The sequence below is a fragment of the Amborella trichopoda genome, chromosome 13 (assembly GCF_054954075.1).
Source record: "Amborella trichopoda isolate Santa Cruz 75 chromosome 13, AtrichopodaSantaCruz75HAP2 v2.0, whole genome shotgun sequence".
NCBI lineage: Eukaryota > Viridiplantae > Streptophyta > Magnoliopsida > Amborellales > Amborellaceae > Amborella > Amborella trichopoda.
Window position 1 is genome coordinate 50,401,184 of NC_142348.1, and position 59,823 is coordinate 50,461,006.

General features: G+C 34.9%; 3 protein-coding genes across 16 annotated transcripts; 2 read left to right on the forward strand and 1 right to left on the reverse strand.

The window, feature by feature from the left end:
- Window positions 1–5,088: 5,088 nt before the first annotated feature.
- On the forward strand, window positions 5,089–14,774 carry LOC18445944 (PQ-loop repeat family protein / transmembrane family protein). Of its 8 annotated transcripts, none has more exons than XM_020674710.2 (12): window positions 5,089–5,600; window positions 5,725–5,767; window positions 5,856–5,882; window positions 7,009–7,113; window positions 10,789–10,892; window positions 12,060–12,231; window positions 12,369–12,452; window positions 12,795–12,890; window positions 13,553–13,573; window positions 13,692–13,750; window positions 14,269–14,368; window positions 14,487–14,774. In XM_020674710.2, exons 1-12 carry the CDS (start codon window positions 5,365–5,367, stop codon window positions 14,574–14,576), a joined length of 1,137 nt encoding a protein of 378 aa, XP_020530369.1. In that variant the 5' UTR covers window positions 5,089–5,364; the 3' UTR covers window positions 14,577–14,774. The 8 variants fall into 8 exon arrangements, with proteins under 8 accessions (XP_020530369.1, XP_011627766.1, XP_020530370.1 ...); XM_011629464.3 differs by having other exon boundaries at window positions 14,278–14,368; XM_020674711.2 differs by having other exon boundaries at window positions 14,290–14,368.
- Window positions 14,775–19,521: 4,747 nt separating this feature from the next.
- On the reverse strand, window positions 19,522–43,159 carry LOC18445942 (cytochrome c biogenesis protein family). Of its 6 annotated transcripts, none has more exons than XR_016048426.1 (8): window positions 42,628–43,159; window positions 41,300–41,519; window positions 40,198–40,309; window positions 39,666–39,938; window positions 38,928–39,193; window positions 38,106–38,290; window positions 37,609–37,692; window positions 37,017–37,468 (listed from the first exon to the last, which is right to left on the reverse strand). XR_016048426.1 is itself a non-coding variant. In XM_006856068.4 (8 exons), the coding sequence occupies exons 1-8, from the start codon at window positions 43,049–43,051 to the stop codon at window positions 37,289–37,291; spliced, it is 1,716 nt and encodes a 571-aa protein (XP_006856130.2). In that variant the 5' UTR covers window positions 43,052–43,159; the 3' UTR covers window positions 37,017–37,288. The 6 variants fall into 6 exon arrangements, 4 of the variants coding, with proteins under 4 accessions (XP_020530337.1, XP_006856130.2, XP_088712970.1 ...); XR_016048427.1 differs by having other exon boundaries at window positions 38,106–38,710; XM_006856068.4 differs by having other exon boundaries at window positions 38,106–38,262.
- Window positions 29,792–35,699, forward strand: LOC18445943 (Pentatricopeptide repeat (PPR) superfamily protein). Of its 2 annotated transcripts, none has more exons than XM_020674676.2 (4): window positions 29,792–33,713; window positions 33,949–34,288; window positions 34,453–34,673; window positions 35,053–35,699. In XM_020674676.2, the coding sequence occupies exon 1, from the start codon at window positions 30,756–30,758 to the stop codon at window positions 33,642–33,644; it is 2,889 nt and encodes a 962-aa protein (XP_020530335.1). In that variant the 5' UTR covers window positions 29,792–30,755; the 3' UTR covers window positions 33,645–33,713; window positions 33,949–34,288; window positions 34,453–34,673; window positions 35,053–35,699. The 2 variants fall into 2 exon arrangements, with proteins under 2 accessions (XP_020530335.1, XP_020530336.1); XM_020674677.2 differs by having other exon boundaries at window positions 34,453–34,587.
- Window positions 43,160–59,823: the final 16,664 nt, after the last annotated feature.

Genomic DNA, 59,823 nt, shown 5'->3' on the forward strand with positions numbered 1-59,823 from the left:
TCTTTTATACATGGAGATTACAAACATTCTTGTCGCTTAAATTTCAAAACGTGTGGTTGTAAGAATGTCATTGAATAGACAAAGTTCTGAAAAAAATATTATTAGACTTTGTGACTTACCCCAAGCCATCCAATTTAGCATCTAATGAGCGGAAACGATTGAGACCTCCATGTATAAAAGATAAATGGTCTCTTTATAGATACTTCATCTATAAAATTCTCTCCTAATCCTTGACTAAATGCTCAGAGACATGTATCAATTTGTTTGCAATGAGATCTCTATTGAACCCCCCCCTAGACCGATTTGCTCTATAAAAATGCGAGTAAAAGCAATTAAGAGCCAAAATTTGGGCCATGTTTTGAATCTAAAATAAAAAATGATTGATTTATCGCTTATGTTGTAATTTGTCTAAAAAATATTCCTACAAGGTCGATCTACAAAAGCTCTAAAAACTTCGTGTCCATCAAAATTTTGATATTTTTTATTTTTTTTCTGCCATTTCTCTTTTTCAAGTGTTGATTTAATTTGAATTTTTTGATTTAAAATTGATTTATACATCCAATAATATGAAATCACTTTCTTTCTTTCTTTTTCTGGAATACGTGATCTTATTTACTTTTCCATTATATTTTCGAATTTTTGGATTTTTTGTTTGTTCCCCTTTGTTTATTTTTTATTTTTTTAATTGTTAACCAAACAATTTGACATTTTGTCTTTTTCCTTTGGTTTATTTTTTATTTTTTAATTATTAACCAAACAATTTGACATTTGTTGAGCAAAGCCCTATGCAAATTTGTTGGATGGGTTACAAAATTCGAAGAGATCTAAGCTCTCCTTTTTATTTTTGAAAACCTGCCTCAAATATTTTAATAAATTTATTTTGTTGTAAATAACTAAATATTATGTTCAACTTTATTAGGACTCTTGCTTTAGATGTGCTAGAATTGATTTAGATAAATGTTGTGATGATTTTCCTCCAAATTCTAGTAAAATCAAAATTTGTTTTTGCTAGGTTCTCTAATTTTCTAAAATTATGCCTTAGATTTTTTTATGCATTTTTATTTTTTTGTAGATATTTTGTTGGGAATTTTTACCAAGTTCCTTTCTTTTTTTTTTCTTTTTTTTTTTTGCGTGGTTTTGTATTTTTTTTAGAGAACTTGATTGCTCAAAAATTTTATTCATTACTGTGAATTCTTGGAGCACTTTATGCTGGAACCATTTTTCAATGCATTTTATTACAGTATTGAACTAGATTAAAAAATGTACAACAATACAAAATTTGAAATTCAATTAAAATTTTTTGGTAACTCCCAACACTCTCTCTCAAGTTGGAGGGTAAATATTGAGAAAGCCCAACTTTCATGTGAGAAACTTAAATTGATCTTTCCCAAGAACTTTTGTGAAATTGACGGTAGCATTTGCAAAAGTTGACGATATTGTTCGGGTGTAAATTGATGAGCTACTGTAGATGTAAGTTGGCTAGTTGAGAGAAATAGAGTGGATTCAACATTGTAGGCACGTGACTTGTTTTGCCGTTTTGGATAGCCAACAGGTTTGAAACATCGGTAATTCATATGACCATCTTTGTAACAGTAATCACAATGCAGCAAGGGGTGTGCACCGGTCCTTGAGTTTTTTTGGGCAGTATTACGATTTGGAATGAGTTTATCCGATGCATGAGATTGAACCATAGTAAAGGTTGTAGCTTCCTTCTACAAAAGGGCGCGCTTCGGCATAAGGTGGTAGGGGATCTATGAGTAAAATGTTACTATGCACCACGCCAATGGTATGGTATTTGTGGAAGATACAAGAGATTAGGAATCTATCTAACAAAAATGGAAAATATATAAATGCTTATCTAACTAGATTAAAAAGTGTACAACAGTACAAATTTTGAAATTCAAGATTTGAATTAAATTCAAAAAATTTGGTAATTCCCCAAAGAATTTTTAAAATTCAGTTTTGTAGTTAATAAATATTTAAATATTATATATATTTTATTATAAATATTGTACATTTTACCGAAGGGTACAACATTGAAATTTACTGGAGTTTATATCATGAATTTCGAAAGAATTGTCTTCCATTCACACTGGAACCAAACTCTTGAGATTCATACTCCTTCGATAATTTCATACAAAATTTTTATTCACAAATTTCATTGTGATTTTATTTTTTGCATATTATTTCATTTTGTTTTATTTTTTAGCTTTAAGTGGCTGAATTGGATGACTGATCCATGTCCGCCGGTTCACCAAGTCGACAGGGAACTGCCGGGTTGGACTACCCGACCCGGTTCGTAAACATTTGTTGGATCTATCGAACTCCATCATGCCTTCAAATCTGGGCCGTAAAAACCAAACCCAATTGCCACATCTAGCCAAAAAGATATACTGAACCTAGACTTATTCCTATCACCCCTAATTCAATGCATGTGGACACATTGTATCAGAGCCGTCGACCGTTGGGTCCCTTCATGATCTCTCATTTTCGCAAAAGGAACAAAGCCACGGACGAACTCGCATTACCTAGACGGAAACACTTCTTTGGTTCTAGTCTACTTCATTTTTGTCATTTACCAATAGAAAGAAAAATAAAAAAAAATAAAAAAAAATCTGATATCTCTTATAATTAGTGGCATTTAAATGGCAGTGGTCTTTTTGTATACTTTTCCTTAATAGATATCTCCTTATCTAGCCCCTCAGCTTTGATTTCTTATTTAGCGTGTTTGTCCTTTCGAGGAGTGTTTCAAACTAATAGTTTTAGACCGCTTTGATTCCTTATAATGAGAAGTGCAGGACTAATAGTTCTCAAATACTTGATTCTTACAATAAGAAGTTTGACAATAATATTCCCTAACTGGTTGTATTTTGGAACGCCTAAAAAATGAAGAATAAGAGCGGCGGATGTAAAAGTAGAACACAAATGTAGGTTTCTATGAATCCTAAGACTCCTTTGTAAAAATTGAACTCTATTTTTTGATTTGGAGTTGGGGCTTAAATTTTATGGAGTATATAATCTTTAATATGAAGATCATGAATATGTAAAAATAAATAAATTTTAAAAAGTTAAAATGCTAATTTAATGAAGAAAATATCTAGAGCATTTGTTTTAACTATTTTTAGAGGGACCACACATATGCGTCCATCTTTGAGATTGATGTTTGATGCCTTGAGGGACACAAATGTAGAAATCCTCCGCACATGCATACAACTCTTTTCCAGCTGTAAATGATAATTTTAAATGCATCTAATTAAGCTAATTATAAAGAAAGCAGTATAACCATAAAAAATAATGTTGCAAAATCGAAAAATGGCCGCAAAAATTTAGAAATAGAATACAAAAAAGGGGTGTATTTCGGTTAATTTAAAGAGAAAAAAAAGAAAAGAAAAAGATCAAATGGCTAAGACTGAAGACGAAAGTTCAGGTCTAAGGTGAAGAGTTGGTCGCTGTCCAGAATACGACACTCAGAGCCGAAACTTTGAGAAATTTGAATACGACACTCGGAGCCGAAACTTTGAGAAACGAAATTTCGTTAACATGACGTCATCTTCTCTCAACTATTTGGCGTTAAAACTTTGTGAAACGAAATTTCGGGAGATGATGACATCTTCTCTCAAATATACAGCTTTAGAACAGGACGAGGCGATCCGGCACCGCTAGAGCTCTTTCAGGACACGTGGCAGACGGTGACTGGTTAAAAGTGCCACGATCACCAGCATTGGCCAAATTTGACGGCACGCTTACGTCGTCACTCGCCGCATCCCCGTGTAAAGACATACATCTGACGATTTCCGTTTGCCACATCATCAACTGGATGATCATGTTTCGCCCGAGTGTCGACATGGGTCAATGAATTGGCAAGTGGTCCCAATCATCGTCCCGTCATTTTCACGTGCTCTATTGCCCCAGGAAAAATAAGGTAAGGACGCTTTAGTCCGTGCCGGAAAGGCCGAAACGACGAGTCGCCGTTCCAGTTTGATGCCGGCGTGATCATAAGGCCTAGACATGGACCTGGTCAGATCAAGTTCGAGAAAGCTTGACACCAGGATCCAACGATCCTGATTGAATAGACCCCAAACTGAACCCAAACCCAATCCTATTCGATCAAAACCAGCAATCAGACCGCGATGTGGTGCAAGTCAAACAATAGGTTGAAAATAATAAAGATGGAATCATCTTAGATCCTAATAAAGATAGAATCATCTTAGATTCTCTTATTTGAGAGCAAGCTAGGGATTCAAAACCTTGAAAAGTTTTTCACCAGATCACCAATTCAGGAGATAATCAGTTGGGACCGAACCAGTTTCGAGATAGGATAGGTCTTGGCCTATGCACCCTTACACTTTCCTTATTTATTTATTTATTAACTAGTCTAATATTCTCTTATGATCTCTCTAAACCTATATCCCATAAAACTCTATTTCAATTCTTATCATATTTCAAATATTTCTTTGTATTGGATCACTACCTTAGATCTATCGAGACTCAATGCAGATCCTCGATCCAGCGATCTAACATAAATCTATGAATGAATGATCCACCCCACCTACTGGAAGAAGGTTAAGATTCCACTCAGTGGTCTAATCAAACGGAAGTATTGATTCACATGTGTATAGTCGAGATTGTATACAATGAGACCATTTACCTTTAGTATGAAGTGGCCTAATCAAATGGAAGTATTGATTCACATGTAGATAGTCGGCATTGTATACGATGAGACCATTTACTTTTAGTATAAGAAAGTCACTAACCATGATGTTAAATCTAATAGCTTGGGTGTATCACAAATTTCAATAAAGTTTTTTTTGAACTTAGAGCTTGGTCAATGAAATAAATGCAGTTACCCAATTTCACATCCAATAATAGATTGATTTTGACCATCTTGTACTAAATATAATTTCACATCCAATAATCTATTAATTGTATCATCTTGTACTAAATGTAAATAATCTGTCCAATAAAACAGTGGGTTGAAGATGAGGGGTATTAGTGGGCACGCTCATGATGGAAATGGGTATTTAGAATTCTTGGGGTATCTCATCCCATGCCAAACCTCATAAAATAATGCAAGTCGAGAAGTAAAACGTACAAAGGACATAGCTCAAGTGTACCATGATGTTGGTGATTATTTTCAGAAAATGAGGAATATGAGTCGGAATATCCTTATTGTTTAGAAAAAATTTATGGTTTCTAAACTCAAGCATATTCTACACGTCTCTCTATATAGACTGGTTCTCCCTTATAAACTTTTCACAGAGAGAAAGAAAGCTCAAGTCCTAAGAAGTGGGCATTACTCTTGACTTCAAGGAGAAAGAATCCCCTTGACTCACATATATATCTAGAGAGAGAGAGAGTGAGAGGATGAAGAAGAACACAGCATCATCTAGATCTTGCAGCCCTCAAAAAGAGTGTGTATCATGGGTACTAAAATATTTTGGTGATTGTCTGTGCAACTCTAGAGATTCGATTTCCTTTGCATTTGGATTGGTGAGCCTTGTGTGCTGGGGAGTTGCAGAGGTGCCTCAGATTGTCACCAATTGCTCAACCAAGGCCACAGATGGTGTCTCCCTGGCCTTCCTTTTGACTTGGGTTGTTGGGTAAGATTTGGTTTTCCGCCATCAATGATGGGCCCCTCAGCTTTGAATCACAGCTCTATTTATTTAATGTTATCTTCATTTGTTTAGTACTTTATATTTCACTATTATGATTATGGTTTTGTAGGGATGTTTTCAACCTGGTGGGCTGTCTTCTTGAGCCTGCTACAGTGAGCTCTCTCTCTCTCTCTCTCTCTCTCTCTCTCCATTTGAGTTAGTGCTGAGCTTATTACTCACTTATCTCCTATCTCTGGGCAGCTACCAACCCAGTTCTATACAGCCCTGGTAAGCCCTACTCTGAGAACACACATTTTAATTTTTACTTTTTTACATTTTCAAGTGAATAAAAGGTGGTTAAGTCTAAGAATCTAGACCGTCAGGATTTAGTTGCATATTCATTTGTTTTCTTGAATATAAATTGGGATTCTAATTTCAGTTTTTGTGAGGTTAAATCGGGATTCTAACCTCTAAGAAGAGCTCTAGAAAGCCTAATGCCGAAATCTTAGAGCTCTAGAAAGCCTCATGCCAAAATCCATTGCATCTTTTAGAGGAAAACGGTTAACCTCTAAAAGGTTTAAAATGGCGTGTTAAATTTGGCTTCTCCAAGGAAGAATATTTAGACCCTTGATTTGCATTTTCAACAAAAGCCTCTAAAAAATGGTACAAAAATTATATCATAATTATCTTCAGCATACCGTTATTTCAGCTATTTGAGATAGGCTACATAAATCATGTTCCACCACATTTGATCAGAATTCATGATAAAGATGTGGCAGAGTTTTATGCTACTAACTTAATACAACCTTCCTCCTTTCTTATTCAGGTGTGGATCTAGCCATGTAGCCATGGTGGAGTTAAATAGAAACAAGAAAAAAATGTATCATACTCTTAACTTCCAATTATGCTTTAAACCCATGAAATCTCTCATTCAAAATGGGTTTGCAACAGCACACCAAGGGTAATAGGAAATGAATAGTTAATATGTGAATTTTGCTTTTTGTTTAATATAGAAGTGTACTATGAATTTGTGCTTTTTTTTTGGGTGCATGAGATGTAATTTTGGTGCCGAAAATTCATAAGATGGTGTGAGAATCTATTTTAATCTCTCATTATAAATTTTAAAATCTAAAACTAGTTCAAATCAAACAGATCTATAGATGTATGAAAATCTTGAAAATAGACGGCCCATGTTGCAAGATGTATTATTTTTAGGCCTTTAAATATGTTTTTTTCTTCATATCTATACATTTCAATGCCGGGACAATCAATTTGATGTTTTTGAAACATCAAGAAAACCTTTTTAAGAGGATTTTAGAGGTGCACCTTAATTCTACATTTTTAATGTCTCAACCTAATATCAACTTTTTCCAACATAAAAAAAGCCCTAATGTTTATGTTCTTGCGAGTGCAGTTGTATACGGCCACTACAATCGTATTAGTTTTGCAGACAATTTACTATGAGTATTTCCTTAAGTGGTTGAAACACCACAAAATCGAGCATCATGTCCCATCAGAGGTATGTTATAATACGATTTTTTCGTGATGAGTTAAGAGAAAATAAGTCTAGCCACTTTAAAAAGTTAGTGGTTAATCAACTAGTTTACTAAAAACAGAACCTTTTTTAGGAGTCATTTCACTTATGCACCTTCTCTTCTTGAGAAAATGCCTACATTGCCATCATTCCAAAAGTTTGAAGTGTTGGTCTTTTGGTAATAAATTACTCGAGTCAAATAATTTATTTTAAACACGTATACTATGCTATGGGGAATGGTTTCTAAACTTCCCCTATAGCATAGAAGATATATGCTTCCCTCTCCATCCAACCGTCCAATTTTGACCAATTGAATCACCCATCGTTTGATCTAGAGCAGATGTTTCGGAGTATTTTAATTTTTTTTACATATTCTATGAATATGAAATTTGGTACGTGTCATCTTCTCATTGAGGTGCACTTAAAACAAATATTAAAAATAATTTTTCGATAGAATATAAGAACCAAAATACCTCTTAAAGGTTTCGGGAGGTCTTTTGGTCATTTTATTTTATTGGGATTTTTTTTATTTATATATATTTTACAAGTGCGAGTTTAAGAGAGGATTGGATGCCCAAAATTTGGTGTCAAAATATTTTGCAAAACCAAAATTAAAAATAAAATAGTGTAGAGACATGACATTGTGATTGGGGTCATCTTAGCCATCCATTTAGAATGGACGGTTGGATAAACGAAAGCATACAAGTTTTATGTTGTGGGGGAAGCATAGAAAGCTTGCCCCTTTGCTCTATGCTATATATATTTACTCTCTGGGGCAAAACACTTGTAAGATTTTTGAAATTTTGGATTCCCAAAACTATAAACTAGATGATTATTTTTAAGCAAAAAAAATTGGAATTTGAGTTCTTGAACATCTATATCATTTTCTATAAAAATTGGATGGTTCTAATGCAATCTTGGGATGCACTTTATCTAGGCACATGTAGAGTGAGTTAATTTTTTTTACTTTGAAATCAGTTGCTGGGTTCTAAAGATCAAACACCTCAAATCTAGGATCCAAAAAGATATTCCTATTGTAAATTTTGCCGGAAGGACTAAATGGATAATATACTCTTGTGTGAGTAAAAATCATTTGGAGTTTCTTTTATAGGTGAGGTTTGTATAAGGTCCCACTCTATACTTTATATGTAAGGTCCAATTCTAAGTTTTTACTAGAAGATGTAGTTCCGATGTCAGAAATCACTTGAAAATCTATTCAATCCTAATTATAAAATTTAAAATTTAAAAAACAGGGTAGATGGAGCATATTTATAAGCACTTAAAAAACTTAGTGATAGCTAATTAATAAAACTTGTTATATGATGCACAATTTTTAAGTTTGATATTATTATTTTTCTTTATTGTTTTCAGACTTGGAAACACTCTTTTCTGCTTAATTTTTTTTTGGAGTGCTCGTTACTTCCTTCTTTTAACTACACAAAAAGAAAAAATAAATTATATGAACTTTTTCCTTATTTATTTGTATTTGATAATTTTGACACTCAGATTACTAAAGGTAAATATAGCTGAATGACCTAAATACCTAGAACAAATATTGTATTTCCATCTTTTTGACTAGGGTGCCTTAAGTGGGGCCAAGTTATTAAAATGCCCCCACTTATCTGGGATCTAAACTCAAGCAAGTTTTTTTAATGGAATAATATTAATGGTTAAAGACTTAAATCAGTGGTGTTTAGGTCTTTGGTATAAGTGATTTAAGTGAGTCAATTTACGAATACACTTTTGCTTATTTAGGGTTACAAACTAATGATTAGGGCAATTTGGGTATTTTTAGTAAAAATCTGAAGGGCATACTTAAGTGAGAGATTTTAAAAAGTAATCAATTCAGTAGTGAAATTGTTAACTTTACTGAATCTTTTGAAGTGATTTGGCCATTTTAATAAGGGTGCTGTTTGTATAGAGCCTAGGCTCTAAACAATCAAATTATAGTATACATTCAAATAGTATCTAGAAATGTGATTTCAATATTGGAAATTTTTGTGATAGACTTAAAATATATTTTTATATCTATTTATAAAGTTTAAAGCTTTAAATATAGCGTAGATCAACAGATATATGAAAACTTGAAAATCTTGAAAATTAACAATCTAAAAATATATTACAAAATACAATATTTCCTAAACTTAAAATTCATTTTTTTCCCATGTCCATACATCTTGATGTCGAGATGATCAATTTGAATTTATTTGAACATTAAAACAACCTCTTCTAGTGAAATTTTTGAGATACGCTCAAATTTGATTGTTTAGAGCCTCAGCTCTATATAAAAAGTAATCAATTACTTACCCATCACATTGATCCTTTGAGGTGATTTGACCATGTAATTATGGGATTATGTCTTATAAGATTATCTAGGTTTGCTAAAATGAGGTTACAATCACTCGTGGCACGTAAAATATAAGAATATATTTGTATGATAAAGTTTACAAACAGAACATTCAGCATTTGAGCCCTTCAAAGGGACAACCACTACTTATGTCAATAGGACGATCATAGTCGCCAGATTTGACACCTAATAGCCAAAATTGATCGTGACATTCACACTTGGTTAAATAGTCTTATTATAGATTTTGTAATATTTTCCCTTTAAACAAATAGTCTTTGCAATAATTTTCCCTTAGAACTAGGTAGAGAAGTTATATAGGGTCACATAAAGTATCTATGGTGCTTTAATTGTTGAGCACGTATACTATGCCCCTCGAGGGCATACTATGCGAGATATTATTTGGGCAAGCTTTTTATGCTTTCCCTACAACATAAAACTTATATACTTCCCCTTATCCAACCGTCCATTTTGAATGGAGGGCTAAGATTGCATCAATCACAATGTCACGTCTCTACACCATTTTATTTTAAATTTTTTTTCTACAAATTATTTTAACACCAAAATTTGTACATCCAATCTTCTATTAAGCTCGCACTAGAGAAAAATACAAAAAAATTATTTCCAATAAAATATAATGACCAAAATAACCTTGAAAACTTCAAGGGGTATTTTGATCATTATATTTTATCAAAAAATTATTTTTAATATTTTTTATAAGTGCGCCACAATGAGAAGATGGCACATACCAAATTTCATATTCATACAATTTTTATAAAAAAACTAAAAATAAAATACTCTGAGACATTGGATTTAAGATCAAACGGTGAGTGGCTCTCTTGATCAAAATTGAACGGCTGAATGGTAAGGGAAGCATAGATCTTCTATGATGTAGGGGAAGTATAAAAACCTTTCCCATATTATTTTAGTCTAAAAGTAAAACTACTATAAGATTATTTTTATTTAAAACTACTATAAGATTATTTTCAAAATAAAAAATTTTAATTTTGAGTTTTGTGACTCTCGGATCTTTCTCTTAAAAAATTGGACGGTCATTATTCAATCTTGAGGCATAATTTTTTTTAGTACATGGAGAGTTTATTTCAGACTTATTATTATTATTATTAAGAAGTGGTTTATGGGTCGTATACGTTACATCCCCCAAAATTTGAGATCTAAAAGGTATTCCTATATGTCATACCCTAGGTAGTAAATGGATAGTATACTCCCACGGGAGTAGGAAATATTTTGGCTTAATTGTTTGTAAAAAGAAAAAGGAAAAAGTATCTATGGTGCTTTAATTGTTTCAATTGTAGGTTGAACCTTTGAACTCGAAGGGCAATCCTCCAAGCACGCCCATACCTATGGCTGGTGCAAGAATGCATGATACAACATCTCATGGGATGAATTTGTATATTTTGTAAGTTTAATCCTTCTCCTCCAATTTTATTTTTTTCAATATTTTGCCTAATTATGCTAAAAAAGTGTTGTAAATTTGTCATCATTTCATGTCTCTTTTACGTGGAATTATTCTAGTTAATTTTCAAAAAGTAAAAGATAGATGAAGTTTGCCACTATAGGACCATTTTGTACAGCTAGCTTATTTATTTTAAAATATAAAAAAGTAGATTAACTATTAAACCATGATTGTATGTGATTACTTTTAGGATCCTAAATTTTGAGGGGGAAGGGAAAAAAAAGATTTATTGGATGTAACCTTGTCTACCTATTTAAAAACTGTGTCTGGTGTTTGAAAAATTTAACGCCGTAATCAGTGTTTAGAGATGAGGATCTTTGGGTCAAGCACGCGGTCCGCCACTTCCGATGTAGACCGACTATCTAACTAATATTGAAAAAATGAAATATAATTTTTTTAAAAAAAATGTGAGGGTTTTTTTAAAAGAAAAAAAGTTTATATAAGGATGCTACCTTATAATGTAGAACGATAGATGCCTCCTCAAAAATCCATCGGAAAAGGTAGTTTTAATGTTTAAAAACCTTTTGTTTGATCATCTTGACATCGAGATGTATGACTTTGAAAAATAAAAAGATTTTAAGTATTATAAATAGTGCATTTTACAATATATTATCTACATTGTCTATTTTCAAGATTTTCATATGTTTATAGATCTACCTGATTTTAACCATTTTTTAAATTTAAAATTTTATAATTAGACATAAAAATAGATTTTGGGATAATCCTAAAAACATTTTACATCAAAATTATATACCATGATAAAATTTGAAGGTGCATCTTACCTCTACACCTCCGGATGCATCTGTATGTAAACTGCACCCTTCTATACATGGCACTTAGATTTTTTTTTATTTTTTTTTTTTAAAGTGCAGAATTGGTAAATTTGCGAAAAGATGAAATTGCGGTCTAAAAAATGTGTTAATGCGATAGTTAGTTTTAAAAAATCCATCTTTGTCTCTTATCTATTGACTGTCGAGGACGAGATGAGCAATTGATAGTTTTTCTAGCTCCAGAAATGCAATTTCTATAAAATATTTTCCCTTGATGTGATAAGTTGTGTTTCTGCATTCTAAAAGTGGATAATTAAGCTCTTTCAAGTTTGGTTTACAGCTCTGCAAGATCTTTAGCCTTTACCCGAACACCACCACCACATGACTCTTTTCTTAGGGTTACAAAGAGTGTTCCTCCTGTTGCTCCTTCATATTCCTCCTCTTCTGAGGATGATGACCATGAACGAGCCCATGCTAAACCAGCTAGTGCTCCAAAGAGAATGTTAAATGCGGTAAGGAAATTACTTTCTTTCTCTAATATTTGCATTACTTTCTCTCTCTAATATTTGCAAAGTTATAATTAGCTCTCACTTTATTTACCTTGCTAGTGAAAGAGCTCACCATGAAAATACTAACTAATTGTATACAGGTGGGTTATGGAACTTTCATTGCGAGTGGACTTACCCTACCCATCAAAGGGGATGCAGTTCCAATTCCAAGGAGACTATTACAGGTTCATTTAGTTCCATAATACATCCATACATCTCTCTCTCTCTCTCCTTGTGAAATCATTAAGTAGAACACTAAGTTACTTGGGATATTTTTGGGAAAGTATATAAATAAACTATTTACTTTTCGTAGGAGATCATAATCATTCTTATCAATCGGAATTTAAATTGGGTGGTTGTGAGTGAGGACTAAATCCAAAACTCAAATAAAAGTTATTTCAATTTTGTGATACACACTAAGTCATCCAGTTTGAAATGTAACGACTTAGTGATGTTCTTGTAACAAAGATGAATGGTCTCATACTAAACAATGCTGATATTTTTAATTTGAGCCCATGACATTGCAGGAACATGGAGAATCGAGGAAGGTGTACGGCATGTGGTTGGGGTGGATGATGGCTGCCATCTACATGGGAGGCCGACTTCCTCAAATATATTTAAATGTGAGCTTTGTAAATTATTATTGCGACTTGAACACCCACTGATCTGGGTCGGATTGCGGATTCCTGAATTGGCTTGACCATGGGAATCTGTTAAAAAATATAATGAAAAAACAATCTCCTAAGACTCAGAAATCACAGTAGTTTGAATAGTGAACTATGATATTTACTATAGTCTCCCACTAACACCGCCTCATTAATACCTTAAACAAAACTAATTCCTAAACTATTTGAAAAAACAGGTGGAGGCCTATCTTCCCCATTGAATTACCTAAAGAAATGAAGATGCTCACTATAGTGAAATGCTTTGATCAAATAGTTTTATATACTTTTAACCATGATATTCACCATAGTGAACTGCCCAATTTTGGTTAAATTGGGGTAGTTTCCCTTAAGGGACTTAATTTTGGGCAAACTAGGGTAGTTTCCCTGTTTATGGCTATCAGGAAACAAATGCCTCTTTGATTTTTGTCAACTCAAGTGATTCTAAATTGGCTTGACAATTATTTGTTCACTATATGAATCTTTGCTTATATAGCAATATTTATTTCTACTATCTTGTCTTAACTATTCTCTTCTTCATTTTTTCCTGTTTTTTCTTCTTTTTAATATGTATTTTGTAAGGGATATGAGGCTGATTTTTCTACAATTCTGTGTTTTGTCAGATGAAACGAGGAAGCGTGGAGGTATCGTTGGATTTCCATTATTCTTACAACTTCAATGATTATTGTTTGCTTGGAAAAAAAGTGCCATTTTTCTTTTGGATATAATTTTTCTAATTTCTTATTTTCTTGAACTTCATAGGGTTTAAATCCCCTTATGTTTGTCTTCGCCTTGATCGCCAATGCAACATATGTGGGCAGGTTCTCTTCCCCCCCCCCTCTCCATCTCTCTCTCACTAAATCTTGTATAGCAACTACTATGTAGGGCTGAGAATTTACCGGTTTGGATCTAAAATTCGAATTTTAGGCCCTATTCAGATATGAGCATGAATCAAAGACCGGTCGTATTTGGATCCAAATTTTAGATCCAAATAGTAATTTGGATCTGATCTGGTACAAGTGGATCTGATCTAGATCCGATCTAGTTATTAAAATATTATATATTATTTTATATATACATAGACGTTATATAGTATTTTTTGTTATATATTACTTCATAAATATAAAATAATATATTAAATAATTTTTTTTAGATCTAATCGGGTCTAGATATAGATCCAGATCCCGTGTATACTTTTTGGATTTGTATTCAAATCCTAGTGGATCTAGACCTTATCTGATTCATTCTCAGCCCTACTATTAGGGGTCTCTCTCTATCTCTCATAACCGGCATGGCAACTACTAGCTCTCTCTCTCTCTCTCTCTCTCTCATGGTTCAGGATTTGCAGTATTCTTTTCAGAAGCACGGAGTGGGACATGATCAAAGCAAACATGCCATGGCTACTAGATGCCATTGTGTGTGTGGCACTTGATCTCTTTGTATCCTTTAACCATTGCTACTAATACTTGTTTTCCTTCTCTCAGTTGAATTTAAAAAAAAAAAACACTTGGTTTTGATCCTCTTGGGTACAAATTATTTTTTTCTTAATATTTTAAGATAATCATGCAATTTGTGTACTACAAATTCACCTCGAGGAGAAGAATACACCATGAAGAAGGTGACTTTGGAGCTTACTCAAAAGACTAAATAGAGTTTATTGCATTCTCTCTCTCTCTCTAAGGACAAAGTAGCCTATGCATTTTCACTGTCATGTCTATAATAAGCAGTTGCTTTTGGGCAATTTTAATTCTTGCAAGAGTATGCACTTTGAGGACTACTTTAATTGTTGTAGGAGAGTATTTCATTGTATCTTAATTTCATGAATGTAATTGTACTTGATATGAATGTTAAGATAGATGAGTGGCAAGATAAGAAAAGATAAAATTTAAAACGAATACATCAAAGAGAATTTATAGGTGGCTCTAATAGGTGATAAGATGATGAGAGAGAGAGAGAGAGAGTAGACTTAGGTGGTCTAGTCATATGTAGCGACGATCTAGAACAAAACTAATTAGGAGGAGCAATTTGGTTTAAGTTGAAGGTTTTAAAATGGTAAAGGAGAGGGTGAAAAGGACATGGATGAAAGTAGTGAGCAGATATATGGTGACCTATGGTTTGATTGAGGGTTGGCGGAGCGGAATGATGGAATAAGGTTATTATACGTCATTTTTAATATACTTGTATCCCTGGGGAAAATAAAGAGAGAGCTGGTAGTAACCTGGTCCCGCCGGTGCCCAAGACGCCGCCAGACCATTGGAACACTTTAGAATAAGCCTATAATTGGGCGACCTCTGAAGAAGTGTCAAAATGGCCTCAAATTGAATGAGATGGTAGTTTTGGATACCCTAAGGATACGCACAAAGTTTCTTCGCTTTCTGACAAGTTTTGATATGATCAAGATGAAACTTGGTTTTCAAATTCAGTTCCTATCATGCTGAAACTAGACCCTATAACTAGAGTCATATTTTTTAGGTTTCAAAATAATATCAGACCATTGTCATTTGTTCCGAAACGTTGAAAAACCGTCAGGTATCAAATTTCGGCTCAATCGGACCATTCGTGATCATTTTGAGCTTAACTTACCATAAAAAAGTGAGTTTTACACTATTACAATACAGCCTCGGTGAACCAATGTCCCTTTATGGAAATGGAAACTTTGTTTTCTCATTTTAAGATGATTTTCAAATATTCATAACTTGCTCGTTTTGAATTCAGTTAAGCTCAAATTCAGACACGAACTAGATCTCGACGATCCGCTCGTTTTGACATATGGCACGCGTCATGACATGGCCCGAAACGAGAGAATTTCTAGAGATAAGATGGACTCGAAACATGAAAATTCAGATTTTAAAAATAAGAACATCTATTTCTTTGAGAGGCTATCAAGTATGAGTCTGTTGCGACCGTGCTTCGAAGAGCTATGGTTTGATATAGTTTTTGAATAAGATTGGAGGCCAGATTGTGCCAAATTTTGAGGTCGAAGATGGCATACTTTTTCAATTGCCGGAATCTCATTTTTCGGCGATTTCCCAAAATTGGAATGTGTTCAAATAGATACTAAAATTGATGAAATTTGTCACAAAATGATCATGATATTATCATCTTCAATTTGTGATAAAATGAAGGCTTAGAATGTCATGAATCATATCGGATCGGTGTTTGAAGAATAACAAGTTTATGGAACTTGGCAGATTTTGGGTTCTTCTTTAAAAATCCGTTTCAGGGCAATCAAAGGGTATCAAACCATGCGCAATAGTTCAAGTATCGATTCTACGACGATTAATCACCCGAATTACCACCGTAAGCATCCGAATAAGTTTAACAGGCCTAGCAATGGCAAGACCCCTCATGGAGGGATGGTTTTGTACGTACCTAAGGGTATTTTGATCATTTGTTCTAAAAATAGGATTAATATTTTAATTCGTAAAATGTTTATTTTTTCATAATTTAGGGTGTTTTTGAGCATTTCACCTTTGTTTTGTAGTTGCTCTATATAAGGAACCTATGTCATTCATAATACTCTCTCTTGATCTCTCTTGAAAGTATTAGAAATTAATGGGAAAGGCTTGAGAATTCCAAGGTTTATACTTGTTGTTTTTACTTTGCTTTCAAGTTCAAGACTCAAGATGGGAGGAGAGAAAAATATTTCCTAAAGAGAGAAAATACCCTTAGGAACCCTCCACTCCCTAGAACCCCAAAAATCCCAACTCCCTCAGTATTCCCAACTCCCACTCCTATACTCCCTAGAACTCTTAGCGTCCATACACCGTAGAACCCCTAGTTCCCAATCTTAATCCATACACCCTATACCCTATCTTAGTTAGCCTACACCCTACCCTACACCATACACCATAGTACTCCATACAATATAGTACCCTATACACTTTAGCTTTCCTCCTACCTTATTCGATACACCTTAGCTACACTAATACACCATAGCATCTAAACATTTTAAACCTCCCATGCATACTAACCTAGCCTATACACTCTAGTTTTTATACATCATACCTCACCCCAACCCACATAAGTCATACACTTAGATCTTAGACCCTAGCCTTGACCCACAAAGATCAAGGCTTCTCTCTCAAATACATGCAAAGGGTCTGTTGAAGGCGCACCAAACCTAAGCCACCTAGGTCCACTCTCTCTCCTCTCTTTCCTCTCTCTTCTTTCTCTTTCTCTCTCTCTCTCTCTCTCTCTCTCTCTCTCCCACTCGAACCCACAACAGCTTCAAGCCCCTCCTCTCTCTCTCACTTTCTCTCTCTCTTTCTCTTGGACCCACAGAGGGTCGGAGCTCTTTCTTTTCCCTCTCTTTCACTTTCTCTCCCATAGCGGGTCAGAGCTCTTTCTTTTCTCTATCTCTCTCACCCACTCGGATCCACAGTAGGTTTGAGCCTCTCTCTATCTCTCATACCCACTGTGGGTCTGAGCTCTCTCTTTTCTCTCCTTCTCTCTCTCCCTCACCATATTCGTGAGCAGCAATGCCCCCACTCTCTCTCTCCTCCTCCTTTCACCTTCAATCTCTCCCCTTTTCCTATTGTGCACAGACCCACAGTGGGTTTGTAACTACTGCCCCCTCTGTCAATCTCCCTACCTCCTAAATTTTCTCTCTTTTCTCACCAGATTCATGAGTCTCTCTTGCTAAACCTCCTCTCTGTCTCTGGCTAAACCTCCTTACCTCTCCCCCCTCTTCTCTCTCTCTCTCTAAACCTCCTCTCCCCCACTTCTCTCTCTCTCTCCTCTCTCTCTCCCCCTCTCACTCACCGTCACAGAACTATGCCTAAGGCGAGTCTACCTCTTTTTTTTTCTGCTTTTTCTATCTCTCCCTCTCTATCGTCCTACTCTTTCTCTCTCACCTTCCCTCTTATCGTCCAAGCTACGGACCCGCACCATAGGTGGGTTCAACTTCCCTTTTTTCTCTCCAATCTTTTGTATTTCTCTCTTCCACCCCCACAAACCTATCTCTCCTATCCTACTCGGCCTGCGGCACCAACCAAATCTCTCACCCTCTCTCTCTCCACCGCTAACCTTCTCTCTCCCTGTCTCACTAATTTCTCTTTCTTCTCTCTTATCCTTGATCTTTCTCTTCTACTCTACCATCTCTCTTGCTCTCTCACCCCCACGAATCTCTCTCCTCCACGAGCAGCAACTGGGCTACTGCCCTTTTCTTTCTCGCTTATCTTCTCTCTTTTTCTCTTATCTTCTCTCTCTCTCTCTCTCTCTCTCTCCCTCATCACTCCTTTGCATATTCTCTCCAAATCTCTTCTCTTTCTTTATCTCTGTCTTTCGTTCTCTCTCCCTTCATGTAAATCTCTCCCTCTCATCTCTGTCTTTCTCTCCCAATCCCTTGAATCTCTCCGTCTCCCTCACGCACTCATCATTATCTCATACCACCTTTCTCTCCCTCTTTCTCTCTCAAATCTCATCTCTCTCTTCCTCACGTACCCAATCTCTCAACCCCTCTCTCTCTCTTTTCACGTTTTTATCTCTCTCTCTCTCATTAACCTCATTCTGTCTCTTCTCTTCTCTCATCTTTATCTCCCTTTCCCTAAACTCTCTCAATCTATTTTTTTTTTTAAAAAAATCATCTCAATCATCCTTGCTCACTCTCTCTCATCTTTCTATCTCTTTACCTCTCTCAATCTCTCTTTTTTCTAAAGACTCTATCTCTCTCTCTCTTTCTTTGCTTAAGTTTCTCTCTCTCTCTCTCTCTCTCTCTCTCTCTCTCTCTCTTTCTTTGCTTAAGTTTTTTCTCTCTCCTCTCTCTCTCTCTCTCTCTCTCTCTCTCTCTCTTTTCCTTTCTCTATTCTCTTACTTTCTATTTTTCTCATCTCTCTATTTCTTTATCTCTCTCAACCCTTCTCTTCTATTAAAAATTTCTCTCTCACATAAAATTCTCTTTCTCTTTTCTTAAATCTTTATCTTTAAATTTTTATCCTCTTTTAAAATATTCATCTCATTTCTTAAAATTCTTTTATTCTCTTTCTAAAAACTATTACATTTTATTTCTTACCTCATCTCTTTACTTCTCTTCTTTCTTTCTGTATTCTTGCTCTTCACTCATCTCTTCTCTCACCCTCAAGCATTCAAGTTGGGGTCGTCATGAGATAATGCCCTAGGGCTTTAACTCTCGGATTGCTACTCTAACCATCAGCTCGTATAGTAAAGTTAGGTCATAAGAGACATTAATTCTCTTGCACTCGACCACTTGGGTTAGGGTCATCATGAGTTAGCTTCTTTAGAGTTCTAACTCTTCTACTACTCTAACCACTGAATCACACAGTGCTCGAGTTGTGAGAGACTTTCGCTTCTCTCTCTCTCTCACTTTATTTTTTTCTGCTCTTTCTTTTCTATTTGTACTCCTGTCATACAGTAACAACGGTGTGTTGTAGAGAGAGAAACGACCAGATCACCATTGTCACGATCCCGCCCCCTGATCCACCGAACACACCGGAGGTTAGCAGGGTGTGGGTTCGTGATCCATAGGTAGCGAACACGACTCAAGAAAGAGTAGCGCATTGCTTTGATAAAGCGGTAACTTAAGCAAACTAAGTAAGTAAGGAAACTCCAACACTAAACCCAGAAACTAGGTAAAAGGAGAATTAAGAATGCCATTACATAAATATCTTAAAGTAATACATCCGTTCAAGGCACACAAGGCCCAAAATACAAAATAAATATTTCCAAAAGACCACCAAGAACATGGCCCACAGCTGACAAATACATACAAGCCAAATGTCTTCTTCACAGGTACAAACCTTCATCGACCAGATTGATCTCCCCCAACTGGCAGTCTGTTAACCTGCAACTTCTACTCTACAGGGGTAGAAAAATGAGGAATGAGATATAAAGCCCAGTAAGAGAATCTATAAGTTATGTATCTAAAACATATCTATTTGAGCTTGGCAATATCACAAAGAGAGAGAAAACAAAGTGAGAAGGAAGAAGAGATGAAGAGACTTCTCACAAAAAGGCTGCTTCAAAATCTTTACGAGAGTTGAAGAAAGGTAAAAACTTGGAGAGTCCAGTGATACTTTTTTATGTTTAAAAAAGCTCAGATGAGGAGGAAGAAGATATCGTTTTCCCTACTCACAAGGAAGAATTTTGGTTAAGTTCCTTGAGGGGAAAACTTGTCTATGAAAGAGAACGAGATCGTCGGTGAACTAAGGAGTGTATTTATAGATGAACCTCTCGTTATTCCTCTTATTTCCATGTGATTTCTGGATAGGGACGAGGAAGAAAATTCCCTTATAAAAGAGTTGGATGAGCCTACTAAAGAAGTTCCTATTGTAGATGATTCTGATGATAATGATAATGAAATGGCCCTAGTAATACATCCATTAGAAGTGGGAAGGTCTTGGATGCTATGCAAGTCAACTACGGTGATTCCTTAGACAACATTACGGATGTACTGAAACTAAAGAATAAGGTAGAAATCGAATAAAAGACTATGTCGCAGCAAAGGGAAGAAGAGCAAAACCTAAAGGTCATGTTCAAAGGGAGCTTGATAATCTTGTAAGCAGCATTAACTATGATAGAGAGGAGGTAGGCTCTAGACTTTGTGCTCATTCTGAGCTGATTGGTTCTGTGTTTGCTGATCAGTTTAAGAGAAACAAACATAAAGAGGGCTATCTGACAGAAAGAAGATCTGTGTTGGAATGTCAGGGGTCTCAATAGTGTGTCCCGCAAGAGAGATGTGCTTTCTTTTTGCAATAAAGAAAGACTAGATCTCTTGCTGCTTCAAGAAACCAAATTGGAGTCTCTGAATATCTCTTTTGCTCGTTTGGTTTGGGGTAACAAACCTATGGATTTTTTGGGAGTGGATGTTTCAGGTTCGTCATGGTGGAATTTGGGAGTCGATTTTTTGGGAGTGGATGTTTCAGGTTCGTCATGGTGGACTTTTATAGCTTCTCAGCAAATTATTACTCAAAGACACATTTCAATTGTTTTTCAAGGTCCTTTGGATAACTTCTCTTGGTGTTTATCTGTGGTCTATGGTCCTAATAGACCAGATGAAAGACGTGCTGGTTTTGATGAACTATCTATTGTTATTTGTATTTTCAATTTGTCGTGGAGTGTTTATGGTGATTTTAACATCATCAGTTGGCCTAGTGAATCTTCTTCTAATCCTTATATATCTCCTTGCATGCGTCTTTCCGCATCCTTTATTCAGCAGCATTAGTTGATTGATATTCTTTCTATAAGAGCTAATTTCACTTGGTCTAACTACAATTGGAGTGCCCCTGTACTTACTAGACTAGATAGATTTTTACTTACCTTTGCGTTTATTAATCTATTTTCAAAGTTGGGGTGAAGGCATTGCTTAAAATTCCCTCAAATCATGTACCTCTACTCCTTAATTCAGATGGCTTTTCCTTTGGTCTTGCCCCCTTTAGATTTTAGTTGAATTGGTTATCAAAGCGTTATCTTATTTCCTTAGTTGGGGAATTCTGGAAAGATACAATAGTAGATGGTTGGAAAGGTTTTCAATTGACAAAAAAGTGCAATTGCTGAAAGAAAAAATAATATGTTGGAGAAAATATGTGTGGGGTGATTTGCAGTCTAAAATTGGTGAAGCAAGAGGTCACATTGAGGATATGGATAATTTGCAGTTTATGGAAAACTTCCTAAACCAGGAACAAGTTAGTAATAGAAGTATATGGGTGGCTAAGTACAAGGAATTTCTCAGGTTGGAAGAGATTCAGTAGAGATAGAGATCTCGGGTGAAGTGGTTAAAGGATGGGGATAAAAACACGAAATTCTTCCATGCTATCGCCAATGGTAGAAGAAGGTGCAATTTTATTCAAAATCTAAAAGTCCAAGAGGTATAATTTCAAGATGGAGCAAGCCTAAAAAGTGCCTTGGTAAGTAATTTTAAGGAAGCCTTCTTGGCTGATAATGGGATAAATATATCTATTCAATACTTACCGTTTGTGAAATTACCCCTAGATAAAGCATTCTAGCTAGAAAAAAAATTTGAGGAACAAGAAATTGCGGAGGCAATTTTTGGTCTAGGGATAGATAAAGCCTCAGGACCTGATGACTTTCCCTTAGCCTTCTTTCAAACTTTTTTCGAGCTCCTAAAAAGCGACTTGGTTCAATTGTTGGAGGAATTCTATTGGAGAGGTAGAATTATTGTGGTAATGAATTCTACCTTCATTGCCCTTATTCTCAAGAAAAAGGTAATTGAGGATATGAAAGGCATTCGCCCCATCAACTTATTGGGTAGTCTATAAAATCATTGCAAAGATACTTCCTAATAGATTGCGAAAGGTGATCCACTTGATTATTCGAGGTCCTCAATTTGCTTTCCTAGAAGACAGACAAATTATGGATGACATTCTGGTAGCTCAAGAATGTATACACTCCATAAATGAGAGAGAAAAAATTGGGTCTTCTTTATAAGATAGATTTTGAAAAAGCCTATGATATGGTGGATTGGAAAGTGCTCCAAAGTATCATGGGCAGCATCGATTTTAGATCGAGATGGAGGGATGTCTTTCATCTTCTCACTTTTCAATTCTCGTGAATGGTAAGGCCATTGGTTTCTTTAGGAGTTCTAGAGGCATCAGAGAAGGAGATCCCCTATCATCTTTCTTTTATACATTGGTCGTAGAAAGTTTCAGTGTTATGCTTAGAGGTGTATCTTCACAGAGTCTTATTTCAGGCATTGAGGTTGGAACCATGGTCTGACTGTTTCACACTTACAATATGCAGATGATACCATAATTTTTTGTAATCCAAATGTAATGGAAATCAATAGATTGTGGATATTTCTAAATAGTGTTGAAATGTCAACTAGGCTGAAAGTAAATCTCTCTAAAACCAAGTTGATTGGAAATAGATATCCTGAAAACATAGTGTCAAGGATGGGTAGACTACTAGGATGTGATGTTCAGAAGATGCCTTGCAAATATCTGGGTATCCTTTTGGTGGATTCGAGGCCCTCAAAGTCTAATTGGGATCCTGTAGTAGAGAGATTCAATAAGAAATTGGATTTGTGGAAGGCAAAGACTTTGTCTTTAGGAGATTGATATACACTTATTAAATCTACCCCATCCAACCTTCCAGTCTACTATATGTCTTTATTTAGAATGCATATGCAGATTCATCCTAGAAAGAGTTATGATGAACTTTTTGTGGGGAGACGATAAAAAAAATAAAAAAATGGTTCATTTGGTAGTTGGGCAAAGGTGTACGCAACTATAAAAGAAGGTGGCTTGGGAATTCGCAGATTGAAAAACATGAACTCTGCATTATTTTTAAAATGGTGGTGGAGAGTACATACCCACCAAGATTCTCTTTGGGTAGAAATTTTGAGAGAAAAATAGGTGATCGATAAAGTTTATGGAATAATGCCACTCTTTCCCATATTTGGAGGGGATTGACTTTGAGAGACCTATCCATCTTTGTCATTGGGGGATCTACACTTTTCTGGTATGATAAATGGTTTGGTGACCACCCTCTCAGATATCTTTTTCTTGAGGTATTCTCTAAAGTCTCAAATCCACTAGCTACAATAAAGGAGGCCAGTGGGGATGCTCATACTAACATTGTTTGGTCTATTCATTGTAGGTATATGAGAATGATTGATACTTTTATCCATGAGTATCAAACCTTGTTGGACATGTTAAACAATGTCCAATTTTTCCCTAATTTACAGGATGATGTGATCTAGGACCTTACTACCTAAGGGGATTTACGGTTAAGTCAGCATATGCTCTTATCTTCTACGATCGATATAGACAAATAGATCCAGGATTTTTTCAGATAAAGAAACTCATATTCCACTTAAAGTTCAATTGTTTCTATGGATATTTTTTCAAGACAAGCTAGCCATTGTAGATAACTTAAGGATGCGAGGATTCATTATACCCAATGTCTGCATTTTGAGCAAAGCTAGCGATGAGACGACCCAACATTTGTTCCTTTTCTGCCCTTTCATTTATGATATTTAGAATTGAGTTCGCCAATATTTCAACTTATCCATTCCAATTCTAGAATTTTGTAGATTGTTTATCACTCAATGGTTATTCCCTGGTATCCCAAAGGTGGGTAATATATTTTGGCATTCTTTATGGGTAAATGCCCTTTGGGGTATGTGGAAGGAGAGAAACCGAAGAGTATTTGAAGGAATCTCTACTTATTTTGCTATGCTAAAATCTAAAGCTTTAACAGCAAACTTGTTTTCCTCTCACAAAGATAGTGGTTCTACACCAAAGAGTCTTATCATTAACAACCCCTTAACAATCGCGACCTTGGGCAGCATGAGATCTACTCGAAGAGCTGTTGTTTGGTCCTCTCCTCCTTTATACTCAATCAAAATGAACTTTGATAGTAGCAGCTTTGGCAATCCATGAGCAACAGGTTATGGTGGGTTGATTATAAATTATTTGGGTCATGTCTTGTGCTCATATCTAGGTCCGTATGGTATTAGTACTGCTAATGAAGCGAAGGCTAGAGGTCTCCTGGAGGGTTTAAAACTTCTTTCACAATGGGAAGGGCGTAAGATTATTGAAAGAGATTCGGCAAATGTCATAGCTTCGAGCCATGAAGAATTCAGTGTTCCATAGAGCCTTAGAGTATTGTTTCATGATATTAGGAACACCCTTTCTTCTTTCAATGCTAACTTGCATCATTTCTATCATGAGGCGAATGAAGAGGTAGATGCCTTAGCCAAAGGAGGAGCAAACTCCACTTCTTTGCTGGTTAATTTTTTTTAATGCTTCATCTTCTTTATTTCATATATATCTTGTATCTTGTATCTCTTTTTTTGATTTAATGGTAAGGTTATGTTAATGTTCCAAAAAAAAAAGAATATATTTACTATCTTCAAAGACTTGAAGAGAGGCGGCTATTGGGATGGTAGTTCGACAAATATATTTCACATAATGTTTTTCAAGTAAGTAAATTAATTCTCTTATTTTTATTTGAAATACCTAGATGTGGCATATATTGCATGTAAAAAGGGGATTTATGAGACTCCTTTTCAAAAACAGAAAAAAAGAATTTTCTATATAAATAAAAAAAGAACATTATTGTTGGTTGTTTATGGATTTGGGGTCTTTCAGCTTGAGCCATTAGGCTCATGTTGTACCATAGTCCATAGATTGGTGGGTATGAAAGAAAGATCTATGTGATCTTTTGTCGGGAAAATACAATTTCTTTTTTAATAATAATTACCCCTTATAATTTTGGCAACAAGATCACTCACATATGGTCTTATTACAAACAATAAATATTCCAAAAATAAATAACACATCAATAAAATAAATCTCAACTACTTGATGTCATTCATACAACCTTGTACTGTACTTGAGAATATGAAATAAAGAAGTAAGTATAAGATAAAGATGCCGGAGATTACCTCAATCGGGCTTCTTATACCCCACACCGAGTCACCACATCCAATAGCGCGGGATCTGCGGTCTAACTTCAATTTCGAATCGAAAAAGCTGATTTCGGCCAAACTATGTAACCACCCTTAATTCTTCACAAAACCCTAACCTCCAAAAATAACTTAGGCTTCCCTCTAATTTCTACAACCCTTAGTTTATTCTTAAGTCTATGGATAAAAAGAGTAGTAGCTAGAGTTGGGGCGTGGCCCCCCCTTTGAAACTTTGGGATAGAGAGGGTTAGAGAGAGAAACTCAGAGGAGAGAGATTGTTATTGTTTTAAAGATGGGAAAGAACTCCCATATTTATATAAAAAATAAGATCTAGGGTTTCTCATAGTCTGCATTTTTCATGAGATTAAATCTATACCGTTGATTAAGGTAACTTGTGGGGTGAGAGATTTGAGTCATCTATTCCATAGATGGGTCATCAACATTATGGAAGGTGCTTGGACCATTATCCCGCTTTTCTTAAACCATTTTCCCATCAATATATTTAGATATAATAGATATCATGCATTCCATAAAAATAGCATGATCATATCACATATTCCATAGGGATATGTCAAACATTATCAAGTAAATAAACACTACCAAAAATTTTAAACAAGATAAGGTCAATGTTTACCATCTATTCAAATTGACCATATCCCTTTTAAAGCATACTTATCATATTACAAAATATGTCATGGCCGCTATATCCTTTCCAAGATTTGACCACATGCCTCAAATCAAAAATATCATAATCGTAAAGACCTTGATCACAAAGAAACAAGAGGAATCCAAAGGGTGGGGCTTGCCACCCCTTTGTGGCACATGTGGCCCCCACCCACATGCCACATGGTGGGTCCATGTGCACTTTGGGCCCCCATGAAATTTTATAAAAAAATTTTAAAATTAAATAAAATGAATTAATATATATTTGAATTTTTACAACTTTGTAAAATCAATAACTGTAGTTTTATAAATCCAAAAATCATAATTAAAATATTGAGAGATTTATAAAAATTAAAATAATGAAACTAAAATCATTTTAATAATAAAATAAACACAATTAAATTAATATGGTGGGAAAATGATCCATATGGTTTTAGGAATTCAATATGTAATAATGGGGTACTCCACCTTCAACTGTGGACTACAGATCATAGTAGCTTTATCCAATCGACCTAGTGTTTTTCATGACCCACAGTCCAAGTAGTGGCTCATTAGCGGGTCACCAAAGTTAGGTCGATGAATCAAGGGGTCGCAATCTCAGTCTGTGGATTACAGGTCCTCCCCTAAAGACGAATCAATGTCACTATGACCTGATGCGACCACAACTCTATGGTGCATAGGGGTATCTTTCGCACATGCATACGCTTCACCCAAAGGTGGACATCTGACTTTCCCGAACAATCTATCAATATGCATGCCGTGCGATGAAACATAGATGAAGGTTTGGCCCCTGTCTCAGTAGGCCTACCATCACACACAAGGGTTACGCAATCCCTCGGCTCTCTCATCTAGGCATAATCTCCAATCTCATCAAGGGCTAACCTAAAACCCTCCTCGGTTAATTCTTTATGCCTAGGTACGTTGGGTTTTACAACCGACTGACCTAGATAGATAAGCACAGTCCGAAATAAGCAAACATCATTAGCTTAATATGGTTCTCGAGGGACCACACTCCCATTGAATTTATGTTTCACTATAATAAAAATATTTCAATACATATTAATAAGCCCGTTAAAGGCCACATAAACCCAATAGGACATACAACATGGTTTCACTTTAATATATGTGATAAGGGAAACACTTAAAAATGCATAGTGAGATTTTAGAGTATTTTGTTAAGCTTCTTTACCGTCCAAGTTTTATTTGATAGCCGGATAGCCATGGTTGTTGATAGTGACTTTTTTATAATATTGATTAGGTTCACTTTAGATTTTGACCATACATCTAGCTGCTATGCACCCATAAAAGTATAAAAAATAATTATTAAAATAGTAAACAACCAAATTACCCTTAAAAATATTTTTAATGGATATTTTGCTTAGTTTTATTATTTGAGTTATTTATTTATTTTATATTTTTATTGGTGTGGCTCGCTGAGATGCACACGCCACAAAATTGACGTGAATCTGTTTTATAAAAAATATAAAAATTTAAACATTATAAGTGACCTGTCTAATGGAATTTGGCTTATGATGAGCCATGAATAAAGTATTTTAGAAATTAATTTCCAGTTGATGGAATTGTGGCAAAAATTAAGGGAAATTTACCAGATCATCCATTGAACACCTTACACCGCTCTCAGAATACCCATGAAAAATACATGATATAGAGTTGAAATAATTGAAAATGTATAGAAATAATTCATCTTGTATAGATATTTTGATAATTTTTCCTAAAATTAAATGGACGTGGGTTTCTCGTAGTTTTTGTAGTTTTAGAGAAGGCTCAATGAAAATGTCAGATATTTCCATTGCATTGTCTTGAGGTGACTGTAAATTTCTTGAACGACAAAATAAAAGAACTACGCAAATTTATCAGCATTTGACCAAATGAAAGGAAAAATAATCAGGATAGGAAACCTGCAATATAGAATACAAAAAGGTTAAACTAAGGCCACGGCCTTATGAAAAAAGCAAAGCCTCACTTCAAAACTCACCGGAACTTATAGTTCTAGTGTCGGAAAATCTTCATATCGATTGTCTCAACCTTGATCGTTATGGTTGTGAAATTATGATTTCAAGCAGGAAAACACAGTTTATATTGTAACACATTATCCAGATCGTTCATTTTCAAGTGTTTATGAATCCACAAGACAAGTATTATTTTTTGAGTCACAAATTTCATAATTGGTGGTGAAAATAGATTTAGGGCTTAAGATTTTTCCATGTCCTATGTGTTTTCCCGACAAATTTTGAGATGAGGCTTTGCCCTTTTTCCATAAGACCTAAGCTTTATAGACAAAATTTAAGGCGAGGCTTTGCCCTTTTTCTTAAGACCTACGCTTTATAGAAGCTTCATCTTTAGAAAGTGAACAACCTAATTGAAAATTGGGTGCCTACATGGTGGTTATTTTAACTCGATGATGTAAATTTGACACATTTTTTTAAGACAATGTCAATAAATGGCATAGCTCTTAAGATAATATCTAAATCTACACCTTTCAAGTAAAATAGACAGTATAGATTACTTCAATCTTACATCTACTAATAAGGTTGCTAATGTATCTATTCAAGTGCCGATGACGAAAATAGCAAGTGATAAGAGCACTCTTCTTAGCAAGGGTAGTAACCCCATACCTTATTCACCATCTTATGGTTTCCATTTTTATTGAGACCACATTAGTGACACCACCCAACTAACTCTTTCAAAAACCTAACTCCTAAACTATTTGAAAAAATGGGTACGGGTCTATCTTCCCCCAATGAAATACCAAAAAGAATAAAATAAATAAATAAATAAAAGCACTTTTCACGATCACAAATAATAAATAAGAAGTTTAACTTTAAACCTTTCAAACATATTACTTTTAAACCTTTCATCGTAATTATTTTAAACAATCTATTTTTAGCATTTGAAATGCTTTCTTTTTCTTTTCCCGAACTAATAACCCGAGTAGTCCTGCGAAATTTAGACGCAAGCACTAAGATGGATCCGAAGGGGACCATATTTTAAATTTTCATGCAACTACAAAGAAAAGATTAGGTGAGGCCAAATTTAATGCTTTCTCCTTTCAAAATATGTCTTAGGGATGGATTTTAGATAGAGTTTACAAGTTAATAATCTCAGTAGCCAAGATCATGAATCTAATAAATACTTAGAATTTAAAACTTTAAAATAGATTTAATTTAGATTAATGGAATTGCAAGGTCAAGAAACATCAAAAGACAAATTTTAAGACAATTTATTTTAAAATATTTTATTTTATTTATTTTTCAAATTTATTATTGATCGAAATTACTACCTTTTTAAGACACAAGATCCATTTTTAAAATGGATCGGTGCATCTCTGTGGAGCAGGAACTGGACTCTTACCACTCATCATTGAAAGCTACTCCAAGCATTAAGTAGATTTGCTCACCAACCATAGATTGGCCCCAGGAGACCATGCACCCTGTTTGTTGTCCAACTGCAAGTGCAAGTGCAGGGTAAAACTCTTTTTCTTTGCTGATTACTGGTGGCAGATATCACACGTCTTTTGTACTCCTTTCTTTCTATGGATGCTTGCTAACATCCCCCCTAGAAAGGGTTGTGTAGTGCTTGTATATGTAGCCTTTCGACATGTAAACTTTTGAAAACTTCAATAAAAATAGAACGGGGCTTGTTGTCTACTTATTTACCCAAAAAAAAAAAAAAATCCACTTTTAAAATTGATTTAAGAATGAAACCATGTAAATACATCAAAATCCCCCAGCTAGAAAAACCCCCTCTTTCACTCTCCATTTGTTCACCTGCCCAGCTCCGACCATTTTTCTTTATTTTCTTCTGGATTTTCTTTAGTTGGCTTGGGCCTGGTCCTAATTGTGGTAGGGTCAGGGCTTGGCCCAAGGGCTCTTCGCCCCAGTTGGGCTAGGCTTAGGCCAGCCCTATGGAGACCATGGCTGGATTATGGCCGAGGTTAGAGGTGGGAATTGACTAGGATCAATCAGTGGACCCGATTGGGTCCAGGTCTTGACTTGGGACCTGGACCCAACGGTTCAGGTTTGGTTCTAGTTGACCTTCACCCAACTGGATCCAGGTCCGAGTCTATGTCTAGGTCCAAGTTGGATTCTATTAGATCGGGTTGGGTCTGGGTCAAGGCCGACCCAATCGGACTCAAATATTTAGTATACATTACATATAAACAATGCACATTATATAGTATAAAATATAGGGTGTGGTTTCTATAAGGTTGCAACCTTAAACAATCCAATTAAGGCGCACCTTCAAATTTTATCATAACATATAATTTTGATATAAAATATTATTAGGATTATCACAAAATCTATTTTCATATCTAATTATAAAATTTTAAACTTTAAAAATGGTTAAAATCAAGTAGATCTATAAACATATGAAAATCTTGAAAATGGACGGTCTAGATATTGCATTGTAAGATGCATAATTTATGGGACTCAAAATCTTTTTTTTTTTTCATAGTCATATATCTCAATGTCTAGATGATCAATTAGAAAAATTTTCAATATTAAAATTTTAAGACAACTTTTTTCAATAGATTTTTGAAGTTCATCCCTAGTTCTAGATTTTAAGGTTGAAACTTTATATAAAAATATTTTCTAAACTATATAATAGTTTTTATATATTTTTTATTTATAGACCCGATCCAGACCCGATGGCACAATTAACTGAACCCAAAGAGGGTCTAGGTATGGGTCGGGTGCGAGTCGATTTCTGCATCTTTGGGGCAGAAAGGTGAAAACTCAATTCCTCTTCTGTACATGGAAGATCCATCAACTCAATGTAACATCCCCTCACTATCCTCTGCCATGTCCAGGTACTTCTCTCTCATCACCCCACTCTCTCTCTTCCCTGCAGCAAAATCCATTCACACCACCACCACTCTTCTCCAGCGGAAACCCAACCATGGCCCCCCATTAACCCAAACCCAACTCATAGAAACGCTCTGTAGAATCCTCATTCTCAATCGCCTTGAAGCCATTAGCCATCTCTCCTTTGATTTCTCAGATGAATTGGTTGATGGGGTTCTCAGAAAACTCAGGCTTCGCCCTGTTGCCAGTTTAAATTTCTTCAAGATTGCACAGCAACAACAAAAATTCAGACCCAACTCACTATGTTACTGCAAAATCATTCACATTTTATCGAGAGCGAAAATGTTCAGTGAGGCTCGCCAGTACCTTAATGAATTGGTTTCTTTTTCTACCTCTAAATGCTCAGATTCTCTGGTTTTTTATGAGTTATTGGATGTTTTCAAGGAATTCTCATTCTCTCCAACTGTTTTCGATATGCTTTTTAAGTTATATGCTGAGAAATGTATGTTAGGAAAGGCTCTCCATGTGTTTGATAATATGGGAAAGTTTGGCTTTAGCCCAAGCTTGAGATCATGTAATAGTATAATCAGTGCTTTGATTAGGAAGAATGAGAATCATACTGTGTTCCATGTTTTCGAGCAAATGCAGAGAATTCGGATTTTTCCTGATGTGTACACTTACACCATGGTTGTTAATGCTTATTCTAAGGATGGTAAAATGTGTAAAGCTGTAGAATTATTAGAGGAAATGGAGAGAAAAGGTTATGAACCAAATCTTGTTACTTATAATTCTCTGATAAATGGGTACTCTAATTTAGGAGAAACTAAGGCAGCTCTCAGGGTTTTTTATTTGATTTCTCAAAGGGGCCTTGAACCCAGTGTTATTACATTCAATTTATTGATTAAAGGATACTGTCGAGAAGGTAAGATGATAGAAGCCGAGAAATTGCTCAGAGAGATGAAGGAGAAATATTCTCTGGTTCCTGATGAAGTTGTTTATGGTACAATTTTAAATGGGTATTGCTTAATTAGTAAATTGGAAGACGCAATTAGGGTTCAGGATGAGATGTTGGGCTCGGGACTGAAGGCAAATATTGTTACTTCAAATACATTACTTAATGGGTTCTGCAAGATTGGCATGCTTAATGAAGCAAAGCAATTAATTAGGGATATGGAAATTCGAGGACTAGTTCCTGATTCATACAGCTATAACACTCTCCTAAATGGGTTTTGCAAGGAAAAGAGGTTTATGGAGGCATTTAATCTTTGTGACGAGATGCTTAGCAGAGGGGTTGAACCCACTGCCTTAACATATAATACACTTATTAAAGGCCTGTTTCGTGTGGGAGATATTGATGAGTCCTTGAAACTTTGGCAAATGATGAGGGAACGAGGGATAAATCCAGATGAGGTTACCTTGAGCACTTTACTTGATGGGTTTCTCAAATTGGGGAAATTTGAAGAAGCTTGGAAGCTATGGGAGCGAATGTTAGTATTGGGCCATGCCAAGAATCAAGTCACTTTCAATACTATGATTAATGGGTTATGTAAGAAGGGGAAATTGTGTGAGGCTGAGGAGCTCCTGGATAGAATGAGAAACTCTGGAATTTTGCCTGATAGTATAACATATAGAACTCTTATTGATGGTTACTGTAGAGAGAAGAATATGGTAAAAGCTTTAGAAGTCAGGGAAGAGATGGAAAGGAAAGGAATTAAACCTGCAATTGAGATGTATAATAGTTTAGTTGGTGGATTGTTTAGTTGTGGGAGAAGCAGTCAGGTGAAAGATGTCATGGCTGATATGGAGAAGAGGGGGTTGAATCCTAATATTGTGACTTATGGTGCTCTCATTGATGGGTGGTGCAAAGAAGGAAGGCTAGATAGAGCTTTTAGTGTCTATTTTGAAATGGCTGAGATGGGTTTTACTCCAAATCTGATAATTTGTAGCACATTGCTCAGTGGCCTCTATAGACTTGGTAAGATAGATGAAGCAAACATGGTGTTGCAGAAAATGTTGGGCATTGATCTCTCTCTCGGAGATGCACATTATGGAAGTTTTGTAGAGCTCCAATCTGTGAATCTTAATTCACAGATGACGGTGAAAATTCGTGGGCTAACTAATGGTGGTAATCTTTTGCCCAATCTCATTGTGTACAATGTTGTTCTAGATGGGCTCTGTAAATCAGGGAGAGTGGAAGATGCAAAGAGAACGTTCTCAGAGTTGTTGAAAAGGGGCTTTATTCCTGATAACTTCACATATTGTACTCTTATCCATGGCTGTTCATTGGCTGGTAATATTAATGAAGCTTTCATGCTTAGGGATGAGATGCTTAGTATGGGTATCGTTCCAAACATTGCTATATATAACGCTCTAATTAATGGTTTGTGTAAATCTGGAAATTTAGAAAGGGCCATAAGGCTTTTCAATAAGCTTTGCATGAAAGGACTGGTCCCCAATGTGATCACATACAATACATTGATGGATGGATACTGCAAGGCTGGTAAAATAGATGATGCCCTTAAGTTGAAATCCAAAATGATGGAGGAAGGGATTTCTCCTTCAGTTATCACGTATTCTGTTCTGATTAATGGTCTTTGTCAAAAAGGGGATACAGAGGCTGCCAAATCGCTTCTTCATCAAATGGGTGAAATGGGTGTTGATCCAAATTTTGTGACATACAGTACATTAGTGCAGGGCTATATTCAATCTGGTGACATGGGTCAGATATCAAAGCTTTATGATGAGATGCATATCAAGGGTCTTCTACCAGGTGTTTTGGACCATGAAACTACAAGCCAATCAAACAACTTTGATGCAAGCAGCACTATGCATGCATAGCATGTCTGAAGTTGCCCGTTGATGGGGGAACTGTAAATAAATAGGCGGAAAGAAATTATTTGCATGGAGGTGAGTTGAATAACTGGTTAAGCATACAAATATTTGTTTTCTTTTTATGGATGGTGTTGGTGGTAAAGTGGAATCCCACCAGAACATTACATGATCCCAATGGAGGGTCCCACCCTCTCTCCATCACTGTCCATTATTCCAATGTATGGCGATGACCCAACATACCGTGCTTTTTTCACAGTACATTGATTTATATTATAGTCTTCCAATAGTTGGTGTATCTTTGCATGGCCAGGTAAAAGTGTTGAGGAAGACCTATGTGGTGGAGGAGGTGAAGAAAGAGAGGATGGGGCAGAAACAAAAGCCAACAAGTTGTATTCTAATGCATGGATCTACTAAAGCAGTATATTCAGGCTTTGCGCAAGGCTTTCTGGTTTCTGCACGAGGAGTTTATCAATGGACAACCTTTCATGTGGAAATGTTACTACACTGAATTGTCTAATTATTTTAGCATCCTTTGAGCTATCTTAGAATAGATTTTGGCATCAACTGTCATCATTCAATTGGTATGTACTAGTCGAGTGCTCCATGAACGTTCTCCATGAACATTACTCTTTCCCTTGGACTAGAAATTGGTAAGGCTGTTTTTTCTGGCAAAAGTTCTTTTTCTTTTTCATATTGTAGTTGCTAATTTTGTTTCTCTACTAAAATTGATACCAAATGATCAGAAAAGTCCATGATAGTATTTACCAAAACAAACCTCCATGATCATTTTCTTTGATTTGGTTCTTTGGTGCAGGAACAGGGTCTCCCTTTAGAGTATTCATGAACATTCCTTGACTGAGATTTGGAAGTTCCACTCATATTTTAAGCAGGAGAGTCAGAACTAAGAGAAGTGGATTGGTTGTAATGATCAACAGAAAAGAAAGAAAAGGTGAACTGGTAGTGCATGCTATATAGTACTCTGTAAGCTTAAATGGTGATAAACTCTGCAGACTTATATCATCAGCACGCGTCGAGGTTTGTTCACAATGTTCACACAAAGCAACAAGCTTCTTTGAATTTTTTTCATCTACTTATGTTACAAGCCCCGATCTATAGCATCCATAGTGTTAAATTGCCCAAATAATAAGCACCTATGGTTTTATCTTTTATCTTACTATTCAAAGGATGCCATGCACTATCTTTTGGGGGAATGACACGTATTATCCTCGACCTTCTTTCTAATGCAGAAGAGCACTATCTTTGCAGTTTACACCCTACATTTTCTTGAGAAAGTATGCATTCACAGCATATGTTCAGATGAAATTTTACCTTCTAATTATTTGCCGAATAACCTGATCAGATCCAATTTCATACTCATTTCATTTGTTGTTTAATGTGCTCAAATTGGTTCCAGGTGAATTCCCAACTTTTGCACTCCCTGCTCATGAATGGCTGAAAAAGGTATTAAGCTTCTAAAGTCATTACGAGCATCTCCTAAGGATTTGAGGTGCCTTAAGTCCTCCAGTTCATGTTTTCAAGCTACATGATAGACCTGTATATAAAAACCTGAGATGGTAACCAAGTGCCTGTTGCCAACTGTTGCATTCCTTGCTTATCCATGGGTGGAAAAAGTGTAAATATTCCAATGTCATCACTAAGCATCTCTGAAAGAATCAAGGTGCCTTAATTCCTCCAGTTTAGGTTATTAAGGCACAACTTTGATCGGTAGAATGCAAACATCAGATGATAGTTATTTCAGTAAATATGTCTTTGATAAATTGCTGACATTGCTGGAAAATGAAAATGGCAAAGAGCAAATGGGTCCTTTTGTAAAAGAGGAATTTGGGGCTATCATATCTTATCAATAGTAGAAATCAACTCAAGGCATAGATGGTCAAGCTGGTGGGTGCCACAATGGCTCGGCTCGAGTTTCATTATTAGCATGGGTCGTTGACCCCTTTCCTACTGATCTGCCTAATAAATTTTGTATCAATTTATTTAGATGGCGGGAAGATATTGGATATGTTATATGGTATAAGATTCTATTTGTTTTGGGTGTCAGTTGATTTGTGATGGTTCCTTCTTGATTTGTAGCGGCTCCTTGTAAATCTTTATGGGTTAATGGTGGGCCATTGATAGATTCATTTACTTTCTTATTTTTGTCTCGTTTTATAATGAAAACTTTATTTGTTTATGTTGTTTTATGCTGATCTTTTGGTGAAATTTTTCATGATCAAAGCTTTTTTTCAACTAATTATGATCAGCTATACAATCTTGATCCGTCATTCTATTCTATTAAGGGTCATACTCTCAGTGAAGTCATAAATCTCTCTATCTTTTCTCACATTTCCAACCATGTCTTTTCAAACCTATTTTATCCTTTTGAGCCTTCCACTTGAATTAACCCGTACCTTCTAACAGATGCTATATTGGATATGCGCACACATGGCCCGCCCACTAAAGTCAGCTTTCTCTCATCTTGTCAGCTATTGGTGCTACACCTAAATTATCCCGCATATATTTATTTCAAATTCTATTTCTTCTTTTGGTGAAATTTTTATTAGTGTAAAAGTGCTATTTTCCTCAAAATTCATGATGCCTCGAATTTAAAGTAAGAACTTTCTTTGGAAGTTTATGCACCGTCCAGGTCTATTCACAAACTCCTGAATTGAGTGGCGAGATTCACAAACAGGGCTATTTCTACTAGACAAGCGCATTATATTGGAGCCAAAATTCTAAGGGTTTTTTTCTTTCTTTCATTTGATAGTAAGGCGTGAGTGCTAATTGATTTGTGCATGATGGATAAGGTTATCAATTTTTATCTATGGGAGGACTAAGAATGCATTGTATTTATTTCTAAAAATATATATGACTTACAAATAAATTAAATATATTGGTTTAATAAATATGAGGGCATATAATAAGATCCTTTGTGTTTAATACAGGCTATAATCACTATTAGCTGGCAAACTATGTTCGAGGTTGATAAAGTTTTTCTGGATTTTCTGGAGAAACTACACACCAATTCTCCAATTTCACCTCCTACCACTTTGAAGCCCCCAATGATATCACTAGTAGGGGGATTAAATTTTGAAGCTCATAGCCATAGCCAAAACTTAATCTTAACGGGTTAAGTTTGTTATGTTGGCGGTTTTGGGACTTTAGCTTCCAATAGTATATGATTTTAAATATGGGTATTTTCATTTCTTTTAAACAAATTTTCCCAAAATTCAGAGAGATATTTCTTCGTTTAAGTTTATTTCCCCAGTTGGGGGGAGGGAGGTAGGTTTATTTAACCAAATAAAGAGGGTACAGAAAGAAGTGTTTATCAGTCGAGCACAAAAGCACATCTGCAAATACCCAATTTAGTCAATGGAATGAAGCAAAAATTCAGATTTCTGAATTTCATGCTATAAATTGGGTCACGAATACATTCGAGGTATGAGCAAATTCTAGAACATCCTCAAATTCAAACGCAATAAATGCTATTACAAATATCAGCACCAAGCTTATTAGTACTTCATTGTGTACTGAATTGAGACTGGCTTCTTGTGGCTAAGTCCTCATGAACCAATAAATTTATTGGTCTTCACTGTTCAAATATGTACACTCCCTATGAAAGTGGCCAAAGCGCCAAACTTGGATTTGCTTCAAACTAAGGAATCACCATCTTTTGATTCAGAATTCAATGTTTTACTGGGAGTTGTTTTGGTGTTTACTATTTCGGGTATGGAATCAAGCAAACGGTTTAGCTCCCCAGCAAATTCAACCTTTCCTCTATTAGTCTTTCCCCCTACAACCACTGTGGTTCCATCTTGTAATGCCCAAATCTAAACGGGTCAATCACCGGTCACCAACAAATTAAATTAGAAGCTACAATGATGTAATGTCATGCAAAGTTCTAAAATTTTCTTTAGAAAGAAAATCTTGATAGAAATTCTAATGATGTAACTGAAAATTGATGTCTTACCTGAGAATGAGATAAATAACTGATGCAAGTAGTGAGCATTAATGCACCAAATCCAGCATATACTATTGGGACCCCTGGGTCAGTCTGTACAAGAACTAAGCTTTCATTTGGGAAACATAATAAACAAAATACACGAAGTAAAAGGTGGCATACTTTTCCAATCAGAATATTAGAATGAGAAGGTATCTGATAATTCATTTAAAGGGAAAATGCAATAGCATCATAATCATCACCACGGCCACCTTTATTGGTAGTGTTTTTTTTTTTTGGGAGTAAAATCTTTACTAGTATTATTATCATTGATAAATTAATTTTCACAGGAATTGGAGGTATCGTATGGAAGAATTTGGTATTCTGGTTTAACATTATAATTATTGTTATTATTACTAGCAGTAGCACAGTTGTTTGTCATTGGATACTTAAAACTTTCATTAGAGCATGAGACAATACGAATACCTAGTGCAATGCATCACTGCAAGGAACAATCATAAATCTACCTTTAGTTCGAGGCCCGTGCTTCCAATTGCATCTTCAATCACAATTTTCATGCCATCAATATCAATAGGAAGCTTCGAGCTAGGCCGGCGAACACCAGCAAACTTGCCTTCTTGATCATAAAGAACTATTGACTGTAGATCACGAGCCAGCATTGATCTGCTAATCCCCAAAACTGAGAACATATCTAAGCACAAAAAACGTTCCATTTTCACAAGGAACTGGTTTAAGCTTGCAAGTGCAAAAGGCAGGGTTCTTAAAATTCTCATACCCATTCCTTTGCCACGCATAAAATCTTTTATTTTTGAATGTTTGCATCACAAGTATACCACAATTTAATTGAGTATGCTAAACAATATTCAAAAGGAGCATCCACCATAATATAGTATGCTAAACAATATTCAAAAGGAGCATCCACCATTTATTCCTGATGATGGATAGTGGAGATTTCCTGTAGTGGGACCCGTATCCATTAATTTCCGACATCTGTCTTACGGAACGGATGGTGGTTGTCCCTACGGTGTACTTTATACTCCATTGAATATGGTAAACTTGTGCCTCAGCATGTATGAAAGAAATAGAGCTTCACTTTTATCGTTCTTCCATGCTTCCAGTATGATGCACATAACAGCAATTAGTAGTGTCACAACTTGGCTATACTCTAGAAGTACTGAAACCATAGAATTTAGATGATATACATAGTCAAAAGCTTCCATTCCTTTTACATTTGAGCATCTTTCAGTGTTTTCAATGCAACATATGTAACAGCAGGAAGTTATTTCACTATGCAGATCCGTAGATGACTTGGAGAGAAAAATTCTTACATTCCCTTCACATTAGAGGAATTTGTGTCTCCTACAGGAAGGAAGGTCCCGTAAAGCTTCTTGTCCCCATTAATCTTCAATGGAGCCATCGCCAGATTAAAAGGGCCATCAGTATCCTTGGAAACCTGAAGAGCTGAGATACCCCAATCTGTCTGATATATGGTAACTCCATCATATCTTAGTGGGTCATTCACGCTTATTGTCTTCCTCATCACCTCCTTCCCATCCAAATTGAGTAGTGAAAGATCAGTGTGAAACTGTGAAACCTAAATACCGACCATGAAAATTTCTTAGTCAAAAACTTTGTGAAACATAATCTAGATTTGATACCACCGTAAAAGCAGATTGATTATGCCAACCAAAAAAACATAAATTAATCAGTCAGAAAACAAGTTTTACCCCGGCTATGTTCCCACACTCATGGCTAAATTTGCAGGTATTCGGAACAAACACATTTTATCCCCTAGACTTGTAATTTAAAAGGGGAGGGGAGGGGAGAGGGGAGGGAGGAGGGGGGGGGGGGAGAGAGTTCAGTTTTTTTTTTTTAATATAATTTTTTCTCTAATTCACAGTGAAAGAAACAGGACTGAAGGCTTCCTCAACTCAGATAGAAGGAAACCATGGCAACATATGACAAATTCTCCAAAAATACTGCATTAATAGCAGATAAGTTCAAAGTGGGCTAGTCATAGACATGAAGTTTGCACTCATGGAATTGGAACCAGAAGATTATATTACCTCCCCACTTTCATAGTAGTCCATGTAGAATCTATTGACATGAACTTCAGTATTGAAAGATGGCATAGGATTCGAGAGAAAGCCACTTGGACCCATGATATCTCCAATCACAAAATTCAATCCCTGAGGGACTGTAACAGAACCCCGAAAGCTCCCTGTAGCACTGAGAGTTGCTCCAGCCATAATCAGAAGCATAGCTAAATGGACTCCTATAGGGGCAAAACGACCAGCCATCCCCTTGAAAGCATACAGAGATGGCCCTTTGGAGAAAACCTGTCAAATTCATACAGTATGGTTACTCTCTCTCTCTCTCTCTCTCTCTCTCTCTCTCTCTCTCTCTCTCTCTTCCACATCTGGTTTAACCATTTTGTAAATTTTAAAGAGGCAAAAACTGAATGTATCCTACTGAAGAAAGTAAAAGAAGATAATTTAATATGTCTATCAACAAGATTGCTAAGGTACAAGCAATACAACATGTTAAACACGTCTCTTGCCAAAAAATCAGAACTCCAAAGTAAATGAGGGCCTCCACCTCATATCCGGCACCCATCAAAATAACACCCAGGTCCTTTATGGATGCCCTTGGAAGAGAATCGGCAACCTCCTGCTTTCGAATAGATTCTGCAGAAGTTAAGAACGACCATCTGCATCAACAATGAAATCCAAATCAGCAAAGTTTATTCCAATTCATTGATGAGCTAGATCCTTGTTTAATGCACAACTGCCATATGCGAGTATGTGTCCATGTCCTTGACGGGAATCACAAACATATACTATCCAACATATGCATACCGAATCATATACATATATACATGTATGTATGCACTTATCTATGTGGATAGGCAGATAAAGTATGTGTGTGGATATGATTACCAAGCAGGGAAGTCAAACAGGTAAGGAGGTAGTTGAGATGATGAGCAATATACCCGTATGGTTTAGGGACAAAGCCCTCTTCTGAAATGGTTTTTAGAATTCCTTTTCTTTCAAGTTTTTGGTAGGTTAACCAGAGTTTTTTCAAGTTCCCTGCCCATGCATTAACTTGTCCAAAATACTACAATTGCAAGGAAATAAGTTTAAAGAGATCAAGTATAAAGACCCAAACACTGGTAAATACAGATAAAGTATAAAGACCCAAACTCTGGCAAGTAGACAATAAGCTGGTCAGACCTAAGCATTAGAGTGTAAAAATGGAGAGGCATAAAACCAACCAAACAAATAGAGAAGGAATTCAAAACAGTGCATAGAAGATAGAACAACTAATGAGTCCACAAACGGTGGAAAAGAATTAGTTCTGAAGACAAGTCCAATTTTCTTTTTGAAAAGAATGATTTAAGTCCAATTTTATCAAATCATTGTATGTTAATTCAATGGACATCATTGGATTTCTCACTGTCCAATGAAAAAATGGATGGCTATGGAAAGACTGGTACCCACCAAAACAGGACATGACCCAAAAGTGGGTCCCACTTCTCTCCGTTAGAAGTTCATCATGTCATGGATGGTGATGAGTGATGACTCTGGAGGAGTACAGAATTACAGATTTCCACAAGCCATTGGATTATATCATACACTCTCCCTCTTATCAAAGGCTCATATAAAATTGGTGTATGAGACAACAGAGAGATGAAGTGGACCTGCGAGCAACCCTAACCAGAGGAACTTGAGTTGTATAAGTACATGCCATGAGAGAAGCAGCAAGGAGGACCAGCATTCCAAGAAAGACAGGAGATGAGAACATGTGGTCGAAACCAAGGTAGAGAACCCATCTCCATGTGAAGAACCCCAACACTGGGTTATCTTCAGGGTACTTTTGGAAATAAAGTTCAGGGGCCTCCCCTTGCTCTATCACTGTGCCTGCATATGTGAGAAAACTAACAGAGAATTACAGACTTAATAATCAAAAGAAAAAGAAGACTAAAGCCATGGATGCACGACTGCTGGTTACAACTTACAAGTGTAGTGTAATGTTCTATCATTTGAGTAGTACCAATTCTAAATGTGTGTTTGTACTTGAAAGACCTGGAAAGTTGTTCAGTTACAACTTAATCTGCTCCATATGTGGTGTGCATGTTAGCATGATGGTAGATGGTGATCGAATTCAATAATGAATTTTGGTTGATCAGAAGGGAATCAATAAATAGTTCAGAATTAAGATGGCACAATTGCTGCCGAAATTGTAATCGTTCACTAAGAAACCCTGATCTCTTTATAAAATTACGATTACAAAGATAACTAGTTGTACTATAAAACTAGAAGGGATTGAAGGAAATATCAATAGAAGTTATTAGAACTTAGATTGACTTTACATTTATCGAAAATACCTATAAACATAGATTCGATAAAAATTCAGTGTACTTAAAAGACATTTTCATTAGATTTGGAGTTCAAAAAGCACATCAGAAAATTCAAAATCATTACTTAACTGCCAGAAATAGAGAACAAGAAACACATGATAAAATCGACATCAGAAAAAATTAGTTTTTGGTCCTAAATTCTGATATCCCTTTTCCCATGTAACATGGGAATTCATCGAATTATCATTTTCCCAATAGACAATTTTATCAGTGCTACAAAAGGACAACCAGTTTTCTGATATTCACAGTGAATTTCCAAAAAGAAATCAAAATCCAAATAATCAATAGGCACCAGAAACAATAAATTATCAATACAGAAAAATCATATAACTTTAACTCCAAAGAAGTATAATTTATGCAGTCCGTTTACAAATATTTAACGCCCAATTTCATAATTTGGATACAAAATGAAATAAGAAGAAACAAGAAGTATGAGAACCGAAACAATGGTGCGCCAGGAAGACTATATCAGCAATTTTAAAAAATAAAAAAGGTCAAAATTATGCCAAAAATAAGATGAAGAAGAAAAAGAAGAAGAAGAACTAAAATTTCAAAATAACAAACCCAACAGCAAAGACACATCGCTTAAAAAAAAAAAAAAATCATACCAAGAGCCATAAGTCCAGCAATGGTGGCCATCTCTCCAATTGCAAGAGGAAGATTTGAAAGGACCGAAGCGATCCTCCGGGGAACTCTTTTAAGAGAAACCCACAAAGGATTTCTGGCCTTTTTGGCCAGAATCTCAACTTTTTGGGCATCTATGGCCGGAATCTCAACTTTTGCGTTGACATTTTCAGAGATTTCAGGCGAGTCCAGAGGACCGGAGAGAATTATCTTCTGAGAAATGGGTTTTCTTATCTTCCGTTTTGTATCATCTGAAGATTGAATTTTAGCCATAAATTGAGACCTAGAGATTGTTCTGCTAAAACCCAAGCCATGGACGAAGAAATGGAGCTTGAATTTGGGGGGAAAAGGAGATAAAGGAGTTGGAATTTGCAGGGATTTTGTGGGGTTTATTAGGAACAAGTCCATCACATGAGCTTAAGACATGAGAGTAAGCTCTGTGATAGTGTTTCCTTCTTATGCTCTCATTGCCATGGATAAGGTGGATATTTTGAATTGCAACGCGGCATCATTTGCTTCGCTTATAAGGAGTGAGTCATGAAGGGATCCAGTTTCTATGCGGGTCGCCAAGCCCGCATATGTAGAAATGCGGGTTTATTAATATATCTATTTTTGAGATGGACCTTTGGCCATAATTTTTAAGGACATTTAATCTCTAACATGAAGATGACGAATATGAAAAAATAAATAAATTTTATGAAAAAATAAATAAATTTTAAAAACTAAAAATAATGGTTCTAGTAAGAAAACATTTCCATCATTAATTTCTTGTTTTTAGATGGAACACCTACTTAGCATCCATCTTTATGATGGTTGCTTTACACTTTTTGGACCGTAGTCATGTGGTTCAGCCCGCATGAAAAAAATTTCTGTCACGAAGATTTTTTAGTGAGAGAAAGCTCGTTTTATTTTATTTTGTTTTATTTTTTTATTTTTTTGGGTAATTCAGTGCGGAAGACATATCTTTCCCTATTTTTTAAGTAGATTAAGAGCTAGATTTTTTTAAGGTATTGGTGGGGTGGCATTAGAGAAAGCTCGTTCGACCATTGATTAGTTATTTAATTGATTAATTAAAAGTTCAAATGAAATTTTTTCGAACTTTATGATACACTCAACCTATCAGATTTCACAGCAGATAGCTACAATTAATTTTGACCTCTTTGCATCAAAGGTAAATAGTATCATGACATACGATCCTTTATAAAATTTGTAGTTAAAAAACGAGTACAAATCTTGCAAGATGTGCTAATACCTGAAAATAGATGGTCGGGGATAAAGTTATACAATATACACTATATTTAGGGCCATAAATCCTTTTTTTTTAACGACCATAATGGTCAAATTCGAGATTATCGATTTGAAGGTTGTCTGACACAAGAGAAGTGAGTCTTTACTCTCTCTTTTTCATAAAGCCTAGGTCTTATTTTAACTTTTCGTAAGGTTTCCAAAAGAAATAATCTACCAGGAAAAGTAATTTGTATGGCCTTGGCTTTCTAAATCCCTGCTTCGAATTTCGCTTGACAATGCAGTTCCGATACCTAAAAACTAGCAGATCAATCATATCAACCTTGGCAATAAGTGATCAAAAATAGATTTCATGCTATAACATACTGTATATTGTTTCATATTATGGGGTTGCAACCTTATATCATAGAAATAAGGAGTACATAAAAAATCCGTTGAAATTATGAAATTGGAAAACCTTCCAATTGATGTAAAGAAAGGAAAAAAAGGAATTTCAAGTACTAAATATAACATATCTTGTATGTTACCTCTACTATCTATTTTCAAAATTTTTAAATATTTATAAATTAACTCGATCTAAAATATTTTTAAAATTTTAATTTCATAATTGGGATTGAACCAAGCGATTGTAAAGTTTCTTACACAAGAACTGCATCTTCCGACTTAGTATATGGTAGGCACCTTATACAAACCTCACCCTTTTTAGATTATCCATTTCCAGTGCAAATAGAAGTGCCACATCAGCACTACTTTTTAAACATGACATTCCAGGACAAAGAAAATCTTTATGTTAGGCCATCTGAGAGAGGATATGGAGTTTTTTGAGATGCATCAGAAGTAAAATTTTCACGATACAAATTAAATTTATTTTTGGAAGATGGTTTGATAGTAAAATTTTCACGATACAAATTAAATTTATTTTTGGAAGATGGTTTGATAGAACAGTAGCCCTATTAAAATAAGTAAAGCCTCATCTCATAACTCATCAAAAATTACACGTTAAGTGTTGGAAGACCTTTAAATCGATCATCTCAACTTGAACATTATGATCATGAAAAAAAATTAGCATTTCAAATTCTAAAAATAGTGTATATTGCAACAAATCATCTAGAGCATCCATTTCACCCCAAACATAAGTGTTAAACAGATCTACAAGATCTTTACCACTTTTTGAGTATCAAATTTTATTGTCGGTCTTAGAAATTGATTTTAGATACATCATGAAGATTTCTGATTCCCAAAGTGCTTTCCCCATGAGGATTTGAGGTTCATAAAGCCTACGCCTTATACAAACTTCATCCTTTATGTTTTTTCCATTAAGATTCATAATGGAAGATGAGCAATAGGTAGTAGCTTCAGGAACATTTTTACAAGGGGCAACATCTCCCTTAATACCGGCATGATGCTTCTTAAACTGGTTTATTCTTCCTTTCGTATATTTTTCACAAAATTGCATCACAAAAATTGTATCTAATCAATTTTTGTTATTTGGATTCGGGTTATATTCATATTTCCAACCCGGATCTCCATTTCAACTAGATCTTGAATAAGGCATCTCAAAATAAAACAAGCAATTTACAAAATAAATTTTTGCACTTACTTTGATTGCTCGAACTCCAAACTTCTACCTCTTAGATGTTTTCTTATGCTAAAATAATAAAAAATACCCTTTAATAGGATTATAAAATTCCAAAACTAAATCAAATCTATATGGGTGATGTTTGAATCCATTTTCGTAACTTTGAGAAGCACTTCAATCCAATGAAAGTCAAAAAAATTAGTTTTTTTTATGTTTCTTTATCTCTTAAATGAGTTCTTGCGGGTTTAGGTTTGAAATGAACCTAAAACCCATCCTTTAAACCTTTTATATTTAAAAAGAAAATCAATACAACTAAAAAATAAAGAAATAAAAAATTTCCATCCCTAGGCGGGGCGTAGGCCCTGGGCGAACCGCCTAGGTTTTCGCCCAGGGACTGCCCCAGTTTGGTCTCCTAGGTTTGTGCGATGCGCCCAGACCTTCTGGATCGCTTAGGCGCTGGGCAATCCGCTTTTTTTAACACTGTCATAATTTCTTTAAATCCGTCATTCATCTCTCTTTATAATTTGTTGGTGAAAATGACACAGCACTTCGTAGGCTGGCCAAAGAATACTGAATCAGTCTACACTTACGATAAATATTTTTGTATATATCAGAAGAACATATGTTCCAAATATGTTGAACTAAAAAGAACGAAAACAATGCTTTTAGTACCTTAATATACGCTCCAAACTGATCCTTATTAAAATGAGGTATCAGTAGGTTTGTAACAGAATTATCGAATCGGGGAGCCTTGCACTCAGCAGTTCCGAAGCTTCCTTAGAAGGTCCAAACCATAACCATGTTGGAAGAATCACGATGGCTTAAGTTGGAAGAATCACGAAGGCTTAAGTTGTAAGAGCTAGAGGGCCATTAGCACCCTCGGAAGGCAAGGCCTTGGTAGCCTTGGCCCTGGAAGGCGTGGCCCTCAAAGCCTTAGCCTTGGAGGAGACCTACATGATTGCCGCATAAAAAATCATCCAAAGCTAACTTTATACTTTCACCATATATATGAATTGTTACATCATTGCCATTGTTCTAGTTAGGCCTACATACTATCACTTTTTACCTTAACCGATTAGTGGTGCGGGCAATTTTGGACCATAAAAAAATCAAAATTTTAAACATGAAAAGGTTTAAAATCTTGATATTTATTTGCCATAAATACAATGCATTGTTTTCAATTTCAAAATAAAAATTATCTTGTTTTAAGAAAATCTGAAAATATAAATAATCAAAGTTTAAAAGTATATTCAAGATTCATCAACAATTTTGACAAAGTTTTATGTTTGTTACCCATCTAACACAATTCACTTCCTTTATCTGGGCTTGGGACTGGTTTAGGTAAAGTTTAAGACCCTCACCTTTTTTGGACCAAAGATTATAACAATTCTCAAAAAGGTTTTGTTAGTGGTGTGGCGTAAGCACTGAGCGAGCCATGAGCGAAGCGAGGGCTGCCAGCTTTCTATGGTTCAGGAGTGTAAGCTGGCTCTCTCATCCTATGATGGAGGAGCGTAGCGGTCGTCATGGCATGATAGAGGTTGTCTGAGCAACGCAACGCTCATAAGTACTAAAGGAATGATGCCACTCGGCATATTGAAGGAAATGACAAAATCGAAGGGAAGGAATAGGGGATACCTTTAAATTGTAATACAAAAATTTTTTAAGTAGGGGTATTTTTTGTCATTTAGAATGGTAGAATGGTTATTTTTATATGAAAATAGTGGCATTCTATTAGTAGTTAAAAATAATTAATGCATCTTGTGGGTGATGTCACACACCATATCGATGATGTCATTGTTCACTATTGTCAATAAATGCTTTTGTTTCTATTAGGAATTTCTAGTTTACTCTTGACTAATTACTTAAAATACCCCAAAACAAAAAGTTGCTATACTTTAGGATCAGGGTATCTAAATGTCTAAAAATGTTGAGTACTTTTTCAAGAGTCTATATCATAAGTGGTGTAGCCTAACAAAACCCTCTGATCTTTCTTTGAACTTTGACATGGTTCTTGCTTTTGAAATTGGCTTTGCTTGATTGGAGGGAAGTAATTATTCTTAGGTTTTTCTTTTCTCTCTTTGAATTATGAACTCTCAGTCTCTATGTTGGAATTTGATGAGGCTTTTCTTATTTGTTGAAAGTGACTTCTTATATTTTGGACTACTTGCATGTCATAAAATTTTTACTACTTTGTTTTGTATTTATGGAAGCAAACAATTGGACAGAGCATCCCTTTTATCCACACTCAATTGCAATACAAAGTTAATAATCATGGCCTGATACTCTATTTATTCAAATACAAATAATTCACACATTTGGAAAAGTCGTAGTTAAGTATTAATCTTCAATCTCCAAACCCCTTTACAGTATGTGCACGTATACTAAATGTGTTCGGAAGTACACCTACTTGGGAGGATTTTTTAGGTTGAAATTTTGGGAATCACATAAGAACTATTAGATTATTGTTTTTCAAAAGAAAAAAGCTGAATTGGGAGGTCCCTCCAAAAATTGGACAGTGTTCATCCTTGAGAACATTACTATTCTCAAGTGCATGTAGATTACAAATATGGAGTTATTCATTAAGGCTACTCTATGGGGCTGAAGAGCTTATTTCCCCCCAAAAAAATTGGCTTACTAAATTTCTTAATCCCAAACAAAACACATAAGATAATTTTTAATGGACGAAAAGTTGTTAACGAGACAAGCACGTCTTTCACTTTACGCTTCAATAAATCGTTGTCCAACCCTCGCAGTGCAAAATTTATTTATTTTCCTGTTTAAGCACAATGATTTTAAACTCCGATAAATGTACTCCTAAATCTTTTTGCTCCCACAAACATAATGACTCATTCGGATCAAGCTACGGATGATTGATGATCATTCATCTTTTTAGAAAAGCTACGGATGATTGATGATCATTCATCTTTTTAGAAAAGTGAGGTTTTAATCACTTAGATTTGATCGCCCCGAGTATAGAACTACAGTGTTGTTCTCACTGCACTATTGGATACAACTTCATTTAATATAGTTGATGATGATATGACCTTATTAAATTATTAATCAATCAACACATTTCAAATAGGATCATGCAAGTAAAGACCCTAGTCATCTTATGTTTATTAACAATACTATGGTCTATAGTTCATTATGACAGTATTCAAATCACATTACACATGCTTTTTATACCTACTGGGCACTTTACTATGTAGTCCATGCTCCAAATCCCAATATGCAGTCTTATGCACCAAACTCCAACATCTAATTAAATAGATCCATAATACCATATTTTTATATATCACATGCTTATATGCTACTTGATAAATGTGAAGTACAATTGGGCACTCTACTATATAGTCCATAGTCCATGCTCCAAAATCCAATATGCATTCTTATGCACCAAAATCCAACAACTTCTAATTGAATATATCCATAATACCATATTTTTATACATCACATGGTTATATGCTACTTATGCTAAATACTTTTGGGCACTTTATTATATAGTCTATAGTCCACACTCCTGTTTACATATTCTAAAGAATTAAATCCATGATACCATATTTTTAAACATCACATGCTTATATGCTATTTGACAGGCCAATGTCTTCCATATGTTAAAACAGAAGACCATTTACCTGGTGAAGACCATTTACCTGGTGCTAGTCGCATGTCTCATTTGATTCCACACTAATGCCTTTCCCGGATTCCTAAGAACACCTAATACTAGTGCCTTCCCCGGAGCTTTTATGGTTTGGTGGTGTGTTGCGGTCGGTTGAAGGACCTACATGGAAGTAAGATGTTTTTCAAATAATGGCTAGACAAACAAATCAAATAAAGCTCAAATAAAAAGAAAAGATTAGGGGAACTAGCAGACTCGTTGAGATGCGCAGGTGAGGGTCCGGGCTCCTACAAGTAACAGAGGAGCGGAAGCACTAGGCAGCCTGGGGGTTCAGGCCGCCCAGCTCCTAGGCAGGCACCCAAGAACATAGCCCCCTAGTCTGCCCAAAGCCTAAGTGGGAGCCCAAGAACACAACATAGTTTCAAAAAGCACTAAGTGGATCCTAGATGGCTTGTCCCCTAGTTTCAAAAAGCGATAGTTGCGTCCTAGGTGGCCTGGGGGTCCAAACCACCAGTGCCTAGGTGAGCGCCCGGCTGCCCGCTCAGCGCCTAGGCAAGCGCCCGACTGCCCGCCCAGGTGGGCACCCAAAACCTGGGCAGCCCAGTTGAATCAAAAAAGTATTCTACAGTTTTCACAGTTATATATTGTATAAAATATAGGAATTAGGTATTTTGGGCACATCAGAAATGAAAATATACTACACATTAGCATACACTCTATAAGCATAACCATAAATCGGTCCATAATCCATATCCAATTAAAACTTAAAATTTACCATTCATGGTTCAATCAAAGTTCAAAACTTAATAATTATTCAAAATTTATTATTCATCAATCACCATCAGAAAAATTAGGGTCAGCTGCATTGGCATCATATTCATCGGAGTCGTCACCCTCCTCAACATATTGGTCATCCTCCTCCGTCTCTTTTGAATTGGCATCTTCTTCCTAATCTTCTTCGTCCACCCTCATTCTATGTGTAGATGATCTAGTGGCCCTATAAGGGTCAGCTGATATCCCTGAAGCATCCATGACCATGTCCCATGTCAATACTTCATGCCCCTCGACCTCATCATCATCAACTAATCACTCCATAGCATTGTCCATATTTTTTTATATGATGGGGTCTCTCTTATCTCTCTTAGCAACCATGTCTTTCAAGAATTGATTATACTTGACGTAGACTAGTTCATTGAGCCTCTTTGATTTAAGCATGTTCCTTCTCTTTGTATGAATCTAACAAGATCAAATGAAACTAATTAAAATCTATGATTCATGTATTATTGATATAATTATATTAATATAATTATACAAATTACCTTTACGACTTTACTCCTTCAAAAGTGCTCCAATTGCACTCAGAACCGAATGAAGAAGTGGTTAGGTTTAAGATCCGAATGGGCAACTTTTGTAAATTTGGAAAACTACACCTATGTTGGCTCCACCAATTGGCTGCAAAAATATTTAATTAAATCATAAATAAACAATAAAATTATAAAAATGAAACTTAATTACTTGGCCTTGATAAACTTAAGAATATTATTACTACTTTGATCAATTTTGGTCATTTGCCTCATCGTCATTGAACTCCCAAAAGATTTTAATGAGCACTTGTAATTTATCAGCTCATCAGCGTATAAGATATTGAACATCAGGATTAGGGACTAGCACATCTACACACTTATTAAATCCAGTCATAATTGTGTCATTTGTGTGTATATCCTTGTCAACATAAAAAAATCTTGTTTCAAATAATAACCAACTGCATGCAATGGCCGATGTAGCTGTCTATGCCACTTCTCATCAATAATCTCCCAAACAAGCTTGTAGCAGTTATCATCATTATCAAAATTTTGAGCTATCTTTCTTTTGTATTTCTCCATAGCCTCATATATAAAGCCCATAGAAGGCTTGTCACTATCAACCATGCAAAGGACTTTGACAAAAGAAAAAAATACCTTAAGAGTGCCTTTCACCCCTCGCCAAAAAGTCTTAAAATGATAATATCTCTCACCTTCTTCTCAGCCTGATCCTTTGACCACTTGTATGCTCTTCAGTCATCTAACGTAAACATCTGCCTCAACTGCACTCTTCTCGAATATATGATATCTAAGCATAAGTACCATGTCACAAATCTCGTGACCCCAGGCTTCACAATCTCTTTCTTCTTTGTAAATCTACGCATCTTGTTGAGAATGAGATGGTGACCATAAATGAAATTTGTAACTGATTTTACCTTTTTGACTGCACTTGATATCTCGGTTAAACCTCCAAGAGCGTCAAGCATGAGGCCTATACAATGTGTTGCACATGGTGTCCAAAAAATTCTAGGATAAGCTGTGCGCAACAAATTAGCTGCAACAATATTATGAGCAGCATTGCCTGTGACAACTTGTACAACATGATGCTCCCGTACCTCCTTGATTCCCTACTCTAAAACTTGGAATATGTAATAGGCATCATGGATACGATCAAAGGCATCAATAGACTTCAAAAAAATAGTCCCTAAAAGACAATTCACAAGCCAATTCATCTGACTTCTTCTCTTGCTATCACTCCAAGCATCATTCATAATAGAAACCCTATATTGGGTCCATGCATCCTTCTTAACTTTTATAGTTTCATTCGTGATACTCATCGCCTTTTTTAAAAGAGGCTTTGAAAGCTCATTTGGGGTTGGTCCTTTCATCCCAAGGCCAAATTGGCTAATTGCCTCTACCGCGGCATAAAAGCTGCTCAAGAGAGCGGTATTGAAAGGAATGCCCGCCTCATAAAACCATGTAGCAAGATAATAAGCAGTCATATCACTCTATTTCTTCTTCATTCTATTTTCAATGGTGGTTTGCTTTTTTGTTTTCTCTCTTGCAACCTCAGGGTCCGGCCAAGCCAAATAACTATCCATATGACCTCTAACCCTAGGCTTCTTACTCCCAGAACCAGAACCAGAAGCAATTACAATTCCGTTTCCCTTTTTCCTGATGATGAATTGTTCTACTTTTACCTCTTGACATCCCTCCCTAATCCCATCCTCATCACTATCATCATCATCATAATTAACCCGAACCCTAGACCTAATTTCTGCTATAGAAGCAAATCTTTCATCTTTTTCCATTTTTACCATATTCAAAAAATTGGTTATTTCATCTTAAACAACATTAGGAGTCTTTTTACATGGGGCAACATCCCCCCTGATACCGACAAGATGTTTCTTAGACCTGTTTATGCTCCCTTTTGCATCCTTCTCACCAAAATTGCATCTTATGCAATTTTTATCATTAGGATCTGGGTTGTATCTATATTCCCAACCGAGATCACCACTCCTATTAGATCCTGAAAAAAATATTTGAAATAATATAATTTATACATGCAATTAAAAAAAAATTACTTACTTTGAGTTTGATTACTTAATCTCCAAACTTCTACTTCAAAGTTTTCTAAAAACTCAAAATCTTCTAAAAAACCCCCAATAGATTTATAAAAACATCAAAAATTAAATCTAATATCAATGGGTGATGTTTTGATCAATTTCTCATAACTTTGATAAAATCATTCGATCCTAAAGAAATCACAAAAAAAAACTAGATTTTTTGGGTTCTCTCTCTAAAATGGGCTCTAATAAGTTTTAGGCATGCTCCCAGGCCCACAGATCCGCCTAACCGGCCGCCCAGACGTTGGGCGGTTCGCTTTTTGGAACATTGGAACATTGAATATAAAACACATTCTACAAGAATACTTGACATTCTACGGGAATGGAAGCTTACCTGCGGAGTTCTAAAGCGCTTCGTCTTGGCTTTTGCCTTTCATTCCATGATAAAATATATATATAGAGAGAGAGAACTCTGCCACTAACTACCGAGAGAAAGAGTGAGAATTGTGAAACTATTTTGTTCTTTTGATGGAATTCAAGAGACAAAGAAGACGGCGAGTATGTTCTATTCTCCCGAAGGCTTACGCTTCAGCTCAGGTTCATGCGTCATTTGGGCTCATGCCGCTTGCTCGATTATGTGTCATTTGGGCCTTTGTTTGATACTTGAATGTCAATATTTTGATATTTTGGGGTGTGATTTGTATAGAGTTGAGGCTCTAAACAATCAAATTAGAGCCCACCTTCAAATAGTGTCAAGAAATATGGTGATAGTCTTAAATTGTATTTTCATCTTTAGTTATAAAATTTAAACCTTCAAAAATCCTGTAGATCGAGCAAATTTATAAAACTTGAAAATCTTAAAAATTGAAGGTCGAAAAATGCGTTATAAGATGCACTAATTCCAAAATTTGAAATTCATTTTTTTGTTATGTCTATGCATCTTGATATCGAGAGGATCAATTTGATTGTATTTGGGCATCAAAACAACCTCTTCTAGTGAAAGTTTTGAGGTGGGCTCTAATTTGATTGTTTCGAGCCGGGGCTCTATATGAACTTTTCCCTTTTGATATTTCATATAGGAAAAATATACAAAGTGACCATTTACATTTTTTTTTTTTTTGGGGGTAATTTAGTTGAGAAGAGAAGCCCCTACCCGTTTTTTCAAATAGATTAAGAATTAGCATTTTGAAGTTATTAGTAGTGTAGAATTATTGATAGGAATGGAAACTGCAATGTGGTGACTAGAGTGTGGGGTACTACCACCACATCACAACCTTTCTTGTTCATCAAATTTCAAATCAAATGGCATTAAGTATATTTGTGACTAAACTCAAAGCCCAACAAAATATTTCCTGAACTTCGTGACATATACCAAACCATCCAATTGGACATCTAATGGCTAAACAACCCCTTTAACATATAAAACTAAAAGATAAGCCATAGGGTTGTCTAATGCTAATAAAATCTGATCGACTAATAAATTGGGTTGTCTGATATCCACGACCGCGAACAACCCTGAATTGTACACAAAAAAAAAAATGAAACAAAACAATAAATGATGTTTATACTGGTCTGATGCTGCAAACATCATTACCCATGAGCAAAACTGGAAAAAAAAAAAAAAAAAAAATTAAAATCAAATGGTACATGTATTTTCCAAAAAAAATTGCATTCATTTTTTACTATTTATAGTTAATATAATTTTTAATTTCTACTTTATCCAAACTCGTGTAATCACATTATTTTTTGAGAAGGTGCAGGATAAGACTATTTACTTGTCACACAAGAAGCTCACAGTCACCCTCATTCATTAAATGAGAAATCAAAAAGCTAAAAGTGTGTTATTGAATGTGCAACAATGTTCAATAAAAATTTTATCGAACTTTGTAACTCATGTTTAGTATCTTGATTTAAAATCTAGCAGTTATAAATGTTTGCGACCTTCGTGTATGAGAAATAAACGGTCTCTTAATATACATTCCCTTAATTTTTTTTTTGTCTGGGTAACCTTCCTGCTCCACCAACATATTCATCTTTAAATATGATTTGTCGTATTTTCATTCACTTACTGCCAGGTGTATTTTAGAAAAGGTTTGGAGCGAGTCTCTACTAAGGACTTATTTCAATTTCACAAGCACTTGCTTTAAATCAATTTTGGTTCACAATCTTATTTTCATTTTGAGAAGATTATATTGATTCACAATCTCATTTTTTAGATGTTTTTTTTAAAGTATTTGCTTTGAAATCTTGTGATCGTAAATAATCTCCATGTCTTACCTATATTTATTTGTTTATTTTTGTATCTTCCTATTGAATAAGGTTTACTCATCTTTATGGAATGCTTTATGCCCTTAAACATACCAGCATTCCACTGTATATGTATACAGGTACACCTCATTCATGTAATTACATGCTCTTTTAAGTTCTCTCTCTCTCTCTCTCTCTCTCTCTATAGTATTTACCCAGTTTGGATCCGGAACCCAGATTTCGTATCTTATACAGATGCAGGCATGGATAGATGATTTGGATCCAATATGAGTCCGATCTAATTTTTAAAATTATATTTATTATTTTATATATAGTTTTATATTTATTAATGGACCCATATGTGGAAATGCGGGCCTCGTAATAAATCTGTCCTTGAGATGGATTTTAAGACTTAAATTTTAAGGACATGTAATATCTAACATGGAGATCATGAATATGGAAAAATAAATAAAATTTAAAAACTAGAAATAATAATTCTAGTAAAAAAACATTTGGACCATTAGTTTTCATTGTTTTTAGATGAAACACCTACTTGCATCCATCTTTAAGATGGACACTTTACACATTCTTGACCACATATATAGAAATGTGGTCCAGCCCGCATGAAACAATTTTCTATATATATATATATATATATATATATATATATATATATATATATATATATATATATATATATATATATATATATATATATATATATATATATATATATATATATATATATAGGGTGCGATTTGTAGAGAGCCTGCCCTCAAATAGTGTTGAGAAATGCGGTTTCAATACTGGTAACATTTTTGACAACCTTAAAATATATTTTCAGCTTTATTTATAGAGCTTCAAAAATAGTGTAAAACGACATATCAATGAAAACTTGAAAATTGACGGTCCAAAAATGTGTTATAAAATACATTATTTCCAAAACTTGAAATCTAATTTTTTCTCATATCCATGCATCATGAAGTCGAGATGATCAATTTGAGGATATTTGAGCATCAAATCAATATCTTCTAGTGAAAGTTTTGAGGTAGACTCAAATTTGATTGTTTAAAGCCTCGGATCTATATAAACTTTTCCCATATATATATATATATATATATATATATATATATATATATAACACATAACCAGGAAAACTTCCAACCGTTATCTAGAAAAATAATAGAAAGTCATAAAGCAAAAAACTATAAATATTTGCATATTTGACTAATACAAATAGCAATAAAACCTTTAACACGGTTAGGTTTAAATAATTCAGTCCTAGTATGCCTAAGAAATACTAGGCACAATAAGTTTTCAGACTCACTCCTAGGAATGGTTGAATCCAGCCTTTGTAGTGGACCTATTTACTTTAATTGTTTTCCAAACTTTTCTGTGTCATTAACCGATCCTAATATCTTAGATATATTAACAATAAATCTCAAAACCCAAAGATTCAATATGACTCCTGGATCTCAAAACTTAGTCATTATATATCGTATATATTTTAAGGTCATGAATACTCTTTGTCCTAACATTATGCAAGCAGATGCAAAAGAACAAACTGTATTATTTCAAACCAATATAGAAAAATCAAATATTATTATTCCAAAAACTATTGCTTGGTCAAATATTATTCTACCCCAATCGTGGTCAATTCAAAATGAAAACCAATTAAAAGAAGTACCAATAAACAATATCCCTAATCAAATAGTTGAACATCAGGATGGCAATATAAAAAATAAAATTTCAAAATAATAGAACCTCGAAATAAACAGAAAAAGAATTAGGAAACCAATAGTCCCGGCAAGAAAATCTTGCCATACAACTTCAGAAATAATTATTCTTCCTCCACCACCAACTACAACTACAAGATCCTCAGATTTACAATAACAAGGAATAAAAAGAACAGCAGACCATGTAGTTATACCTACTTATACATCTGAACCAGATATAGCTGAATTTCAGATATTAACTCTACAAATAGAAGATATGGAAATAGATGAATACCTACTAATAGTAAAAAAGAAAAAAGTAGATATTGAATATCTGAAAAAGGATTATTTGTCTCAGGAAAACCAAGGCATTAGATAATGGTATCTCAAAGCTTTTCAACCCAGATTAATAGAATTATTTCATAAAAAATGCAATAAATTCTTAAAGAAAGAAAAACATAGTATAAGTCTTCCATATGAACCAGGATTTGATGAAAAACAAATTCCCACAAAAGCAAGGCCAATCCAAATGAATATTACATTGTTAGAATGTGCAGAAAAGAAATTGCTGAACTCCAAAATAAAAAACTTATTAGACCAAGTTTATCACCATGGAGTTGTGCAGCTTTTTATATCAATAAAAATGCTAAAAAATATAGGAAAACAGGCAAAACGTATAGAAAAATTAATTACTCCTCAACCAAAAGTAGTAACTCCTCCTACAACTAAAGTTGTTTTATTTAAGCCTCCTCCGGAACTCAATAAAACCAAATTTCATCTTGAAGAAGATAATAAAACACTAACGGATCAGTTAATCTCAAAATTAGCCCAATTAGATATCAAAGGAATCCCCTCTCCAAAACTGAATCTCCCTGTATCTATAACTAATATTCCAGAATCATCAAATAAGGGTAAACAAAATATTCCTGAACATGAAAATTTAATGCTTCAAGAAGAAGAACCAACCATAGTGGATGATTTACATAACAGAGAATTAGCCTTTGCGAATACAACACCCAGTGATCTCAATAGAATAGCATATGGTAAAATATGGAAACCAATTACAGCGTTACCATATTATAAAAGACCTACACCTATTGATGTCCAACTAGAAGAAGACGCTATACAACAGGCATTATCTTATTCTGGTAGATAGATTGTAGATTGGACCATTGATGGCTTATCTAATTTAAAAATATTAGATGTCATGAGGCATATGACTATGTTTGCATCAACGAATAAAATGGCTGGGAAATCCTGATTAAGAGGTTGCCAAAGCAATAGTCAATGAATTTACCGGCTGGCTAAGTGGCTGGTGGGATTTTTATGTTGATGATGAAACCAAAAACAAAATCCTAACCAATACCAGACAATGGACAGCCAGAAATGTAAGCTGTAAGTGTCTGTTTATGTTTTATTTCTGCTTATACATATGGTTTGTAATATTTCTGTATATAGCTGGTCTGGTATTGTAATAAATTGCAATATAAATTAGTGTTCAGTATTAAAATAGGAGATCACACACACACATCGTGGTTTGTAATTGATATTTCTGTTGTTCCTTTCCTTTTAATATATACTATCACCCTACATTTTGTAGGAAGTACAGCCTTATTAGCAGCAAGATCAGAAGATTTACTATCAAACTTAAGACGTCCTACATTATCCCACTATAAATGGTACAAAGATGTATTCTTTTCAAGATTATTAATAAGAAAAGATTACCAGCTTGATCATTGGAAGGAAAAGTTTATTACTGCTCTTCCCTACTTATTTGCTGAAAAAATCAAAGAAAGACTAAGGAAAAAACATAATGGAGTTATCATTTACTCTGCGTATACATTAGGAGAATTATCAGCAGAAATATGTGCTGAAGGGTTAGCCTTATGCACAGATCTAAAACTGAAACGACAACTAGACAAACAATAAATTACTAAAAGAAAAGAGCTTGGAGATTTTTGCGAACAATTTGGTTATCAGATAGACAGAAATAATAAACAAGAAAAATGTTATAAGAAAAAGAAAAAACATCATAAAGAAAAATTGAAGTCAGATAAATTATATAAAAAATATAAAAAGTCTAAAAAACAAAAATTTATAAAAAAATTTACTCCTACTACTAAAAATAAAAGAAAAATACCTGTATGTTACAAGTGTGAAAAACTTGAACATTATAAACTCCAATGTAAATTAAAAAAGAAGATAGATGCTTTACAATTAGATGAATCTTTAAAAACAAAAATATATACCATTATCAATTATGATAGTGCATCCTCTTCTAGTACAACTTCAAATGAATCGTTAATAGGAAATATACAAGAAGAAGATTTCGAATGGATGGATTCTTCAGATTCCTCTTCCTCTTCAAGTAACCATATATATATATATATATATATATGTTTCATGCATCTAGAGTTGACAACCCCTCAAAATACAAAGGTTCAAGTTAGAAGGGGCTGTGATGGGTGTATTTATTATAACAATCATTATTTTTTTATTAAAAAATTATTTAAATATGTAATTTTACCATCAAGTAAGCGGAAATTTAAAATTTTCATAAAAGTACAATGGCATTTTAGAAGTTAGTGTCCTATAACTTTATTTGTAGAATATCATTGTCTTTTAGTAAAAATTTCAACTTTACCCCTTGCGGAGATGAAAAAAATACCATTTGTCTTGTAATAATATTTACAAAATTATCCCATAAAAGAAACTTTTTTATAAAAAAAATTATTATAAAATTAATAAATCCACCCTTTACAACTCTCTCTTTCTTGAACCTTTGTAATTTGAAGGACTGTGAAGTTTACATTATTCTATATATATATATATATATATATATATATATATATATATATATATAGAGAGAGAGAGAGAGAGAGAGAGAGAGTTATGTTAAGCTGCACCACTTGTGCTGTAGTCCTTTAAATTGCTTAACATTTTTAGACATTTAGATACCCTTATCTTATAGTATAGTTTTATTAGGTTATACCATTTGTGGTGCGGACCCTTAAAGTGTTCAACATTTTTAGACATTTAGATACCCTAACTTTTTGTTTAGGAGTATTTTAAATAATTAGTCAATGATACATTATAAATTCATAATAGAAACAAAAGCATTTATTAACAATAGAGTACAATGACATCACTGATATGATATGTCACATCACCTACAAGATGCATTAATTGTTGTTAACTACTAATAGAATGCCACTATTGTTTTATAATAATTTCCATTTTACCATTCTAAATGACCAAAAATGCCCCTACTTAAAAAAATTTGTATTATAAGGTATTTTAGTGTGAAATAATATTGAGCACTTTAAAGGTCTATACCTCCAAGTGGAGTAGCCTAACAAAACCCTATATATATATATATATATATATATATATATATATATATATATG

Coding starts and splice junctions, on each gene's coding strand:
- LOC18445942 (XM_006856068.4), bottom strand. CDS start 43,051: ATGGACTTGTTCCTAATAAACCCCACAAAATCCCTGCAAATTCCAACT. Junction 39,939..40,197: donor TGATGGGTGCCGGATATGAG/GTGGAGGCCCTC, acceptor TGAATTTGACAG/GTTTTCTCCAAAGGGCCATC. Junction 38,263..38,927: donor TCCTCTAATGTGAAGGGAAT/GTAAGAATTTTT, acceptor GGGGATTAGCAG/ATCAATGCTGGCTCGTGATC.
- LOC18445944 (XM_020674710.2), top strand. CDS start 5,365: ATGAAGAAGAACACAGCATCATCTAGATCTTGCAGCCCTCAAAAAGAG. Junction 12,453..12,794: donor TTCCAAGGAGACTATTACAG/GTTCATTTAGTT, acceptor ATGACATTGCAG/GAACATGGAGAATCGAGGAA. Junction 14,369..14,486: donor GTGTGGCACTTGATCTCTTT/GTATCCTTTAAC, acceptor TAATATTTTAAG/ATAATCATGCAATTTGTGTA.
- LOC18445943 (XM_020674676.2), top strand. CDS start 30,756: ATGGAAGATCCATCAACTCAATGTAACATCCCCTCACTATCCTCTGCC.